Here is a 72,089-nt window from a genome sequence, read left to right on the forward strand (position 1 = left end):
GTTCTGCATGACATGACATGAAATAACAGAACGTTACACGATGGGTTATGACACAGGGAAGTAAGATGCGAGTTAATATTATGCATTACATATTTATTCCTTTCCCTAAATGGTTGGATCGGGGCATATGATGAGCTGTGAGTGGTCTCTTCTATACTGGCTTTCTACAATAGCCATCGTTAAAGTATCTGAGCATCCACCAGTGGATAATTAAGCCTCTATTGACAGATGAAATCCTTGAATCTTTCAATAAGCACATATCGTTCTCTATATTTAAGTAGCAGTATTCATTTGAAGAGCATGGGAGCAGTGACTCTCTAAGTATGAAGCATAAACAGGCAATAAGAAGTGGTAAAACTACTCAAATGATGCATCCTTATCCTCTAAATGGAAGGAAGCTGATTTTGTAAAACTCTTTATTGCATTCACAACAAAGCAGGGGATATCCTGTATCACAGCGCATGTGCTTCTTGAACATCCTTTCTGGTAGCAAATGATGTTCAGGGAGCGCGGTTTGCTATCAGAGAGCTATTTACGATGGCCAAGATAGAAGGGCACTGAATAAATATCTGCAACTCTCAGGAACTGAAACATGATGGTGAAATAGATGGAAAGAAATATCTCAAATAAGCAGAGGGCCAGAACCCCCTCACCAAAGGTGACTGCAAACTCAATAGCTTTTTCTTCTGGTTTTATTCAAAGCTGTGAAGCAATGGGATAATCCAGATTAATTATATACTGTTTGTTACACAAAACTCTATTTTGATTAAACTAATTCCTGGAATGATAAATATAGGCTCTTCAGCAAAGGATAAAGACCGCACTGTACTGTACTCACAATGTCGGGAGAGGTGGATTTGCCTTATCAGATGTTGTTAAACATGCTCGAAAAGAACTTCTTGGCCATCAAGAAGTGATAAAAACATGGTTCATTTTGGCACCTTCCATGCACTTGCTAACACCAGGGAGCACAATCCCACCTTGCTTTCAGTTGCACCCTGCACGGTAGAAGAGGTACAAGCAAGGGACATGGTGTGTGGCTGCAGCAGTGACCGCTGAGTCTTCCTGCAGAGGCTCACAGCATCCTCAGCATCCAGCCTGAATAAAGGGGCAAATCCCCACCAATTTCATTTCACTTCTTTCCCCTTGTGCAGGCCTTACAGATAACTATATTGATGTCAGTGGCAGGTATAGACCGGCTGGCATTTGCTGAACCTACACTGGCTCAGTGAAGCTTGGCAGGCTCAATTAGGTGGTGGTATAAAAAGGGAATGGGGCCGTTTGCTTTGATGAAAGCAAAGCCGAGCTGCTGCGGCTGGAAACTCACGTTTTCCTTGTCGTGCCCGACAGAGTGCATTTGCTCAGGAAAAGTTGCGATTCCTGTTAGATTACTGGTTGGCATTTGACTGTAATTCATAGAGCAGCAAAGGCTACAGAAGGTCTAGTTAGGAAAAATGCTGCTGAGCAGTGTGTAATAGCTGCTGGGGCTGTGTTTGAGTTAATCCACTGCCATCTTTCTTTATCTTGGTCAGACACCACATTCATGTTTCCACCAAAGCAGCAAAGTGACTTTTCATTATGCAAACTGCTGTTGCTTCTTGGGCTGGGAAGCCCTCAAAGAGGGTAGGGAGAGGGTCTCTTTCTCTGTCCGTGAGCTAAAATAGGACAAGGCTCCAAACAATTAACTGAGAATTAGGAACAGGCTGTTGTACAGGAGGTGAACCTTGGATTCGCTGCGGAATTATGGCAAGCTGCTTCATTGTCTGCGTTTGTGGTTTTCCCTTTACTTGACCTGTGCTGGCCCCAGTTCAGGAAAGAATCACTGTTTGGAAAAGTGCTTATTGGACTCCATGTGAACGTTTCAGTGCTTTCCTGAACCGGTCCTGGCGATACTGCAGCACTGGCGCTGCGGATGGCAAAGGCACATTTCTCACTGATGATCATGGGCTGATGCCAGGGCTCAAACGGCAGCTGGGAAGTGCTCAGGTAGAACTTTTTTGTTCTTTTTTAACTGAAAATTAATTGTGTCTCATTCTTCTTCATGGAAAGCATCTATGTTGAAAGTAATTCAGCTGAAAATCATGCGACTTTGGTGCAAACTTTTCAGTTAACCACCAGATTTTCTCACCTGTCGGAAACACTATTGCGATCTCAAGTATGTGTCCAAAAAGATAATTATTTTACGTAAATATTGCTAGATATTTAGGTAAAAAGGCATATTATAGATTTCTAATATATGTTATATACCAATATATAATATATATTATATATGTAACGAATATATAATTATATAGCATGTATTAAAACTACATTATATATATTTGTACATCTTTTTCACGTATGATTTATGTAATGAAAGATAAAATATATTTAGTTGTATAAATTATTTCTCATAGGGTGATGCTCTAATAATATAACACAAAGTGCTATATTGTTCTATAGAAATGCGTAATTAATTATATATGGGATTAAATTAGGGATTCAGGAGAAAAAAGTTTTCTTCCTTTGAAATGGAGACTATTTGAATGCTGGGGTGAACAAAGGCCCCTCCTAATGCCTCCTCCTGCCACTTCTGTCAGTGGCAAAGTGCTGCTCAGGAATTCATTCTCTGTTACTAACCATCAGACTTTACCTGCTTTTTTTGGCTACTTGATTTCTTCTTCCTACATTAACAGCCTTGCTGCCTGTTTCGAACTGCTTTGGGGCCTTGCTCCTATGAAAGATGTTGCGATTAACCCATCTCACACTGGAGAAGTGTGGTTTGGTTGCATTCACTTTATTAAGCGGGGGATACGTCACTAAGGGTTTGCGTTGCTCTTGTTCAATGCAAGTTGATAAGAACCAGATATTTGAAGGAATGGAGAAAAGTAGATTAAAGATTTCCTGTCCCCTCATGGTTAGCTTTCTCTTAGATGAGATGAAGACTCTGTGAGCGGGCACAAGCGGGTGATACAATCGGTTCTCTACCAGTAAGCTGACAGTATCGGCGGTCTGAATCTGAGCATCTTTCGATAATGATTTCCTTGTGAGAAGAATTCGCATATACGTATTTCTTCCTCTGGGGCATGCATGCTGTTTCCTTAGCAATGAACTGTGGATTATGGTGCAGCTCTGCTGGGTCAGTTGTCAAAGTAGAGTAATTCACCTAAGCATTATTTCTGAGGGGTGCACTAGTATTTTTGAGGCAGGATGCTCTCTGAAAGGGGGTGCACCCGAAGTTTTAATCTCCGAGCACAAAACTTGCCTCAGATATGAGCAGCAGGTAGATGAACGGGAAACAAATAGATTGCTGAAGAAAAAGGCAAACTGCACTTTGCCCAGATGATGCACTTGAGTGGTGAACCTGATAGTCATGCAGAGATTTCAACTTGTGCTGGTGCTGCACCGTGGTACCCTGACCCTTTAGAACCTCAACCCCCAGACCTGCAGGGGACCATGTGCGTTGTCCCAGCAGCAAGTGCCTTGCTGCTGATGTCATCTGTTTCAGAGTTTAGTTCCCCTGCAAAAGGTTTCTCTGAAGTAACTTTTCATTACAAAGGGTGGCCATTAAAGAAAACAGAAGAAACAAAACCCAGCAAAATCAAGAAAAACCACCTGAAAACAGGGAGAACTGTGATTCTCCATGAATCTTCTTCAGCCCATACTTTTTATAAGTATTTAATAGGATACCTTGTAGGAATAGACAGCAGGAGATGCCTGCAATAACTTAGAGGGCAGCTTTTTCCTGTCACTTCTTTTACAGCACGGCCCACTAGTCTTCCTACGAGATATTGCTTGCACAGTATCACCATTTCTCTTTGGATAATCAGTATAGGTTGGTAATAATGCATAGCAACATACAATTAAAAATTAATAGTGAAATGATTACATTATTCTCTTGTAGCAGAACCCCCTCCACCTTCCAACAAAGGCCTTGAAAGCACTTTGGCTGTTTCCCAAAATAGCTGATTAATACCTTGCCTAGCGCTACTCCCATGATGCACACGTGCTATTGCCAGGCAGGAATTGCTACTGTCCATCCAGGAACGGGGCAGGTGTCAGGGAAGGCTTTGCTCAGCATCCACCAGCGCACCGTGCCTGGAAAACCTGCTTCAATGGCAACAGCATGGCCAGCCAGTGTTTGATACTATTGGGATCATCCGTGGCATTTGCAACTGCAAGACAAGGCGTTGGGAAGTCTGGAGAGAGGGGATTTGCTTTCCTCACTGCCAAAACAAAGGCTTTGCAATGTTACATATATTATTCTGATCACAAAAGTATCTTGCATTAGGGCTTTCAGCGTGAAATAATTGACCTTGACATAGCTTTCAGCTGAGGGCACGTAACTCTTATCGCAGTGACTTATCTTGAAGGAAAGCGTGCAACTGCAAGGAATATTTACTTACCATCTCCTCTTTCCTTTTTCTGTGCTCTGCAAGGACAAGTAGGCAGAAGCGTAGTGAGGGATGGAAGGCATTTTATGTGGATGAACACATGAAGAGGTGATTATGCATTGCTAAAAGTCTAATCCTTGGATAAACTACAGTTTGCTATTAATTCTTTGGACTTGCTTAGCTGCTACTTAACATTTCCATGACTTAACAATTATATTCTTGAGCTAAGAGTAACTTTCCAACCAAATGTGTAGGGATTAGAAACATTGATAATTACATTAATTAATATTAATGGCAGTGACAATATTTGTAGTCATATGACAAACACGAGGAAAGCAGGGCTTTAATTTTATCAATTAATTCTCTTTCTAATTGCTTTCACCATTCAATCGTCAGAACGTGTTCCACTTGCAGCAAGAGTGTGTCAAGGAGGAAAAGGGAAGTTAAGGGGGAGATGTGTGCTTGTGTATGGCATCGTCTGTTACCCAGGCATACGTTTAGCCTTGGCTGTGGGCTTTCCATTTTCTCCTGTCTATTTATTATAACTGCCAATCATATGAGTAATGGGTTCAGTCTCAGTTAAGATGGGTTAGTAGGCAGAGGCAGTCAGGAGTACAGGATGCCACTTACTGAGGAGCTCTCCATGTTATCAGTGTCCCTCTTCCCCCACCTTGCCATAGGTGCAGGACGAGCAGAGGACAGCAAGCCAAGCAGACCTTGGAAAAGAGAGCTCAGTGTGTGTATCTATACAGACTACTCAGATTTGTTTAATACATCTGGTTGGATCAAAGCTGTCTCTAGAGGAAGGCAGAGAGCTGCAGTCCATTGGCCTTAATCCTTCCCTGTGCTCCCATATCTTTATACTGCTCCACCAGCTCAACACTGCCATAAACCCAACCTAATCCACCCTAACACTCCCTGGTGTGAGGAGAATCCCTCACCAGGTCCCTCACTGAGCATCACAGCTGCCACAGAGGCTTCTTGGCACCAGTCAGGAGGTGAAACCCTCCCTGCAGATGTGTCCAGCTCAGGGAAGAGCCAGGAGATGATGCTCTTGCTTGGTGTCTCAATAGGCTGGGGGTGTGCAAAACCCAGCCATAGGGACGGGAGCATCCATTGGGGAAAAAACCCCACATATCCATAAAGTTTTCTGCATGAAAATCTTCATGTCCTGAAACCACTTTCCTCAGGGAGATTTCAGCCTATAAAGAAGCCTTAAAGTGTTGAAGTTTCCCTCTGCACAGAGCCTTCACCACATAACAATCCAAGAGGCCAATAAAGCAAATAATGCCTATCTCCTGGGGCAGTAAAAATGAATGCCACCAGCTAAGAACTGTGCCTTCGATGGCTCTACAGGCAGACACCAACAATCCCTACAGCTGCTAATCTGCTTGCATGGCTTTACGTTTGCTGCTCCCCAGTCAGTGCCCGGGTGCTGTGGGTAATATTTCGGCATCTGCTTTTCTTCTCAGTTCATCCCTCCTCTGGTCCTCCTTAGGATCGCATCCCTATAACACTGACAATCCCACCCAACGCTGCACAGGATGAAGGGAGCTGTCACCCAGTACATGCTGGTTCATTTGCCTTTTGGCTTTGCCAGCTAAACTGGGACAAGTTGCTGTCTGCTAACCCCAGCTACATGGGTATTGGGGGAACATGTCCTGGGGACTTCCTTATCCCCATCCCAGTGAATCTGGGGGATACTCATTGATGAGGATTGGGGAAAACCCCCAGATTTCTGCTTCTTGTTGGCTGGATGCTCTGCCCATTCCATTCTCCCTGCTTGCTGACATCCAAAGCTGCTCCCAGCACATTTGCATCTACGCATATTTTTAGGCTAAAACCAGGCAGCATGATTCTATCTTGTTGTGCAAGACTATCAAAAGGCATTCAGGACAGATTCGGGTCTTTTGTGTGGGTATAAACGTTGCTGCTTCTCCATATCCCCATCAGGGGACAGAGCTCAGAATGAGTCCTTTTGTGTTTGTTTCCACTACACCGGGATGGACCTGTGAGCCTTTGCTTTTCCCCATCAGGAAGCAGAGATTTAACGTATTGAACGCACCAGAATTGCTTAATGAGTGCTCAGTGAATATTAATAAAAGTTTGGACGTGACTCAGGCTACAATGGATGAGAAGTTTGAAAGCTTTGGTTCAAGATTACAGGAGGCTGTGAGAAAATATGGTCTCCAGCAGCTAGCATATAGTGCAGATATTTCACTATCCAGGGATCTCTAATTACTAATAATGTACAGGAACAGTATGATATGTCCTTACAATCGCAGAATCCTTTTCAAAGATAATCTTTAATAGTTTATTTGACAACCTGTAAAATTATAGAAAATTATTAGGCTGGGGAATTACAAAAATCCCCATGGCACAGTCAAACAATAAAATTATAATTACCTGTGGGTAATTGAAATTTAACTGTTTTTTTATTGTATATTACACATCAATAGCAACATAAGTTCAAGAGTGTCCCCCTCCCCTCCCTTTTCTTTTCCTTACAGAAGCGGGGAAAATGGACAACCCTGCTGGTAGCTTGTGAGCCCTTGTCACAGAACAGAGCTTGAACAATTTCGATTAAAGCAGTACGTTCGAGACTGTCATTAGACCTGCATTAAATTACATATCTGGAATGTTAAAAATAAAGAGTACTGAAGCTTATTCACAGCTGCCGGTGGTAAAGTACGGAGTCAAGGTTTTGATTATCTTTAAAGTTCTTATTTTTCCCTTTTCTAAAACTTATTGTTTCATCAAACAAATATCTAGCACATTTAAGAACAGTATGAGCACATGAGCAGAATTGCTTAAGATGGATAAAGCATTAGCGTGTTTCCATTCTGTGCTCGGTAGTATTGTTTAGTACTAACAATGGTAATTTATCAATTATACAAGAGGGAACAAAGCACTCTGAGCTCCAGAACTACCTATTACAAGGCCCAAAGCTTGAGACCCCTTCCAGACCTCGGGAGGCATCATTTAACGTGAGCGCTTGCATTACCAGGCTTTGCCTTGTCCTCTCTCGGTGACCCCACGGCAGCTGCTCAGTACTCAGCACCACGGCACATCAAGAATTCCATGGCTTTTTTTTCCTAAACCAGGAAAATCATAACCTTTTTTCTTCTTTCCTTCTGAACCAGGGCTCCTGATAATGAGGCGTGACTGTTCCCTACCCCTCCTGGCTGCAGCCTGCTCTTCTTGTCTAGGAGGTGAGACCATCCAGTCCCCTCTTGCTGTGTCACTTGGGATGGCATTAGAGATTTTTAGAACAAGCCTAAGGACAAACCCCAACCTTTCTGGATGCAGCATAAACCCCAAAATACGGTATGTTGGATAATTCATTGTCTATATGACAGCCTTTGTTACATACTACTGAGATGCGCGATGATGGTGTTTGCTTCTGTACAAGGATCAGGCTGGCTACTCCTATTTGATTCTGTAAAGTGCTTTGTGATCATGATGTGAATGTAAGTGCACAAGTTAAAATAGCTCTGCTTTATTAGGAGTTTCAATTAAAGTGTTTAATAGACAGATTTTATCATGAGAGAGGCAACACAAAGGCTGAGTACAACATAATGGCAAGGCAGGTATTGTTATGATTATTATTACTATTATTTATGTATAATCATTGAAGTATTAACTAAAAACTGGGAAATCAAGTCCCTGAACCCTGGAGAACTCACAATAACAGCTTTTTTTTGGGCCAGGCAAAGCATCTCTGCTTTGTGGCACAAGTAATGGCACATACAGCCCGGTCTGGAAATCTGTGACCCTGAATGGGTTTTCCCATTTCCAAAGATCAAAAGTGGCAGAAATTCAGTTGGATCCACCATTGCCTGCCTCTTACTCCTTCCATCGCCTTTTCTTCTCTGCCCGTTGGTGTAAGGGCCATCCCTGCACGTTAGAGCTGTTTACTCTGTGTCTGTTTACCCAGCAGAGCAGCTGGAAAGTTCTCATCAAAGTGGTATTTGAAGGCCTTTACCAGGAACCCGAGAGGTATTTTGCCTTCCTCCTTGTGTTTTGGCCTCCTAAAATCTAAAGTGGAGCATTTGTATTAGAGTTAAACCAAGAATAAATCTTTCAGAAGGAGAAACCCCAAGAGGGACTATATCATCAAAGCAGTTAATGGTCAGAGCTACAGCAGAGCCCAGCAGCGGCTGGCCCAAAATCACGGCCCTTATGCCAAATAGCCATGACCTTCTATAACACAGTAAGGAGACTTAGCTGAGAGACTTTTGTTTTGCTCTAGCTGTTTCCTAATCTTGACCCTTGACCAACACCTGAAGGCCATAGGAAAGTTTTCCTCCATCCTTATCTGAGCTCTCATTCTCTGGCAGATTCCAGCTGCTGAGCTCAAAAAGACAAGCTGGAGAGCGGTTGTCCACTAGGATTTATATATATGGGATGCTTGGAAGCTAAATCTTCCAACCACTAACATGCACCACACTGTAAGACAAAGAGCAGGAGATAAATTTTCCTGCCTTTGAAATTTCTGCTCGTGTCACTCACCGAGGCTAATTTTTACCATTGTGACTCCAGTGAGAAGAGCTATCCTGACGTGAGTGTCTTACTCTGCGCTGTGATGCCGGGATGAAGTGAGAGCTAAGGATGAGCAATTGTAGCACTGCCAGGATTCAAGCCAGGTCAGATTTGTCATTTGCTAAAAGTCCCTATTTTTTAACGTAGAAATCAGGGAAAATACATTGATGCAACATGTGGAGAAGGACAAGAGGGTCAGTATTTGCCCCTATAAATATGATTCAAATAGACCCAAGCCTCATGGTAATGGGAAAACATTTCCAAGTGAAAACAGAAGCTTTTAGGGATAGCCATTGATACTGAGTGCAACATAATGGGAGGGTCCGAAATCAGGAAGCTCCTTAGGGAAATCATCATTAATGGTCCTCATTTTGCTCCCATCTGTAGGGTGTTTGAGCTCACAAGTGTTTAGGTAAAGAAGGCTGCAAGCTTCCAAACGAGGTTTGGCTGTTTTTCCTTCTCATGGATGAGGTTAGAAGGTTAATAAAAGAGTTAATCCTGGTCTGCCCTGCAAAATGGAACAGCTCACATATGTGAGACTTCAAAAGGCTTTGGAGTGTGTGTGTATGGGTGGTGTTATTTCCTGACAGTACTGTCCCAAGAAGACAGGAGCTAGTTTTTGGAAGAGGAGTTTGGCCTTTAAGTAAATCAGCTGGAGTGAAAATAAAAAGGTGAATATTAAAATGGTTTTGAGAGTAAACCCTAATTCAGTTGACTTAAACTTTCAAATACGTTAAGTTTGAAGGGCAAAAAAGAAATAGTCAATTTAGGGAACATTAAGCTAAAGCATCTCTCCTCAAATTGGGAAAACAGAAAGGATAATAGTGAGAAATGCAATACAGATTTACTAACTGGTTTGGTGGACCTGGAAATGTTTTGTGTTGCTTTCGCTCTTGCCATTTCTAACCACAGAAGGGACAGGCCCTGTGGGTATGGCGAGGGGTTGGACACTCCTGTTTCTGGCCTCCACGTTATGCCCAGCCGATTACAGCACCAAGCAGTTATTTATAAGGAGAGCTGGGTGTCCATTTGCTTTCCAGCACGGAGGCAATGCCTATTGCACAACACACAAAATCACCTCAGGCCCCTTTAGGTTCTTCTGGAGAAATATATACTACAGTCTGGGTTACTTATATGCCTCCACGACATGATATTCTCCTGCACAGATGAGGGTCCACACTAAGGAACAGTGTAAATGTTATAGTCGATATCCCTTGGCAGAGAAACTGCACTGCAATTTCTTCTTTCTTCTTTCCTTCCTTCTGCACAAGGCTCCTGTGCTAGCAGCTAACCATCTCCTATAAGGAAATGGCATTCTGTTAGAGTTATATAGTGTATCATATTAAATTTTATAACAGTGCTTGGTGTTTTCAGAAGACTTGGGGGGGAACAGCATCAATCAAGGAACCACGTTTGATAGACTTGGAAGGGGCCTCCTGGGTCATTTTGTCCAAGACCTCTATGAAACAGGAAGGCTTCTGCAAAAGACCTTTCCCATAAATGTATCTAACCTTTCCTTAAAGACGCTGAGTGATTGTGCCATAAATACCTCAAGCAGGTAAACTAGTCTGATTGACCTTACGATCAAAAAGTGGCTCCTAATACTGTATATAAGGTACAATTTTCCATTCCTTCAGCTGTAGCTAAGCAAGAAAAAAGGCCAAATACACAGTAATGGGCAACAACACAGACTGTGCAAACAGTTTTGCTTTCACTTTACTGCCATCCCCTACCATAAATCTGGATGTACCACTGATACTTGGTTTCCCAATGTAGTGTCTGCGATCCTTGTGGTATCTATCTCACTTTGTCTCTGCCTTTTGGAGAGCCAGCGCTACAGAGTGTAGAAGTAACAAAGATGTACGAGCAGCACTTCCCGATTCAGAAAGCCATTCAAAACCCTATGCCATGTAGTTAAAGTATTTATTTCTATTTTCTACTTATTAGAATTTGTGAGCTGTTTCTCATCAGGACCATGGGAGCCGGGGGAAGCACAGGCCTTTCTATGTCTCCATCAAGAGTGTCAAAGAATAATTTTCATTCTCTCCCAACAATTGTGCATACAGAAAAATAAATACCTGGTAGTTCAGCTGTTTGTGGTTGCAGAAGTAATGCACTGTGCACTGGTTGTGGCCCCATCCTGCTCTGCTGCCTTTCTCTCAGTGAATATTTGAAGTGTCATTCTGTGTAGATGTGTTATTAAATCACAGACACATTCAGTTCTGAGAGCTGCCTCAGCTGCACATAAACTATCTTTGCCTTACCTTTTTCTGCCTTTTCTGATGGTGAGAGAGCTGAAGGCTATTCTCTCTCCTGCCTGTTTCTGTCAGGTGCATGGTACTTATGGAAAGGGGTTGTCTCATGGTGTCCACCTCACCTGGATCACCATTACCTAATTCATTCTGGATACAGGAGAATGTTAGACACCTTTCAGTGCATCCTTGCAGCTCCCAGGGAAAAGCAAGTCTTAAAGGCTGAATATGCCACCGTGGTGCTGCTGTCAGCTGTAGGAATGAACAATCATCTTATAGTCACACAACAGGTTTTGCTGTCACCAGCCACTTGCTGAACATACAGCATCACACCTAAATGAGACACTGAATAGGTCTAGTGAAAGCCTGTGAAAAGGCTTGGGACAAATGCTATTTTAAGGGATCCCCAGCAGGCCCAGCTGGCCAGCCTGCTTTACTACATAAGCTCCTAACAACACTGTTCACAACCTGACCCAGAGAAGCATATTGCAGAGTTGGCTGAGGAACACTCTAGAGGAATTTCTTCTTCAGAAGACCCGAGAAAGAAGTTTGACAAGGTTGAGCTGTCCTGAGCTCGGTTTCAATGACCATCCAGTGTTCTAGGGTAGATCAGGCTGTCTTCCTGTTTTGTTTCCTGGGCCAGGAAAACTGGAGTCAGGTCCTAAAAGCAAAAGACACAAAAAAGTAAGGTAGTTTTGACAGAACACGATGATCCTGGGTTTGAAGGCATGTTGGTGTCTCCGCATGGCCCTACCTACACTTCTGTGCTGTGCCTCCTTTATGCCTCATGCCTTCAGACTTGCTCTTACTTGTCCTTAGGTCAGTGTTGATCATTTCATAAAGATCTTTTCTATAAATGCCTTCTCTATACAATTAACTAAATGCCATCCTTTCTCTGATCTCCAGAGTTTTAAAGTATTTCCTTAGTATTTAATCACATAGCAATATGGGCTCGAATACACCGTGTCCTGTTGTTTAAGGGCAGAGGGTGGTGAGATCTTGACAACTCAATCTGATATTGTAAAATCACAAGGGAAATACCTATGCCAAGAAAAGGAGCACAAACACTAACAGACCTGCTGTTTATTGCTTATATTCTTTTCAGGCGTTGCTGTCTTCTCATTGAACCACCAAAGCAGGCTCCCTTCACCATAACAGCTCATCCTCACCCCTGTCCTGCCCTGAGCTCTGGCTGTTCCAGCAGCCCCTTCTCTGCTGAGACAATTTGAAGCCCACAGCATTTGGTTACACAGGATCCCAGGTACCGGACTCACATAACAAACTCAGGTTTCCTTCATGTTGACCTGCTTCAGTCCCCACATCCCGTTTTCCTCTTGGTGCTTCTCCATTCCCCAGATTGTAAATACCTAGAGAAACACAGGTTTGTTCTGTTCCATTGAAGGGGGAATGAAGACAAATGGAATAGTTTAGCTCTTTTATTGTTAGTATTATATTCTTTTTGAGGGAGGGTTTTTGTTTTAGCCCAGACGAGTTCTGACCTGTACCCGTGCTGTTAGGTACTGCTGGAAACAAAACAGTGCATTCGCATCAGGTGCTCCTAAACAAAACATAATGACAAATATCATAGAGATTTTCTGATCCTGTTCAGTGCACAAATGCCAATCAGAAGCAAATATGGGGCTGCATCTTGCAATCCATTTGGATATTTACAACAGAACATGGCATATCATTTAATTTAAATTTGCAGCATGCTCAGTGTAATTAATGCTGTGCAGTGCCTAGAAAATCCTGATTTCTTAATGTGATACAATGCATGCATGCTGAGACCTTTTTTTTTTTTAAACTACTGTATCATTTTGGAACATTAATGGGGAGGCACAACCATTAACCAGGAAAAAGAGCTTTGCTCACTTGCTCTTTGTGAAACTTCCATGCAGCTCCCCAAAATACGATGCAAAGTACAGGTTTGTTTTATAAGAGGGGTGGGGGGGAGTCAGAGATTTAATTTTCCCTCGACACAGCATGATGCCTGAATAGCCAGGCAGCTATTCCTAAATTATGTGCATTTCATTCCTAGGAGCTGTGAGCATTTTGAATGGGCTGTTGTTAAATACAGTACACAAGCATAAATACTCAAGGGAACAGCTAGCTGAGATTTTGGCATGAGCAGAAATCTGTTATCTATCATGGAAGTATCTGAGCACGTAATAATAATGCATATTGATTTGTCAGGAGTGCTAAGAGAGGGGTTTGGTATTCTGGGATGAGAACTGCTAAACTTGGGAACATCTTGTGTGATTATAATAAGCCGTGGTATTTGTGTGCCGTGGTTCTGGCAGGGACAAAACTACTCACATGTAATCTTTAGACCTGAGAGACTGGCCTGGCTCTCAGTTTTGGAACTGAACCTAAGAGACTCAATGCATGATAAAGACATATAGATATATAAAATACATAAATATAATACATAAATGAAGCATGGGGAGTTTACAGCTGTATCTAGATAGGTAACAAAAAAGCAGTGTGCTTGGCAAGAAGGGTGAGGGCCAAAAGCCCTTGAACATCAGGAGCTTTGCGGCCATGACTTCAGTGAGCTTAGCTATTAGTTTCCTACTTTATCAAGCAGGTCTGATTTGAATTGTGCAAAAAGAAGAGAAAAGGATTCACAACCCCTACCACTTTGCAGGGCATCAGTTTCTACCGGAACACACTATAAAAGCTCTGTTTATAGACTTGTTGATAGCAAAGCAAATTTTTCAGGTCCTCTAAATAAATCTGTTCCTAAATATAATGCTTCAACTTCTATATTCTCATCTGACACCTGACAATTCAACCTTAAGAGTAATTGGTCCTGTCTTTGAACCTCTGCAAATACTGTATGAGGAGGGTGGACAATTCATTGATTTAGATTGATTTTTGCAAGAAGCATATGAGACAGATACAGTACCAGGTGTCACACGCTGTATATATTACACTCCTCGAGACCATCCACAGGCACTGAGGCAGGGTTCAAGAGTATGCCTAGGTAATGTTGAGCCAGTGCTTGCAAACGAAGCCATCCTGCTGCATGATACCTCACTGAGTGACTACCTGAGAGAGAGACATCAACCAGAAACAACTGAATTGGCCAAGTTTGAATTTCAGGGTGAGATGACATGGCTTTTCTGTTGGGAAGCAGCCCAAGCTATATGCAGGAACCCAAGGGTTATTCTAGGGCAGGTTGGTCAACCTACTGAGCTCTTCCTATTGATGAGCCTTAAGAAGGGGCTGGAGGAATGAACAGCTATTGAAATGGATGGTCAGGTGTTTTCATGCCTGTAAGTATGTTTTTCAGTGCTGCGGTTAGTTGAGAACCTTAGAAGCCAGGGCAGTGGATTTGCTGGGAGTGAAAACATTTGTGAACTGGCTGTTTGGTTTGTGACAAAAATTGTCATTGATATTAATAGCTCTGAGCCCCAGGAAAGCCCTAAAAACCCCTAGGGAAATAGCAGAACAAAAGGGAACAGAAACAAGATGGTACTGAGGGTCTCATCACTGGGGAGGATGATTAAGATGTGAGACAGAGGGCTGTCCCACTTGTGTACCAGTTTGGCTAGGGAAATCACCCTCCTCCCGCTGCCCTGCTTCCCTCATCTATAATGAGGGAAGGAATAACTTTGCAGCACACTTTACACTGGCATTGCATGCTAACTTCATTACTGTTTGCAACAGCCTGTGCAATCCTCAGAGGAAAGGAATAATAACAAAGGCAAAAATCGAATGATAATTACCAAGCACACAGTTTTCATCTCTAATCTTCATTTCAGGATTCACTCTTTCTGGCGTCAATATTTTATAACGGAAGAATGAGATATGCAGAGTTTCTGTTTGATGGAAGTAAATTCAGATTTAATATTGCCGGGGAGCCGGGTGTTTAATGCACTGGAGCAGGCTACAGGCAGCCCCTCTGTTTGAGGCTCCTTTGTACCAGTTCAGGAGCATTCCTGTGACCAGGCAGAGAAATGGAAAGGGGCTGCTCTGAATTTTCAAGGAGTGTGTGTGGGGGGGAATGACAGCACTTTGTCATTTAGCTCTGTCACGATAATTGGGAGTGTCACACAATGAAACAACATGACACACTCCCAGTAAATGAAGAGTTTTCCAAGTGATGTACAGCCCCTGTCAGCTGCCAAAGCTTTTGTTTGGTCACAGAGTGAGGCACAAGAAAAACCACTCTGAAGAGGCACACTTATAAAGTTTCATAGATCATCGAATCACAGAATGGTTTGGGTTGGAAAGGACCTCAAGATCATCCAGTTCCGACCCCTCTGCCATGGGCAGGGACACCTCACACTAAACCATCTCACCCAAGGCTCTGTCCAGCCTGGCCTTGAACACTGCCAGGGATGGAGCATTCACAACACCTTTGTGCAACCCATTCCAGTGCCTCACCACCCTAACAGGAAAGAATTTCCTCCTTATATCCAATCTAAACTTCCCCTGTTTCAGTTTTAACCCATTACCCCTTGTCCTGTCACTACAGTCCCTAATGAAGAGTCCCTCCCCAGGATCCCTATAGCCCCCTTCGGATACTGGAAGGCTCCTCTGAGGTCTCTAAAGTTTGTTGTAAATTGGTTTCCTCTGTGTGTTTATCCAATTGGCTATACCCTATGAGCAGCAGGAAAACACCCTCTTATATCACACACTCAGCTTCCAACCTGCTGAGGACTTTCCACAAACTCTTTAGGAATTTCCCTTTTCGTTAAATTGGGTTGGCTCTCATTAATAAAAGAATGGTCTAATGGAAAAGAGTTTCTAAAATTATACTGTAACCTAGAATCGCAGGATTCAGCTTTCTGTGCCTGAAGAAAAAGATTCCGAGGCATTAAACTTACTTTATCAAGCATTGCACCTGACATGCTCTCATAAATTTTACATACATTTTAACTTATTTTAATATTATGCAGGCTTGGTTTAAAATATTCCCATGAAGTAACTAAAATGAAGCTGCTCAGCCATAAATTAGAGCTAAAAAAATACTTGTTCCCCCCCGCCCCATCAATATTTCTTTACTTAAAATCATGCCTTGTATGTAAGTTAAATTTTCCCCTCCTGAGACACTTTGTGTAGCTTAACAGACCTACCACAGAACCAGTGAGCTCTGTTTCTATAGGGTTAAATGCAGGCCCTTCACTGTTTCGAAGTGTCTCATCTAAAAGTACACAAGCAACCCTTCCAGGACAATACTTCAGCAAGGCCCAGGGCCCACAGCTGAAGTTGAACCATATTCTTATATATATAGGAGCAGCCCTGTGTTGGCTGGGCAGATGAAGGGATGGTGGGCAGCGCTGTGCGGATGCCTCTTGCAGCCCATCGTGGTCATAACACCTCAAGGATACCCCTTTGGTCATGACATCCCTTTGGCCAAGATCACCATCCAGCAGGTAACACCATCATTGACAACTCATCACAAAGCTCCATTTGTGTCCCCATTTCTGAAGCCATTTCAAAGGCCGAGCTAAATTACACAAACATTTGCCTATCTAGACATAACAGGACTGTTATGAAATACTGTCAGCTTGTTGCCATTTAGCCTGAACACACGCTGCATGTGTCTGTCGGGCCATACTTGGGCAGCTCTGTAGCACGCACCCTGTCCCAGACACTGCAGTGATTATGTCTGAATGCTCCTTATCTGATTGAAAAGCCGACAATGCCGCACATCTGTGCTCGCGAGGCTCTGCTGCCGCACTGCCACGCCAGTATTTATTTTGCTTCTCCAAGTTAGTTTTCCTTGAGAAGCAGCAGGGGCCTTCTTCAATGAACTGAAAAATGTGTATTGTATGAGGGTCTGTGGAGGGTTTGTGCTGGAGTTCAGTGGGCAAACGTGAGCTGGGGGATGACATTTCAGTTAAACATTTGGTTTACATCTTTATATGCCAAAAAAATTAATGTCTTGACTTCAGCAAACTGAATTCAGCACATTATAGTCCTTTCTTTTTTTTTTTTTTTTCTTTAAATGAAGTAATTATAGCCAAAACATGCTGTGGATATTTATTCTTCCTTCTCAAAGGTGGAGTTTTGCGCATGAACATTTGGGTTTCGGGGCTGAATTGTCAGTAGCTGCTCACTTGACACTTCCCCGTTAGTTTGCATTGGAAACCACCAGTAGTTTCTTTTCTTGTGTTTATTGTGTTACCCTCAGAGCTTTGATCAAGACATTTCGGATAACAGCAAATCTAGTGACATGCCTCTTTGGTAGTTTTGAAGCAGAAATGAAGAATGTGGTTTGTGTCAAAGGAACTGTGAAGACAGTTAAGGTAATTGGGAAGCGGAAGGGGCATGTATGGAAGTGCAGCTGAATGTCCTCTTCACATCTAATTGCATCAGGAATTCTACATTAACATGCAAGCCCTGTCCAAAGGGAAAAAAAAATAAAAAGCTTATTTTTAGGTAGAAGCCCTCAGTGGGCAGTAAATTACCCATAATATCCCCCAAACTAGCAATTAGCCCTGTTTGCTGACTACCTGAATTGTTTCACAGTAGTTCGGCACAGGCTTACCAGTTATCACCATACTTATCATCAGAGACGCAGCGTTTGGTTCCCGCAGCGCCACATACTCTGTGCCTAAGGTCAGCCATAATAACAAATATGTTTTATTTGCTTCTTTTGGCCCTTCAGAACTGTTTTCTCAAGCTTTAGTATATGAGGAGAGCTGATGCTGTCGTGCAGCTTAAATGGCAAGGACCTGAAAACAGGAAGCGATTCACAAGTGTGAGTATACTTTGGTATTAGTGAATGTGAGTGATTTCTGTCGATTCCCCTGTTAGCAGATAGCCTTAAGCATCTGCTCTGAGAGAAAAGAGCTTTCTACCAATTTCTAAGGTTTCCTCTTTAGAAGTTCTGACACTGGAAGATGTTTTTCAACACGAGCCTGTAACTGAGGAGTGTAAAACTGGAAAATATGGAAACAAAAACCTATGGAAATTCTTTCCTTAAGGCTTCTGAGCAGTTTTCATACCCCCAAATACAAATGCTTTGCCAAAATAGTAATTCAGGTTTGAAAACAAAAGCTATATTGCCTGCTTCAGCAGTAGAAATGATCGTGGGCCTATACACACGCACAAATACAAGCTCACATATCCTAACAGCATTGTTTTCCCAGAACAGGCCTTGGTTTTAAAGAGAGAAAACTGAGAGTGAATTAAGCATCTGAAATAGAACACAGAAATGTTTGGACCCGAAGCATTAAAGTTCTGATTTTCACACCTTTCTGAGTAATGTAACTTTACACATTATTTCTCAGGCAAAATCCAACTGAATTAACATACACCTACTATCACCATTTAAATCCCATTTTCCACACAAGTTCTGCATCCCATCGTACTGACATGGACCTGTAACTCTGCCTCTGATCTGGACTAGTGTCTGAGTCCATCAGGGAATGAAGAAGACAGAGCAGGAATTCATGCTGAAGAGGAGCATTTGACAACTGCTGCTCGTTTGCAAATGCACTCCAAGAAGCAGAAAATGGGAAGATTGCCTTTGTCTGGCTCTGGCTAAAACGCTTCAGCTTCTTGTTTCACAAGCAGGAACATCGGCTCTGTGAACAGACAAACTGCCTCCTCCGTGTAGCCAAGAGAGGCTCTCAAAAGAGCAAACCATCTGTTAAAGGGTAAGCCATCACTCTGACTCTTTTTGCTCTTGTAGGGACAGATTAATGTAAAGCACAGTGCATGGCTACAGGTTGGTAGAAGGAAACAGCCCTGAGCTGCCCTGCCACTTTATACCTACTGATGATGCTGGAAAACAAAGGCAAATGACACAGAGAAGACTAGGTGAAAGAATGATTCCCTTCTCAGTCAGCGTTTAAGCCAGGACACAGGGAAAAGAGTCATACTGATCAACTTTACCATGCTGAGAATTGCTCAAAATGACCCCAAAACTCCCTTGTTTCAGCAATAGATCCTCATGCAGGGATCCACAAGCAATGAGCTCCAGCTCAGTGAAGCAGTGACCCTACTGAGATGCAAGGTGTTTGGCCATCTCCATCAGGCACTCCAGGGGAAAAAGGGAAGCCTTGGTGGAGATAGTGCCAACCTTTTCCTAGGGAAAAATAAAAGTCTTTAGGTTGAATGTTAGTTCCACCCTTATTAAACCAGGCCTTGACTAAGAAAAATAGAAATAAGCTGACCATAAATTCACAGTCATCCCCGTTGTGAGCATGTACGTGCATACCTGGCCCAGGCAGGCAGAAGCAGATTGATTAAAACACAAAGTTCACCTTGTTTTCCGAGCTGAAAGCTCATGCTGTTTCTTGGCAGAACAGGCATGTCAGGCCTGTAATAACCACTTGCTACCTTGCTTCAATCAGCGTTAAAACCAGCACAATATTAACATCTTGGGGAAAATCCATCTGGAAACTGCTTTCTGGAGAGGGAAAAATGAAAGGGAGGGAACTGGATACCACACCCAGTGTTTGTTTGTGTCTTGATTTCATAGTGACTTTAAGGAACTTCAGACTTTTCCCTCTCCTCACCTGAAAAGGTTGATTTTCAAACATTTCCTGTTGAAGTGCAGAGCTGAATACTTGTTCAGAACGATGTGGCATAGAACAGCGGTTCTTCGGCTGAAAGAAGTAAATTACTTGGTTTGGAATAGGTCTGTGTTTGCTACTTGGTGTTACTCTGGAGGAGGCTTTTGTGTTCACATCTTTCCACGAATCCCCATGCTCAGTACAGTAAGGTGGCATTACCTGGGACCAAGCCAACCCAAAAGAGGCTGTTGGGCCATAAGAACCATGTGGTCAGAGCATCCTCACACTGCAATTTGGCGCAACCCCACACACTTGGATGTGGAAGAGAAGCTGGGTTTATGCCTTAGGGATTTGAGGTCAGAACACAAGAGCTGGGCTTTAAGAAGACTGTGTGTAAAATGGTTACTTTCTGCTGACATGGTAATACTGAAACTGACTTTTTCCTCTTGGTGTCCTGGTGTGAATATAGACTTGACTTTATTTGACGGCACCTCTTCTTTCTGTTGATACAGCTAACATTATAGCTTCAGGATTCAGGGGACACTTGTGATTGGCATGAAAAATTTTATGTAAATCCTGTTGTGGACAAGTTAATGCAATGCTAAGGGAGCCAAAGAAAGCCTTTGGTTACCATTTAATCTGATTTTTTTCACCCCCTTTTTCCCTGACGTGCTGTATTCCACCAATGATAAAGTTTGAAGACTACTAATGATGTGCAGCATACATGCTCTAAAATCCATGCACTCTGTGTGGCTGCATTACTGCATTACTCTGCATACTCCAGCGCATTTGGCTCTGGAGTAGTTTTAGATGGCATATTAGGACCAAGCTAGGCCATAGGTATGTATTCAGTGATGCTTAAATGTAATGTCCTGACCTTCCTACATCCCAGCCCGTAACTGTGTGGTATTCTGCCCTGCCAAAATTCTATTACCATGGGCTCCACTGGTATGAGAAAATAGACCCTTTTTGGCTTTGTGTCTCACTGGAAAATAAACCACTGGGGCTGGTTTGCCAGCCACCTCTTTGGGCCAGTTGGGTGCAGCTGCCTCACGGACCCAAATTTAAAGGGATTTGGGCAGGACTGATTTAGGTTCCATTTTTATTAGAGCTGTTGGGTAGGTACCAGGGTGGACAGTTGTCTTTACAAGGGTGAACATGTACTCCTAAAGGACCTAAGAGCATTGGCCAACTAAGTACTTAGCAGAGTGAGTAAATAGCTTATAATTAAGCCTTTAATTGAGAAGTCTGTATTTAAAAGAATAAAATCCTGCAGCTTCCATATGGAATATTACCTATGCATGTCAGGGGGCTGGGGTCGCATTCACTTTCTCCCACTGTTCTAAGAGCTGTTTTAATAGGTGGAGATATAACAAGTACAGTGCTTGATATGGTAAGCAAGTGAATCACAACACTTGATATATTTGCATGAAGACATCTGAACGACTAACACTAATAACTAACAGGTATGAAATTAAATGAAGAATTAAATGAATTAAAAATAAAATAAATAAAATAATAAATTAAAAGCTTAAATGAAGAAACTTTGCAAGTCACATTCATTCAACCAGGGAAAAGAAACAGTGCCAGGGAAGCAGTGTATCTGTGCATCACACTTTCTGTCCGCAGCACAGATGCTATGGTTTACCTTTGAACTACCTATGCGGGGAGGAAAAAGTTATCCTGCCTTCACAAATGAATTTGGGAATAATTATATCTAATGAAAAAAAAAACAACCCGACCAACAGACCCAAATTTAAATCACATCTGCTCATGGACACTGAATGGAAAGGGATGTGGGGTTTGTAACGGTGCTAATTCATTATAAATTAGTCCCATTTTTGATTGGCAACAGACACTGAACACAAACAGAATTACATTAAGGGCAACAAGAGTCCAGGCTAAAGACAAGAGTAAGGCAGCCAAACTTTTGGAAAGGCAACTAGAGGGGGGACAGATCATGCTGGGATCTGTTCAGCCCTGGTGAAAAGAACACTGTAAATGTTTATTTACTCAATAAAAGAACCAATATTACTTAAAAGCTCTGTCATGCAGTTCTCTCCTCAAACTGCTGAAGCCTGTCCCCAAGCTTCCTGCATTACTGTTGAATGCATGGAGTTGGGTCAGTGCTGCAATAGCAGAAAGAATCACATCATATATGGGACAGAGGTGGAAAACCCTCTGCAGGGGAAGGATGCCCACAGAAACTGCTACAGGGCCTTTCTCTGAGTGCCAAGATTATGGGCAGGGGTTTAGAACAGCATCGGCTGATAAGGCAAAAAGTATTTTGTTTTCAAGCCACACAATGATTAATAAATACATCTATTATATAAATGTCTGAATTGTGCTTCAGTGCAAACCCACATTAATATGATTGAGCTCAGTGGAGCATCAGTAGGACAAATAAGGGTTCAGGCAAGATCAGAGGCCAAGCACATTTAAAACCGAGGCTCCGTGAGGGATTTTTTCCATCACCCCAGTTTTGTACACCCAAAGAAGCCCACTGCTCTGGCTAGAACGAGAAGGGTTTCATCTCCTTTGGAGTGCTGGGGTAAACTGTCCTTGTACAAAATGCGTTCAGGGTCGAATTTTAGGCAATATTTTGTGCTGCAATAACCACACCATGACAGACAGACAACCTCTGCAGCAGATAAGAGGAAAAAAATCCTCTTCTGCAGGTCAGTACAAGGAAGGAGCCTGACAGAGCTATAAATACAGGCCCAGAAGTGTGGAATCTGCTGCATTAACTGCAGCCATCGGCTGTGTTTAGCTTTTCCCCCAACATTTCAGGTGTTTAGACAGAGAGGCAAATATATACATAGGGGAATCTCAGCTGCTCGTTGTGAAGTGATTCTGATAATTGCTGTGGAGTTTTTCAGACAGTTACTTTAAAAATACATAACTGATTAGAGGGAACTGAACTGGGTCCAATTTGTTACATGTCCAGCCTCCGGCTGAGAGGTAGAACCTGCTGAAAAGTGAGGGAAAAGGCTGATCCCTTTTCCATTTGCCACATACAGGCCAAAGAGATTCAGCAGGGCCAGATAAAGATTTTCACATAACAATTTGAATGTTTTAATCAAGAAAACCCCTGGTCACCAAGCAGCTGAAGTCAGACATTTACTTGATGCAGCTGATTTCCAGAGGTGTGTGAATATACTGTTGTGCCCAGTGAAGGCAGAGAGTGATGAGGAGTGCTCAGAGCACGGGACATGATAAAAAGAAGAAAGAACCCCTCATGATGGTCTTGGTGTGTGATATTTTTAAATCCCATCTCCAAGGGTGCCCTGGACAAGCTCTGCAGGGAGGGGGCTGGTGCTGAGATCTATGCACGCAATGGTTGGGTGACAGTGTGGTGAATGGCTGTCAGCAAGTGCAGTCTGGCTTTTCTTGGCTTTAAATGTAAACTCAAACTCTGAAATGGTGCATTTCCTGTAGCCAAAGGTTACCATTGGCTAGAAAGAGGTTTTGAGACTCTTATCTTAAAAGCAGTGTTTAACACCAGTGTTTTTACAGGATGGTGCTGGCTCTGTGGATGCAAGTGGAAAGTCTCTCGAGGCTCATCCAGCACTGGATTAGCTGAAGTCATGCCCAGGTCAGTGCAGCCAGGATGGTCCTGATAAGGCAAGAAAGGAATGAATGTGCAATGGGAGGGGAGTGACTGGTTGGTGATCTATTGCTAACCCAAAGAGTTTGCTGGCTCACCTTGCCAGCAAAAAAACAGAGCAGAAGAGACACGAAACTTTATCTAAAGAAATGTTAAAAAGAATCTTCTCCTAAATAAAATGAACTAATTAAAATCAACATTGTGGTTCTTTTTTTTTTTTTCAACCCAAGAAACAAAATTAAAGGCTTTTTTTCCTGAGTGTCACTTTGGAAAACAGGTTCTCAGCTTGGGGATGGAGAAAACCGAACCTCCATTCCGGAGGGTTCCACTGAGGCATCCGTGGCATAGGGTTGGGCCACGACGCTGGGGTCCAGAGACCCACAGTGAGCTCAGAGGCAGTTTGCAAACAGCCACGCCACTGCACAGAGGTCACTCACTACAGACACTCAGCTAATCCAGCTTCCAGGTTGGCCTGGAGTGAAGAAATGGTGCTACCACAGTCTGAAGTTGACAGCCCCTATGGCAAACCAGTTATCACATGCTTGAGTTACCAGCACAAGTGCTAGATTTAGAGTATTATGAAAATATCTGCATTCTGAAGTGCTGTGAATTATACCAAATAATTCTGAATATCTCTTTCGCTAACCTAATGAATCAAAGTGGAGCTTACCACATTATCAGCAATCACCACGGAGAAAATGGATTTCAGTGTACATAGTTTCTCTATAAATAGCACATACCCAGCACATTCTTTAAGTAAGTAGTGTCTGATTGCATAATAATAACAATAATAAAGAGTGAGGTGGCCAGCTTGCAAGCGGGCCTATTAAAGTATCAAGTGCACAAGGCTAGCGTGCTCCTAACTGGAGGGAAGGCAGCAGGGATGTATACAGCTCACCAGTGCACTCCTCTTCATGGCTTTTCCTACCACCAGCAAACCATGGAGCCTGGTGAGCCTCTCCCTGAATCCTTGCACGGAAACAGGCTCCTGGCAGAGCCAAGGATGTTGTGACTGCAGCACGGAGGCACAACTTAGTGGTTTGGGTGAAGTAACTCACATTGCGCATTATGACTTTGTGGGTAGGATTTTCAGTAGCTGGAAGGACCAGACCAGCCTCTTGCCACTGCTGCCATGAGTATCCTTGAGAATTCATGGAGAGCAGTAGGCTGGAGGAATGTACTTTACGGGGTGGCTGGATTGTATGTTTATGGCCTGAAATAAGAGACCCCAACTGAAACCACTTTGTTGGTTTCTAACGGTGAGAGGCAGAATATGAAGCTCATATAACTCATGCTGGGGAGTGGATATGAACAGAGAATGTGGGCAAAACCTGGGACAACCCACAGACTCAGAAGCTGTCTTGCCATTAATTACAGCTAATGGCCTAATACCAGTAATAAACACCTTCAAACTTAATACATTCCACATTCAGCCTGTAGAAACTCTCTTTACAGAGATGGCCCAGAACAACTAAATGCTCTCAAAAACAGGATGCTGGTATTAGGCATTGCTAACAAACAGCAGTAACACAAAAGCAGCAGAGGAGGGGGTGCTCTGAATCCCTGGAGATAGTAATTTACCACCCAAAAGGAATTTCTAACAGCTAGAAGAATTCATAGAGTATTGTTTTCACCCAGAAGTGAGTGGCCGAGACAGTACCAGTATGGCCAGAAGGACTCTTCCATTTGATCATTACTGCAGAAGGGGAAATGTTCCTCATTCAGGTTCAGGCCTTGGAAATAATGAGGTAAAATGGACTCAGAACTACTAAAACCTCTCCAAAGACAGGACCAGATATTAGAATATCGGATTGGAAAAAAGTGATGGGCAAACACAGCGTACCTTGACAGGGGCCCTCCTCTCGCAGAGCCGTGGTGAAAACTCCTTGGTTACTAAAGGAGAGCTGGGAATGAAACATGAAGTAGTCTGCAGTGATGCTAGAAAAAACAAATCAACCAAAATGCAGCTAAGGACACTGGCTGCACTGAAAAAGAGGGCTCTGAAGGTCGGTTTCAACGCTGTAGTCAGAGGCCAGGGTTTTCCTTGCTCTCCCAACAAAGCCAGGTTAACAGTAGGACAATGTGCTGTTATTTCCACGCAAAACAGGAAAGAAATCACCAGATGTATCCTTAGGGTGAATGTGAGCTGCCTTAAGATCAAACCCAACCTTTTAGCATACATCAACTTGCTGTACTAACGCTGGTTGTGACTATTGGCGTTGCAGCTTGACTCCAAGCCACATGGACACTCATGTTCAGGGCCAGTTTCTCTCCAAATACTCCCTAAACTTGGCTTTAGGGTGTTTGAAATAGAACTGAGGTAGATTAAAGCATCTCCCCAAACACGCAGTTCAAAACATCAGGGTTCCTCAATGGCCTCATTCATGTGCTTGAAATGAAGCACGTGCTGAATGAAGGCCTGCGGAACCAGGCTTCCCGGAATGCCGGGCACTGTTGGGTCAACAGACGGCTCTTTATGTTGGAAGCTTCAATACAGAACTGGTGCCCAGCTTTAGATAATCAGAATCTTATCCTTGCTACAAAGACCTTGCAAAGCACAAGTTATCACCATGAAACCAAAAGCTGCTTTTTATATTTCACCCTAACTTTATTGAATCGAGAGTCAAAAGTTTCTCAGTACCTTTGCCATTAATTAAAAGGAGTAAAATCTTGTGACCCTTTTATAAGGAAAAATAGAGCGGATGTAGCTCCCATGCCCTGGACACACTTACATTTAGCTTGGTGCACTTCCAAAGGCCGCGATCCAACAAGATACTCAAACACCTGTATAACTTCAACACGCTTTCAAGAACTTTGGTGAAAGTAGGGAAAAATAAATCCTGTGAAAACACCACTTTGTTTCTTTCAAATCTGATTTTTCAGGACTCTCAAATGCAATGCATCACCTAAAATATCTCCTTCCTCATGCAGAATATTTTAATATTAAGCCAGATATTTTTATATTTCCACAAATTAAATGCAGCATGGCTGAAGGTTTGACAGAAGCTTTAATTTGCACATAAAAAGGTAGAACGATTTCAGTTTTGACAGCATAAGCTTTTGATTTGTTAATAAAGGCAATTCTTTCTCAATTGTGAACCTATTCCCCGAATAAGACAATGCAGTTTGTAACAGAAAAACACACCTTCCTGGCGTGGCGAATAAACTTTTGATCCAAAGTTATGAAAGAAATTCAGACTTCATAAAAATGAAAGGATGAACTTTCACATTGAAGCTTTAGTAGTAACAGCACAAGAAGCAGAGGAAGGTGCATGTTCCTGCCACGTTCTCCATACCTGTTGTTATTAACATAACCTACCTTCACGATGTTTGGATGAGGTTCATCGCTAGAAAGTACCTGTGAAAAGCTGAAGTCATAGAATTATAGAATCATAGAACAGTTAGGGTTGGAAAGACCCTCATGTTGGGGGCTGTGTGTCTTCAGATGGGTTTGGTAACAATTAACACAGGTTTTCCTTGTTGTGTTCTAATCAAACTGCTATTGAAGAACACTAAGATTTCAGACTCTTTGAGGAAACCCAAGCACTACAGGGCTTTTAAACCAAGACATAACCAAAGGAAGCAGAGGCCAAGCTTTCAGACTGACTCCTTTGTGCCCATGTCACCCTTCTCTTCTCAAAGACCACAGAGGAGGAGAGTGTGTGCAGCTATGGAGCAGTTCAAGCAGAGCCAGCTTAAGCATGGAAAACCAATTAAGATGTGGATTTCTGATCTCAGATCAAGCACATTATTCAAAGCTTTCCCCATGTGACAGCCAAAAGCTGCAGCATGGAAGCAAAGCTGAAAGTACCCAGGATCCATTTCAGTCTATAAAAGTGTAATGAAGCACCCGACCACGGGGCTGCCAAGTTCTCAGCTTTTACAGGCTCACAAGTACTCTGCCCTGGACCAAAAGTTGACTAAAGCTTCTCAATGAACTGAGCCATGTGTCCAAACAGTTTGAGGTACAAGAAGTGTTGTTACTACAAGCCCACCACTTCTGCTTCTGAGAGGAGACACTAATCCAGACCCAGTGAGACACAGGCAAACGAGCAAATGATGTGGATACACCTGAGGTAAGACACACCAACTCACCTGCATAGGACTGGACATCTGCAGCCATGGCACGGAGATGTTGACTGTCTGTGTCACTGGAAAGAGGGGTTCCTTACAGATGATTGGCAGCAGCATATCCTGCTATAATACTAACTAAGCCCACGACACAGCCTGCTATCAATATTTTACTCTAGCACACGTGGCATTTTGCAGTGACACTAGATACAGTGCTCTGAGGCTTACTGCTTCAGGCCTTCCATTTAATAACAAAAGCTCTCGAGTTTTGTAAACTTCTAAGCTCTTGCTGGAGCAAGTCAAGCAGTTCACTGTTATTTTCCAAACAGTATCCCCTTGTGCTTGTCTTTACCTTCATCTCACCACAGCTGCCTCCTAATCCAGTGTTGGTGAAGTAAGGCTGATGGTATTTTGGTCATGTTTTCACACTACTGGTGCACAGTTGCCTTGTCTCTTTCCACTTTCCCTCCGACTACGCTGGGCTATGCAAATGCAGCCACATGGCACAACATCTTCTTTATTAAATAAAGTGTTTCCAGCTCCAGTGCATAGGCTTACACCAGGCAAGCCACATCCCATTAATGACAAGCAGCAGAAGAGAGAGGTCACTGGTATTAATGCTAGAAAACATTTAGGGTGAGATGAGAGGGGGAAAACAAGCATCTGGCAATTTCAATGAGATTATCACAAGTCATCTCCAGTGTTTTTTTTGCTTCACACTGGTTTACAGCCTCAGGAATGGCTATCTTAAACCATAACTTTATTCAGGTTTGAGCACTAAAGATGCTGGGCTCAATTGCCCCGATTTTTCAACCCCTCTGCTCTGCTCTGGTGAGATCCCCCCTGCAGTCTGACGTGCAGCTCTGGAGTCCCCAGCAGCACAAGAGGGATGTGTTGCTGCTGGAGCGAGTCCAGAGGAGGCCACGGAGATGCTGCAAGGGCTGGAGCAGCTCTGCTCTGGAGCCAGGCTGAGAGAGCTGGGCTGGAGCAGCCTGGAGAAGAGAAGGCTCCTGAATGGGAGACCTGAGAGCAGCTCCAGTGCCTAAAGGGGCTGCAGGAAACCTGGAGAGGGGCTTGGGACAAGGGGCTTGGGACAAGGGCCTGTAGGGACAGGCCAAGGGGAATGGCTTGAACCTGCCCGAGGGGAGACTGAGCTGAGCTCTTAGGCAGAAGCTCTTCCCTGTGAGGGTGCTGAGGCGCTGGCACAGGGTGCCCAGAGAAGCTGTGGCTGCCCCATCCCTGGCAGTGCTCAAGGCCAGGTTGGACACAGGGGCTTGGAGCAAGCTGCTCCAGTGGAAGGGGTCCTTGTCTGTGCCGGGGTCTTGGAACTGGATGATCCCTTCCAACCTAAGCCATTCTATTATTCTATGACAGAGACACCTATGGGTGTCTAGGGACAGCATGTGGGACGTAGCACTAGCACACCAGAGCAAACCCAGCTTGGGGTGGCAGAAGCAGTATTTAAAGTGCTCTCATTTCACCTCTGGATTTTATTGTTGAAAAATTAAAATCATTTTTGTCGCAGTTTAGTAGTGCAGCCACCTCTGGGAGCAGGACTGATGCCATAGCTTAGTTCTCTGTCTCAAGATAATCAGCTGTAATTCCACTAACTCCAGTGGGTTCACGCTGGGGAGGGCTCTCCCTTTCACAGGGTTCAGTGCTTTGGTCACGCCTGAACACAGCTCTTTAAGATCACAACTCACAATACTATTCAGTCAAGCATCAATCAAGCCTCTTTTTTTAGTAACTTGGAAATGAAGTATTTCCATATATTATGTGTATGAAATATAAAAACATTGATGACATATTTGGGGCCCCAAAAATTCAGAAGAGTCTTACCACACGGTGCTGTAGTTGCCAAAGTTGCGTCCCAAGAGCTTTTTCCTGGCCTTGTCTCAAAGGACATCTTTCAGACTTACTCTCTCCTGCTAACACTCACCCTTCCCATGCTAGCAATGTATTTGACAACGCCAGCTTGATCTCCACCTGGCTGCCATCTCCCCCACACTTCTGATCCTGCCCCGAACTCTATCCCTCTTGAAATAAATATGGGCACCACCCTGCAGACCAAGTGACCTGGAAACACTGCACAGAGATATATGAGCAATGGAGCAACTGTGCCAAAGGAAACTCACAAATCACACACTCTGGGCAATGTGACAACTGGCAGAAAGACAAAATAAAATGACTGCCTCTGTACCTTTCACAGACTCCCTCAGCCGACACCACTACAGTCTGCTGCTGAAGCATGTCTGCAGCAGCTAAACCTGCTGTTTCTCTAACAAACCTCTTGCTGCAGTCCTTCAAAGCAGAAGGAACTGGGGCAGCCAAGGTTGGGATGGTGCTCAGAGCCAAGACAGCCATTTCCTAACAGCTCAACAAACACCCAAGGACAGGGAAGCAGCAGGCATGGGGGATAAGGGACAGATTTCAAGTGGTCACCTTGTAGTCACCTACCAGGCCAGGCCCTTCCAGTAGTGCAGCATGTTTAGACAAGAAGCAATCACTGCAGCTCCTGAAATAAAGACACAAACTCCCAGGCACAGCAGCTGATGCCCCATCATTCAAGTTGTCACAAACCACAGATGTCAACAGTATGATTTCTGCTGTCAATATCAATTTGGAAAGTACCATCGATAATGTGCCAGTACAGTTCAATAACGTTTGACTCTAGGGACTGAGCCTGCACTGAAATCCTTGCTTTTTTTTTTTCTCCACTTGTTTTAAGCACTTTTCCAATAGACTCTATCTGTAGGTATGGGCTAGGCAAGCACGGTGGGCATCTGTGTCACATCAGCTCAGTGTGTCTTTGCTTTGGTGGATTAGCCAAGAAGACTTTTTGTTGCTATAAGCATCTTCCTCTCTGTGAGTGGTCAGCAGGGGCCACAGCATTCTTTTTGGATGGATACATATCTCATGGAGATGCCAAAGGGAAGGGAAGAAGTATGACACAAAAAGTTCAGTTTAGACCCTATCAGGACTTCAGTGCAGACTCAGAACCAAGCTAGGACTTGGTTTTGTGAGAAATACCTGTTTTTCAAGATGCAGACACCTAGAAGATTCCCTTCTTCACTCTCAACCTGAAAACAGAGATGGAGCAGTTAAGGGGGAAGAGAAAGGCCTTTAAAACCACAAGCTGTGTAAAAAGTTTCTTTGCAAATAACAGTTTAACACTAAGAAGTTAGGCTAAAATGGTCGCAAAGTCTAAAATTAGTTACATTTTCAACTAAGAGCATATGCTTTTATTGTCTCTGATCTCAAATATAATCCCAGGAGGCTGTGAAAAGCATGCAAATTACGGAAAGCTAATTTGTTCCAACAGCGACACCTCCCATGTAGTTGGGAGGTCTATTAGACCCAGTGTACTCTCCATTATTTGCATATTAATAGCACCTGCTGAAATACTTTGGGATTTACTTTTCCTGCCAGCAGAGGGACAAAACAACCCCCCAAAATTGATATAAAATTCCTTTTTCCTAGAGATTTGGTGAATAATAAACTCCTTAGGCAGGGCTAAGAATGCCAAAGTAGCGAGAGGCGATGGGGTAAGATTGCAGATGCCAGCTGTGATTTGCAGAGGAACTGGACTGCGAGTTTGCTTAAAGAAAAAGAGAAGGATAAATAAAATCCTGACCCAAAAAAGCAAACAACACAAAAAGCTCGCTCTGGAAAGTGCTGGGTAATTTGAAATCACTCACTTGGCTCCAGCCTGAAGAATGGAAAAGTTTAACTAAAGAAATCCAGACACTGCAGCAAGGATAAAAAAACCACAACAACCCCCCCGCCCCCTCCACATCCACAACCAGGGAAAGCAGAACCCCCCAAAGTGGACCTTGATTAAAAATCTACAAACCCTCAGGCTTTGATATTAGCCAGGCCTGCAAGGCCTTGTCTCCTGCACATAAAACAAAAGCTAAATTAAAACCAGCTACAGCCTGAGATTTACTTAAGAAGCCAACTTCCAATCTCTGCTCCTGACCACTGCTTCCCCTCCTGGCCCCCTAACTAGAAAAAAAAGCCCCTTGTATATATTCCTATAGCTCATCTTCTTCAGGGTGAGGGTGAAAGCAGCTTCCTTTCCACAGTAGCAAATGGAAAAAGCTCACTTTTCAGTGCAAAGCTGAGCCAGACCCCGCAGGCTGGACGTTTAACACGTGCCTCTCTCTGCAGAATGGATTTGGGAAGCTGACCAGGGAGGCCAGGGCATTCCCCAGCACCTCTTTTTCCAATTGGTATTCCTACAAAAGCACCAGCCGTGCACTCGTATTCCCTTCAGGAGTTACAAGGGGCCTCTATTTCTCCCTGCTTTTTCAGCTCTTTGCTTTAATTCTAACAGGCACTGAAAGGCCCACTAGAGTTACTTACTGCTGGTGTGCTGGGTTTCTGTACCGTTTTAACCACCTTCATGTTCCCAAGCGAAGGATGCAATTGACTTTCAAGGCCAGGTTGGAAGAAGCCTTGGGTGAGATGGTTTAGTGTGAGGTGTCCATGGCAGGGGGGTTGGAACTGGATGATCTTGAGGTCCTTTCCAACCCTAACGATTCTATGATTCTATGACTTTAAGTTAAAACGACTATATTGTTCTCCACGTATTAAAAAAGTAGTGAAAGAGCATTTTGTGTAGGACAGTGAAGCACAGAAAAGTGATGCTTTGAGCAGCCTGGCCAGTGCTCTGCTGGGAGGGTGAATCCAGAGCCTGTCCTGAGCAAGGGCAGCTTTCAGCCTGGTGAAACCCTGTGGCCACCTTCCCATGCAGCAGCAGAGCCTCCAGCTCCATCCCTTTGCATTGTGTGACTCCAGTGTGAGGGGTGGAGAGAAGAAGGGGTATTATTGGGAAATATATTATTATTGGCCTCTTTCCTCTTCACCAAAGAACTCAATTTGTCTTTCAGCTTTGCACAGCCAAATGAGACCTATGAAAAACTTGGTCAGTGTCAAGTATAATTACTGAAGGAGGCAATCAAACCTTACAGCAATAGGGACCCCTGAATGCTCTAGACAGGCAACTCCCACCATGGCTGTCAACAAATGCTAATTCTCATTAATGTGTATGGAACTCGTAAGTGCTGCAACAGTGGTAGCTATTAGTATTAGCTGGTAGCTAATTAGTAATAAGCAGCAGAACTAGTTAAAGTTGCAGCGTGGCGAGCAGATGCAGATTGGAGGACTCAGGTCTGAGCTTCTGATCACTGTTGGTGATAATTGTCAGCATATTTTTGCATAGTCAAGAACCTCTAAATGGCTGGAAGGGAAAGGAGTTACCAGAAAGGTTCCTGAGAGGATTCAGTGGTTCGGGGCACTGAGAAGCAAAGCTCTCTCTTTATGTTTAATATAGCAACTCAAAACTGTTAAAACCTGAGTGTTGCTATCATTCTGACCAATTCAGTGCCCGATAAAAATGGGCTTGTACCCCATTTCCAGAAGAAGAGGGGAGGGTCCTTCTTCTCTAACTTTTCTATGTCCAGCAATAAACTACCTGGTGTGGGCTGGTCACGGATGCTTCAGGGATGACCAGAGCAGGCACGATGCCTGGGTAGGGGAAGTGTCTTCACCAATAGAGAGAAAACTCAGCTCCAAAAACCAGGACTTGGTAACCCAAAGCACCTGCCACATCACAGCCTTTCCTGCTGGCATGCTGTGTCTCAGAGAGATAAAGGCACAAAGAGGCATTCAGAGGAACCTGTCCTCTTACGTGCATCCTGCCCTGGGGCATAGCATGGCAGGGAGATACCTACTTTTACTGCTTGCCATGCACGTGGCTAAAAAGTGCCCCAGCCTTTATGCAAAGTGTTCTTCCCGTCACAGAGTGCCATGTATTTGTAATGACAGCAATAAAAATAACAATAAAAACCCACCCTGAAAAGCAAAACCCAGGCCATTACCTATTATACCAAATTGAATTGGATGTTCCTTACCTGAAATTTCATGAGCAATTAGCAAACGGAATTATCCACAAATGCATGTATGCCCTATTATCCTTGCAGTGATTTCAGCAGCCACAACATTCCAAGCCTGCAGTTTGCCTCCAAACCACAGCTTTCTCTCCTTTCTTATTTTTAACATGAAGTTCACGGCAGCCAATGTTTTATCACCTGCATGCTGGGGGAGAAAAGAAAGCAAGGGGGAGAGGATCAATATATACAGTATGTTTATATTCAGTGAGAGCTTGTTGCAGTGGCGAGCTGTGATGCGTGTGTTCGCATTGTCTGCGAAAGGAGCCTTAGTGGCACTGCAGCTGGAAAAATAAGGGAAGAACAGGGACTGTCTTTGGTGACCAACTTTCATCTGGTGAGTTACAATTATATGGTAGGAAATGATACCTTAGACCACAACCAATTTGTGAATCCCAGGAAAGGCAGAAAACTGATTCTTCATCAGGGCTGCAGAACCTGATCTATAAAAATTTGGGCCTCAGCAGGAGGTTGTGTCTAAGTGTGATTTGCATTTCAATGCTTAGTCCACCACAACCTTTAAATCTTCCTGCAGCACTCTCACAATGGCAATTTTTGTTCTCAGTGTGCTCAAACTATGTATTAAAAACTAAAAAATCCTGGTACAATGGAAGTCAGTTGTTAATGGGAAAGAATGTGCTATTTATGCTCAAATTGTTTCACAAAACACCATTACATCAGAGTCTTTCATCATTTTAGAGGGGATCAAGTCCCCTGACTCCATCTTCAGGGACTTCATGTGGTGCTTGTCACTATCATTCCACTTGCACAAACACTCCAGCCCTTTCAACTTTTATCTGTCCAGAACCCACAATATGTTACATTATCTAGTTTTTGTAATAAGCTTTTCTGTAGGAAGAATTCACAACAAATAAAAGCCATTTCCCTGGAAAAAAAAAAACCCAAGCTTGTGAGTGATGGTTAAGGGAAGTTCAGGCAGGTCCCTTTTACAGGAGGGGCAGCAGCTCTGCCATCCTTCCCTCTGACTGATGGCACAGCTCCAACTGATCCTACATAGAGCAGCTACCAGCCCTGGCAAAGATGATGCTCACGTTTCCCCCCAAACCTTTCTGGTCAGAAGATGAACCCCGATATGTCCTGGAGATGAATTATTCATAGGAACAGGAGGGTTTCCCTGTGCTGCCGCTGAATCAAGGAGGTGAATTTGCAGAGAGGTGAAATCTGCTCCTAACTCCTTTAGCCAAGGAAATGTTCCATGTCAATTGCTCACAGCCTCTTAACCCTGTGTCAACAAAGACAGGTCTTCATGCCCTTCCTGTGTGTTTGTGAAGCCAACTGAGCCAAACTCTTGGAGAGGAAGCCAGTGTGCAGAGCTGTCCATGGGCCATAGAAGATGGTAATTAATGTTCTGGCAGAGCTCAGATGTCTCTCCTTGCTGCATACGGAGCCAGGTTTTGTCCTGAAGAGCTGCATGCAGCCATAAATTCAAATTTACATTTATTTTGGCAATTTGATACCTGTTTTCCAACGTGTAGAATTTTATTGCCACTTACTCAGATATGGCTAAAGTTAGCAACCCTTTCCAGGGACATGTTCTCCAGCTGATTGAATTTCCAGGCTCCAAACCTCAAAGCCCAAGTAAAGGGTGCAGGGGTATGTCTACCAGCAACAGAAGAACATCAAATACATATCCCAAATGTGCCTCTAAGTTTCTTTCTGCCTTTGCTGTTACTGGAGTTGACAGGAGCATTCTATTGACTTCAGCAGATGCAGTCCTAATGAAGGATGTTTTTCCTATTCACTCATAAAGGCACTTTCATCCCTTCACTCTCATTTGCCATGTTGGAACCCAGAGATTTGTTTTATTGCACAGTGATACATGCTGGCATTTGCAAGACTGCAGCACTTCCACTGTGAACTTTCATCCAAGCTGCTCTCCTATGACAAATGGAAAGCAAATCCCCACAATGAAGGTTACGGCTCTTCTTGAACTTCACTGAGTGAAGTGTGTTGTTCCATTAGGAAGAGGCCAAGCTTTGGAGAAGTTACTCCCATATTTGAGAACCTGTGCTTAGAGACATTTATGGGTGGCTGATTCTACAATATAACAAGACACTGACTCTCCTGAGATTTCTGACCTGGGACATCCCAACCAACCACTTACTTTTCAACATTTCCCTTCACTCCAGTGAGTGTCTTAGAGCCTGATCAGAACATTCCAGACTGAAAAAGAAGTCTGGTCCTGAAATTCCTGCTATAAACAAACAGGTAAAAATCTTCCTACAAATGCAGGATAAATAAGTTTCTTTTCCTTTGAGGACACTTCCTTGTTAAGAGCACAGCAAGCAGTCAGAAGTACAGATCTTACCAACTGCTCTTCAGCTTAACATCTCTGGCATTCAAAACATACAACTTCTGTGTTTGTACTACATTTCCCTAACAGCTTACATCGAGGCCAAACAGACAGCATTCTGCAAAGGTCTTCTAAAATAAGCTTATTTAAAAGAGCAAGGTCAATGCCCAACATATGTCAGATTCTGTGTGTAGAAATCAAAGAGTTAGGAGCAAATGGAATATGTCAGAGCTCATTGGTTTTCCATGCCAGGCTCTTTTACCAAGTTCACATTTCTGCTGCCAAAAACAGTAACAATCCCGTCGTATGGACTTCAGCTTTGGAAAAGTGTCTGTACATAAGCTACTTAGCTCCATAAAGAAAACTAACACACAGATAAATGTGTTTATCTGGACATGCTATTTATTGTCTCCATAACTGTATTTTTCCTTTAATGGGACACATGCTGGTTTCATGCTTCAGCCTTAGGCTCTATTAAAATCAGATTAAAAGCATTAGTAATGTAGTTAATTCCATTTATAATATGCCCATCAACAGAAAAGAGAACATTAATATATATATATAGGATTTAAGATATTTTAAAATCATTCTGCTCCATTTTGATCTCTGCAAAAAAGCTCTTTTTTAAACCAAAAAGGAAAACTTTTCTCTGTGTTCAGATAAAGTAACTCTGCCATGTCTTTTAAACCACAGCTTTCAGAATGGTATTTGTGATTTCAATTAAAACATGCTATTGTCACTTTAGCCTCCCTCTTTGGTATTTTAAATTGATCCTAATGGCTTTGCCTTAAGTGATTTGCGTCCCATAGTGAATCCCTGTCACTTAACAGCACCTCCCACTATTGCCCTCCCGAATAATAGCTACCAGATAATCACTTCTTCCCCCTTCTCCCAACGTTATTGCTTGCTTCCCCTCTGACTTTGCATGCTGGTACAGTCTGCAAAGTATTTGCTCTTTAACATCTTTAACATATGGCTTGTTGCTCTGGCACACAACAGCCAGGGATTTAAAAGCAGGATAAAAGCTGCATGAAAACGGCCAAACTGATGGCTCTACAGGTAGGCTCGTATCTCTCCATGGCTGTTTTCCAGACTGCAAACTGGAGAGTGAGGAAATGAAGAGCAAGAGGGAATGAGTGGGTTGCGATTAAAATTTCTTTGGCAACTTACTCGCAGTTTAGGGCCTAGTAGGTGCTTCTGCAGCCCAGGTCCACTTGCTGCACGCTGCTTTCTAGCATAGCCTTGCGAGACGGAAACTGAGATGAACCTGTTTAGGAAAGAAGTTCCACTGGAGGCTTCCCACTGAAAAGAGCAGAGCCCTGAAAGGCTTTGGCTGAAAGCTAGCACAAGAGCTGCCCTCTGCCCCCTATATCATCCTGTCCTTTAACATCGCATCACTCACACACCATGGGATGCATATGAGGATGCACAGGGAACCACAACCTTTCCCCTTCTGAGAGGAGGATCCTTTCTCCTTTGCCTTTCACGGATCTCATTATTAATTGAAGAATCATTTAGTTTGCATAATTGTCCTCTGCCATACATAATTCCACCCTTTCTCTTTAAATTGGCTGATTAAACTAAATACAGCCTTTTGTTTTTGCGGCTCCATCTATCAAAGCTTCTAGACGGACAGTCAGTGTGATGTGAAGAAAAAAAAACCCAAACTAATAATATTGGGAAGCATCTTTTTAGGTACATTCATGAGATCTACCACCAGGTGACTCCATTCTAAAATATCTGTATTTTCATAAAACAAAATGCTTTCTTTCCTACACCCTGAACATCACCACAATGCCCCCTCCATAAGATACAGCACTCTGAGAAAATAGTGTTAAGTAAATAGCACTTTTACTTAAGATATGAACTATTTCTTTTGGAATAGCACATGAAATTGCATTAGAGAGCTTCCAGAACAGCCTGATCTGTCCCTGTCTAATCAGACCTGATTTATTCAAATCAAATTGCAAACCTCAGTTTTATTTTGCTTTAAAAACTCCAGATCAACAACAAATCAGTTGTATGTAGATATCACAGAGGCAGTTAACACAGAAAGCCTACAGACACGGAGTCTCACAGAGTCAAATGGGTATGATTAAACATTTGGAACCGTCTATTAATATTTTATATATTCAAATATATACAGAGCAGACAGGACCAGTTAGAGGGATGCTCTTCACTGGGGACTTTATTACATTTATGCCTAAGAAGAGGAGATCCAGCTCAGGTGTCAAAGGGTGTTTCTTCAAAATAGGAGAATTATTAACAAATCCTAGGGTTACGGGGAGGGTTTGTAACATGGAACTGCACTAAACCATGCAGTGATCTACACAGACAATCAAACTGCCCGTGCGACACTGAGCACAGCACAATACAGAAAATAAGATAAAACAATCTCACAGATGCAAGATTGCAAATGCAAAAGAGGCAGCCCTGCAAGGAGTATATCAGAGATACACTGAGCCATTGTTCGTGTGGAATGTGTACTCGGATGGGCTCTCAGATCTGACCAGTTTAATCCACATCAGACCAGGGAGACACAGGGTCAGGAGGCTGAATGTGGATTTGGGCACTTGGCACAGCTGTTTTCCTTAGGTGCAATACACTTGTCACTAGTGGTGGCACTTTGCATTTGCTGTATGGCAGCATATGTGCTTGCCACATTTGGGACCCATTATATCTCTTTCCCCTCCAGCCACTTCCCTTCCCTTCTTGTTAGCTGCATGTCCATATATTCTTCCATCCGTTATTGCTACATTGCAATGCCAGCTCTTTGCCCCCTCTGCTTTGCTCCACTGACTAGATACACTGCATGGGCTCTTCACAAGCTTCCCATATAACAGCCATCTGTAGATGGGGCAGAATTTTCACATATATTAACAAATATACATATATATATGCACATCTATATGTATATACATTCAGACATGCTCTACAATAAATCGTATCTATTCCATCACCAAAACACTTACTTGTACACAAATATTTCTGCTACCAGGGAGAGTATACATTGACAAAGAAAAGTTGAAGAACAGCCAAGGAAATCCTCCAAAGCACAGTGTAAACCCAAAGTAAAGCCTACGGTGTAAAAAAGGGAGAGGGATGGACTGTATGTTCACATTCCAGCCCCTTCAGTTAAAACCATAGTTCCTGCAATAGCACAGACTAATTAATATATGCTGATATATTGGCTTGCAGATAAAAGAGTATATGACTCCACGTCCAGAAGAGGTAGTTAAATGTTTAGGCTTGCTTTGTACCTAGCTGCATGGACAGGACTGACTGCAAGATTCAGATCTGCTCAGTGTTGGGTCACTGGACAAGACAACAGTTAAGGAATTTGGTTGATGTCTCATTTCAGGGGCTGTACTGCCAGCTCCTAACACCAAATACACCGTGTTTCCTAGCAGGATGCTGGGACACTGCTTCAGGGGAAAAAGTCTCTGGTCTGGAGGGACAAGCTTGCCCAGGCAAGTTCCCAGCTAAGCAGTGCCCAAGCCCAGCAGAGGCTCTTTCTCAGGCTCCTTGGAGGTGTGGGTGTGCAGGCAATAAAGGAACATCGAGCTTCACATAAAAGAGCTTTGTGCTCTTTTAAAGATCAACATTAAAAATGCAGCAGCCTCTGGTTCACATTTTCATAACTATCACTATATCCTCAATGATCATTGTTCAGATAGAGCAGGTCTCCTCATCCCCCTCCAAACCAGAGCAACCCAGGGGCTGGGAGCTCCTCACCTCGTTCAGCAACAGGTCATTCCAACAAAATCCCTTGCTTAGTTTCAGGCTCCCTAAGTATCAGTAGTGGAGTCTGAATCACCTCTGGCTCTCTCTGCAGCCCCCATTACACAATGAACAGCATTACATCAAAAATTGATGCTGACAACTAAATCCTTTCATAAGTCATGATGCTGTAGGACATGTCCCTCCATTCTCCCACCCTCCTTTACACACATAGAGGGAGAAGGCTTGGGAGGAAGGCCAAAATGTTGGTCTCTTTGAGGCAACTATTTGTGAACCAGCATGGAAATTAGTTTGCTCACTTCGGATGCACAGTTTAGAGGTAGCTGACTGGAGAGAAAGAGACCATCTGCAGATCAGCAAGAGACAGGGCTTCTGTTGGTACCTGCTGCTGCAGAGGGGGAGGTCACCCTACCTCTAACACAAGTGACATGAAGGAAAATTCGTAAGTGGGTTAGAAAAGGTGAGAGGCTGGAAAATGCCTGTCTGTTTTAATGTAAATAGTTACAATATGCACATACATTTCATGCCATCTCACTGCCCTTACAAATGTCAGGAATGTTAAGTAGGTAGGAGGCCCCTCTAAGCACTGAGACGTTGATGCTGAGCTCTCCTCTCTGTGCTTTGCACATGTGATGCAACAGAAAGGTTCTGTGTTTTGGATGAATCCTGCTCAGTAGCTCCCCATCCATGTCATTAATATGCCTTCCAATATCTGAAGTGGGCTACAAGGATGCTGGAGAGGCACTCTTCTTTAGGGATTGTAGTGACAGGACAAGGGTGAATGGGTTTAAACTTAAATAGAGGAAGTTTAAGTTAGGTATAAGGAAGAAGCTCTTTATTGTGAATATGGTGAGGCACTGGAATGGGTTGCCCAAGGATGTTGTGAATGCTCCATCCCTGGCAGTGTTCAAGGCCAGGTTGGATAGGGCCTTGGGTGAGATGGTTTAGTGTGAGGTGTCCCTGGCCATGACAGGGGGTTGGAACTGGATGATCTTAAGGTCCTTTCCAACCCTAACTATTCTATGATTCTATGATCAAGAAACCCTTCAGGAACCAAACTTTGCAAACTCCTTGCTAAGGAGCTTGGTACTAAAGCCACAACCTGGGATGTGGGTTGAGGTTTTATCAGCTGAAGAAAGCACCTGTAGTACGTGAATGGCCAACTCAACTGTTTGTAGAAAGGAGTCGATTCAGGCTGCCAATATTGGCTCTTGCACAGATAATAAACTAGACTGGCCTTTCTCCTGACATCACACTTCAATCAAAAACTTGCTCACAAAATGTCACTTTCAAAGTTGCAGCTTTAAAAAAAAAAAAAAAGAAGAAAAGAAGAAAAAGTCTTTATAAAAAATTCATGGCCACAATGATCTGATAATGCAGCTTTCTGATACCAGCAGATGTTTTGTCTAACATGTTCCCTGAAGCTGTACTCTGTGCCTTCATATCTTTCATTTCCAGTTGCTATCTGCTGACTGTGGGATGTCATGTACGTACCCTATAGCGATGCACAGCAATTCGCATCTAACACCGCCGTGCGTAATGAGCTTCACAAGATGCTTGTCGCAATAACTCCGCACTTCCCCAACCATATGGAACACAACACTCCAAAGCCCACAGACACTTTTTTTTATTACAGTTCAGATCCTTAAAACATAATCTGTGTGATGTCTAGTGAATGTACGTGAAGAGCTGCTGAAAACAAAGTTAACACTTGTTCACATCATCTGTTACAAATGTCCAATTTGGGACAATAAATTTCCTCGGAACCTGTTCTTTTGCTGACTCGTTGCTTTATCTTTTTTCTCTTTCTCTCACGTCGTTTTTTTTATGAACTATGCATATGTATTAAATGGGATTTGTTGTCCCTAGATACCAATTTGCATAAAGTGCAAGCCATCATTGGTTGGAGAGAAGCAAATTACTTCTCCAGCAAGATCACACTTCTTTTTTTTTTTTTTCTTTTTTTCCCCTTTTTCCTTTTTTTTCTTTTAATTTTAACAAACCGCAGGCAGAGGCTGTTAACAGCACTTAGCCAGATATGCAAAGTATCCTTGTTCTCCAAAGCAGCTTGATCAATGAGCAAAGAAAGAAGGAAGAAGAAAGGGAAGTGAAGTACAATGCAGAAGTGACCTGCGACTGAGCGGCTAACCCAGCTGTTCATCTGGAAGGCTCTCAGTTAAAAATACAAGTCAAGTATGGCTTAGCACTCAGGACACAAAGCAAACCAGCTTGGAATCACCATCCGCTTTTCCAAGTATCAGTGTGTTTCTAGAAGTCCCTGGTGTGCTTGTCACTTCTAGGTGTTGATCAGCTTGCAGAAGCCTTGCCATACATTTGCTCAAGCTGGGCATCTTCTGAAGGACTGTGTAAGTATTGACTTGAAATATCATTTAGTCACAGAATGGTTTGGGTTGGAAAGGACCTCAAGTACCAACAGTTCCAACCCCCTGTGACGGGAAGGGATGACACACACTAAACCATGTCACCCAAGACTCCACCCTCTGCCCTGCCCTATCTAACTACCCCCCTAGCTCCAGAGGTGCTCTGCAGGACTGTATCTCCCATCCTAGCAGGCTTTGGACAATTCCAATCTCCTTCTTTTCCTGATGCACTGCATTGTGCACACCTGTAACATGTTGGCAAGAGCCTCAGCTATGGTGACACGACAGATTCCCAGGTTCAGAGCTAGCCCTGTGTAGAAGCCCTCTGCTTCTGGGGAGGAGGAGAGACGGAGGAGGGGGCATTACAATGACAGGATTTTACAGATACTTCAAGAAACAGTTATCTAAGCAAACCTGTGATGCACGGGACAATGTACAAACTCACCAGCCCAACACTAAAAGGATTTGCAAGCCTCAGTTACAAAGTGTGGGATATTAAATTCACTAAAGGAACCAAATTGGCAAGGATGTTGAATCACAGAATCAACGAGACTGGAAAAGACCTTTAAGATCATCAAATCCAACCATTACCCCAGCACTGCCAAGGCCACCACTAACCCATGGTACTGAGGGCCTCGTCTACACTGGTTTTGAACACTTCCAGGGATGGTGGTTCCACCACTGCACTGGGAAAGTTTCCAACTGGGTCTGAACTTCCGAAGAATTTAGTGCTGGGACACTGCTAGGGGTGCTGGGGAGAAGGGATCCCCTCTAAACATACTCTTATTCTTTTAAGCTGCCTAAAAATAACTGCAGGGTCTGTCTCTAAGTGTTCACTCGAAGTTTGATCCCAAATCTGTCTAATATCATGTGCTTGGATTATTTTACCTCTGAATTTAATGGACAGATGATACTCTTTGAAGAATGGATCCTGAGATCACACAGAACATTAGTAACTGATTACAGTCATAGGACAATTAATCTGGGCAACTGTGACAACTAGAGGCTGAAGTGCCTTTCAGAGAGCTGTGGCTGCTAAAAGAACACGCAAGGATCCAGGGTGTGTAAATTCTTAAGAGAGAGTCTGCATTTCCCTGTTACCTTTAGCATCTATCCAAGGATACACAAATACCCACAGATTTTATGTTGTGTGATGATTTGAAGGCGGAAAAAATAGCTTCCGTCTGCAGAAATATTGGCAACTTCTGGTGGCTTTTGCAAAAAGGCAAAAAAATCCCATGATTTCCCACATCTCCACTGCTTTGTTTTTGTATTTATGTTTGCCACGTTTAAAAGGAATAAAATAGCACATAAAAGAAGATCCTCACTTCCATATGATCACAAAAGCACAAAGAAGTCATGCAAAGATTATGAAAAAAACTCACAAGAGGGAATTAAGTGCTGGCTTTGAAAATGAGGCTTTTTCATAGCCAAGGGTACTGTCACTCTTAACCAACAGAACCACTTTGGGACCAGGTGAAATCATGTCTGGGACACTTACCCTTAGACAGATAGCAGCACATGGACCTCGTCTCTCTGAATTTGTTGTCTCAAGGGGCAGGAAGGATCAACAACTTCCTCTTGCTTGACAGCCCTGGCAGGCTCGAGTGGCAGTTCCAAAGGCAGTGCCTTGGTGCCTCTGTACAGGTGCATCTGCAGCCTCATACCTCTGGAGACAGCCCTAGCCAAGAAATAGGTTGCCAAGACTTAGCCAAACATAGCATATGAGACACAACTGTACAGTAGGCATTAGATAACATGCAATCACGGCCTCCTACTGCAGCAAATTCTACATAAACCCAGGCCTTTGAAAGAGAAGGAGTAAAAAAAAATGTGTTTTTCTCATTCCTTATCTGTACCTACTCCATTTCACCTAAGGCTGGCTATTAGCTCAGCTGGTGATGTCACTTACTTCACTGGAACCTGTTATCAACCAAGATTTCACATAGGATTTTCTGTTTTGTTAGCTGTGTGCTTTGTGCAATGTTGTATTCCGTTCCATTAGATAAAGGGTTAAGTAATTCCCGTCTTACCCATATAGACAAAGTTCTACTCCCTGTGGGTTGCTGCCTTCCCATTGGCTACAGGGATGACCTTGGAAACAGACAAAAATGATGCATTGTTGCAATAAATATTATGGCTTGCACCTGGTTCGAATTAGATCTGCCAAACAATTGCACAGATAGTGAAAAGAGAAATGTGTTGGCTTCTAATCGGGTGTTCGTTGCTGTTTGATCTGGATTATTCAGCTCCCCACATGACCTCACCTTCCTGGTTCTTGTTCTTCTTTTTGGACTTGTAGAAAGGGATGGATTGAAAAGAGTCTTCTCAAAGAGGAACAACTGCCTAAAAGGACATGACAATGGATGGATTTACACCAAGACTTACAGTAGTTCATCACAGAATGATAGAAACAAAGAATTAATCGGGTTGGAAAAGACCTTTAAGCTCATTAAGTCCAACCATTCCCCAGCACTGCCAAGGCCATCACTAACCCATGGCACTGAGGGCCTCGCCTACAGTTTGTGAACGCTTGCAGGGACGGTGACTCCAGCCCTGCCCTGGGCAGCCTGTTCCAATGCTGAGCACCCTTTGGGGAAGGAATTGTTCCTAATCTCAGCCTAAACTTCCCCTGGCACAGCTTGAGGCTGTTTTCTCTTGTCCTGTCACTTGTTACTAGGCAGGATACTTCAGAAATCTCCATTATGGCTTCTTGGTTTTATAGGTCTATTGTGGTCTTCTCCTTTTCCTTCACCTCCTCTCTCTCCTCTTTCTCTCTTTTAAACTTTGGAGCTTAAACCAATCTCTAGCTATTAGGAATCAGAATCAGGCTGACTGGGAAGCTGAACTTCAACATGTTAGGGAAATAGTTCAGGAAGGATTTTGCTGATAACTTTCACCAAAGAAATGCAAACGGAGCAGTGATCACCTTTGCAGCTCAGAGTGATGATACCTTGGGAAGATTCTGGCAGTTGCTGCCTACCAGACTTTATAGACCAGTCATAGTTTGCAGTTCAGCATCATGCTTTTCACCCACGATGTTGATTCCCAAGTTCATTTACCACTGAAAGTGCTTCTTGGTGAATGAACATTTAGTTTCTTGCATATCCACCCACCCAGACTGTGCACAGTTCACATACATTCATTGCCTGCTCTGTGATCTAGCTCTATGGACAAATGCAAACAAATGTAACAAATGTTAACAATGTTCTCTTCAAAACGAGAGGTAAAGAAATAAGGCATTACTATTATTTCCATTTTCTAAATGGGGACTGGAAGCCACAGCTCAGCCAACACTTCCAGCTGAAGCAGTCCAGTTCCTTTGGTCCCTACTGGCTCCCTTTCCTTTGGTCCCTACTGGCTCCCTTTACTCACGCTGGGATGAGCATTGTGCATCTGTATTTTGGAACTGATTGAGGAACTTCTCTGTCTGAAAACCAATCCAGGGATGAACAAAAAGAGTTTTCCTTTCAGCCACACCAACTTTCTGGCTTTGGTTTGCACACAGCTTGGCAGGACAGGACTGAGCAGCCAGGACAGAGGGAGTGCATGGCAATAGTGTGGATGGAGTTACATGAAATCACAGAAGAAACATGTAGGGGTACCAAGAAGGCAATGTAAATCTCTGCAATCCACAGATGCCTTTTCTCTGTTAATGTCACCAACCTCACAATCTAGCTAGTAGTTGTACCAGTCCTCTGAGCCACCCTAAGTTTCTTACGTGTAGACAATACATCTCAGAAGTATTATGTCTAGTGGAATTAAATGACCCTCTGCTCTGTCAAAAATTAATTATTTGGGGGTGGAGGTTGCAAGGGGATTATTTCAGTAGCCATTCTAATGAAGGTAGGATCAGACAGGTTAAAAATAAGCCTAGACACAAAGAAGATATGGTAAGGGAATAGCTTAGCCTTTGCAGAATGATGAAGCCCTGCATCAGTATTATTGCAAGAGTTCTGTTCAGGAGGAGAGGCAGAACTACAGAGATATTTGCAGGGTTAACACATCTTCCTCTCTCTGATGCACTCCCTCTTTCCCACTTTTCCCTTGATGGCAGGTAATAAAATGCCTGCTGGTACCCCCCATGACTGGAGGTACCCAGAGTGGTTCAGCCCATCGTGAGTGCTGTGCCAATCATTTAACAATTCCCAGAGCTGCCTTTGTGAGAAGCCTCTCTCTTAAGCCTCTGGTTTAAGAATTTAGAGTAATCATGTAAAAATGATACCCCTGTGCTCTATGATCCGCTGAATCTCACTAATGCCGGATCCCAGAAGAGGGCTTATTAATGAAAAGATGCAATGCCTCTCTCTCTGCTCATGTTTCACATGAATATCTGTCATGGATTCGGCAGTAAACCTTACTGCTGATAAAGTAAGTATAATGAACCTCCGTGCTCCACGAGAATGAAATCTTGGACTGATGAAGTAGTTACCTGTTCTACTTTCCAGCACAATGGCAGGCTTGAGAGGTAAAAGAAGTACTCAGCTGCTATGGGAATAGCGGCACAGTATCGCAACCTCCTAAATCTTGGGTCTGATTTGCTCGCCGTGCCTTTGGCTGTGTGAAAAGATCAAGAGTTTGGAAAGGAGCAGTTTGTAATTAGCTGAGAGAAATGAAATTATGCTTTGTTGTAAATCACTGAGTCAACAGAAGAAAGGAGGGTTTTTAAAGGGACAGCAACACCTTGAGGCTACTCTGTGTCCTTTCAACATTACACAGTGGGCAGAACCTCAGTCAGCTCTTGCCAGTTGGCTAGCTGTTCAGAAAGGATGAGTACCAAGTGTTCTGCAAACAGCAGGATCCTGCTGCTTCCAGACCCTGATGTCTAACCAATTGTCAAGAGGGCACTGAAAATACTTTCGAGTAGTGCATCTGTCCTGAAGCTCTTTTGCTAATGGCAGCAGATTTTGCCATCAAGAGGTTCAAATTGTTATAAATCCTTTTGCTGTAGCTGCTCAAAACCAACCAAACCAAGAAAAATCCCACACTAACAAGAAGAAAGGGTGATTCCATGTCTGTCCATGGGAAAAGAAAGTGAGTGACTGCCCAGAAAGCACTGTGAGGCTAAGAAAAGGAACAGGTAAAACACTATCTGAAGGGGGCCTGAAAGGACGCTGGGGAGGGACTCTTCATTAGGGACTGTAGTGATAGGACAATGGGTAATGGGTTCAAACTTAAACAGGGGAAGTTTAGATCGGATATAAGGAAGAAGTTCTTTACTGTGAGGGTGGTGAGGCACTGGAATGGGGTGCCCAGGGAGGTTGTGAATGCTCCATCCCTGGCAGTGTTCATGGCCAGGTTGGACAGAGCCTTGGGAGACATGGTTTAGTGTGAGGTGTCCCTGGCCTTGGCAGGGGGTTGGAACTGGATGGTCTTAAGGTTCTTTCCAACCCTAACTATTCTATGATTCTATGATAAAAGGAACACATTCCTTAAGAATTACCCCTAATCTTAGCATCATTAGGGTGGTATAGGACAAGCAACAAGAGTCTGGAAGGTGTCAATCTGGAGTATACAGAAATGATCACAGAGATTAACTTTAAGTCCAACAATCAGACTATATCTGCTCAGCGCATCTCTGATACCCAGATCATGACTCATCTTTACAGAGCCAGCCCCATATCACCAAATCCAAACTTCCCAAACCTTTGTGAGGCACAAATCTGAATATGGAAAGTTACTGCAGAGATGGCAGCCCTGAAGAGTGAATATAATCCCATCTCAAACAGTGGTTATTATCCTCTACAAGTCTAGTCAATAATTTAAACAACCCATGAAAATGTTAGCATCATCCCCTGCTTCAAGGGGATTCTCTGGTTTGAAGGAATTCTAACATCCTGAAACTCAGTGGGACCTTAAAGCAGGGGCTGCATTTTGTATTAGCAGCTTGGATATAACTCCTGGTATTATTAATACCTAAATGCCCCATATGTTGTCTTTAGAGAGGAAGGCAGTCACATCACCTTTATATGTGTGCTTTCTTCCCTTTGCTTTTACATTTCTTCAACATGCAGAATGTACTTAACTCACTGCTTATTGAATGAAGGATTAGTATTATTTTCTTTCCTCCAGTGAACTTTGTTTCACTTCATCCTGCATATATTTTGCTAGGCTGTGTTTTCCTGCCAGCACACCACTGTTCAGCAAACTACCATACTTAAGGCCAGCCAGCTAATACAGCGATACCTTTTTTACGCACGAGGAGTGTTTCTGTAATCATGGTTGTGCTTGTGGTATGAATGGCAGCTTCAAAAAGCACAAAATACACTTCCAGAAGCTTTGCTGAGCTGGGACAGAACTAAAGCAGCTTCAAGCTGCCAAGACATTGGAAACACTAAGGGGAAGACTTGAAATGTAGCCTGCTACCTAGCTACTGTGATAGTGTAAATGCTGACCAGGGACTGTGAAAGGAGCTGCTTCCCCATCCTCCCTTTACTGTGCTGCTGTATCTCATCTTGAGCTAGACTGGGAGCACTTGGAAAGATGCCCTGCTTTGGGTCCTGTAAAAATTAGTGTAAAACAAAGAGGTAACAAATTTGCAATGGCTCTGTGTAAGGTTTGCAGTATTCCCTTTTTGTTCTTAAAGATCTCTTATGCTGCCCAGTAGGAAAGCAAGTAGAAAAGAAGGGTATCGTTACAACTCACTATGCCCTTGGAAGGCCAGATGGGAAGCTCCTATTCACTGCAGCAACACAGACCTCTTTGGTGGAAGCATTTCCTTTTTCTTGTCCTCAAGTGCTGCTATGTAGTTACTCTGTTCCTGTGAGCCAAGCAGTTGCAAGATCATGCTATACCATGCTTATAACCTCACACTAAAACAGAGGAGATTACAAACGGGGCAAAATACCCTAGAGGGTTCCCCTTTATCAGAACCTTCCCTGTCAGTTTGCCTTCTCATTTCCCGAGCTCTTGTCTGATTATTAGGGTACTGACAGAATAAAAATAACCTCATATTCCTACATGAATCATAAATAAAACCCTTTTATTTCATCAAAGAGGTTGGCAGGTTTATAGTCCTTTGCAATGCATGCACGATGTGAATGACATACCTTTAATTTTGCTGACAAGCTTGTCGGGGTTCTAATGAAAAAGAGTGAAAAGTGGGTGACTTCTCTAAAGGTTTCACAGTTGCTTTTTGGTGAGGATATATTTCACCTTGCCACTGTAATCAAGGAGCCAACTGATCTTGGTAATGAACTCTTCAATTACAGTCCTCTTCTAACTCTTCAAGAATGCCTAGGCAACAATACCACAGTGATTATTGCTGATATTACAGATTAAAGCAACCTGGGGGGAAAAAAGCAGGGGGGAAAGAAAAGAGAAAACCTGAGCAGTGTCCTTGCTAGAGCTTCAGGTATCAGGGTGCATCAGCAATGAACCAAAAAGAGTGAACAAATTCCACATTTTGGACAGCTACATTTTATATCACTGTTGTATACCAGATAGTAATAAAGTCACTGCTCTGACCTGTACTTTGACATTATGAGCTCTTCCCCATTTGTTCAACTAGCCAATCTGCTTTTAGAAAGCAGTATCAAGTATGGTAGAGGTTATCTTGGGACAGCCCCATAAAAAAGGATAGTGCCAAGTATGGTGTCTTTAGCAAGCAAGTTTCGTGATAAAGGCTGCACAAAGAATGGTCCAGGAGAACAGAAAAGGGACACAGTAGAAACAATCAGAAATTCCTATTTCCAGCCTTTCATAGAGTGAAAAGTTTTATCTGCTACAGAGTGGGAAGCAAACAATTAAAAATATCTATTTTTAGCAGTGAGAAAAGTTTTTTCCCCTTCTTCAACACATACTTTCTTATTTCTACTTTCATTTTGCTGTCTCCTCTTTTGCTCATGCAAAAGTCATGAATATCACTGAAAATATGAGCTTGCTTTCTGACCACAACAAATCGTCAAAGCCACAAGTCTTTCCCCTTTCTTAAAAGTCCTGCTTCTTTGTAAGGTCTTCACTTCATAATTTGCAAAGAGATTAAAGGAATAGGACTGCTTTATTTGGTATCTTGGAGCTTATCCTTTGTTTTATTGGTGATTCCTGTCTTCAGTGATTAAGTTTGGGATTTGACAAGTTACCCCTGCCTGATGGCTGATCTTTTCAGCTTCTTCTCTTGGTTTCCTTTTCTTTGGGGAGGTGGCGGGAGAGCCAGAGGTGGAGCTGCTGAGAGAGACATAGAATCATAGAATGGTTTGGGTTGGCAAGGACCTTAAGATCATCAAGTTCAAACCCCCTGCCATGGGCAAAGACACCTCACACTAAACCCGGTCCCCCAAGGCTCTGTCCAACCTGGCCTTGAACACTGCCAGGGATGGAGCCTTCACAACCTCCCTGGGCAACCCATTCCAGTGCCTCACCACCCTCACAGTAAAGAACTTCTTCCTTATATCCGATCTAAACTTCCCCTGTTTAAGTTTGAACCCGTTACCCCTTGTCCTGTCACTACAGTCCCTAATGAAGAGTCCACCCATAGCATCCCTATAGCCCCCTTCAGATAGTGGAAGCTGCTCTGAGGTCTCCATGCAGATTCTCTTCTTCAGGCTGAACAGCCCCAACTTTCTCAGCCTGTTTTCAGCAGGGATTCAGCAGGGGTTGTATGTGCAGCACTGAAGGGAGATGGGGCAGAATAAGGGAAAAAAATCACAGAGTGAGTTTCAGATCACTGTCTTGTCAGGATTTTACAAGATTCCAGAGCTGCACTTTTAATTTTCATTACTTTCCATTTTCCTTTGATAATCTCGGAAGCAGTATCTATTTTCATTAGGAGCTTTTCATCAAACGTGGATATCCTCCTTCCTCAAGGGATTCCCTAGCCACAAAAACATCAGGTTCTGTGAAACATTAGCTAATCCCAGTTAGAGTTACTTGACCCCATCAAGCTAAGAAATAAATTTTACTCTTCATGAGAGTCCTACTGTTTACACTCCAGACAAAATTCTTAGATCTCCAAGTTTTCAAGAGGAAAAGCATTTCTCATAACGCCAGAACACTGGCCTGAAAGACCTGGGCCATACAAGCCTGAAACTGTTTCTTGTTTCGAATTAAATACATTGACAGACTTCCTCTTGACTGCGGCTGACACCGGTGCCTGATTTTCTTGGCGTAAAATCCAAATGGGTAACGGTAGGAGCTGTTACTGGCAACAGCCGGTCTGATACTCTACACATCACTACTTCTTGCCCTCGACCTTCCCCCATGGGGCTGCACACAGAGGGAGATTGCCAAGAATCAAAGCACTTCTCCCTGTTCAGTGCAGACAACACACACTTCAACGGGAGACTTGAAGTTTGGTGAAGCTCTTATAGCAAGTGTTTGCCTGGTGCCTGGCCATGCAAGGCACTGTGGCATGGCTGGGTGAGGGAAGCAGGAGCAGGCAAGTAGGAAGAAGTAGGAACTCCTGAAGAGCAGAGCAAAGCAGCTTTGGGGATGCATTCAGAGCTGAGAGAGAGTAAAACACATGCTCCGATTGCACAGGGCCAGAATCTTTCCAAAGCCGTTTTACTCTAACACATTTAACAGTTAGAATCATCCCAGCACATTAGCTTGGTACATTAAAAGTATACTGTGTCACACCATGTTTTATAACATAGCATAGCTTATTTTAAAGGTGAAATGGAATGTGTTTTGTACTGACTTAGTGCCTTCCTTAATCAGCATAACCCCAGTGCTTTGGAAAACAGGGGATCAGGCACTCTGGCAGTAGTGGTGTTACTTGTTCAGCTGTTTGCAGTGAAAGGTCTTGCTAGAGAAGGTTAAGAAAAGACTCATATACTCCAAAATTATCAGTTTGTTATCACTACTAATAATACTTTATAGTACTTAACATGCTACTTTTAATCTTCAAAGCACTTTGCAAGTATTAATTAATCCTCACAATCTGCCTGTGGGGTAAGCAAATGCTGTTGCTCCCAGCAGTCAAGTCACACGGTCAACTGACTTGCCCAAGCCTAGAGGGTCGGGATCAGCCTCTGCACATCCTGCTTTGGTGCTCAAAATACTTCAACACAGTGTTTCCCTTCTCTTAGATGGATGCAAACGTGCACCGCTTTCATCAGTGAGGTGTTTTCTTATAGCACTGGCTTGAACTGATAGCTGCGATTTCAGCTGCTTGAACAAGGCTGCAGTTTTCTCCCTTCCCACGTATTTCTGCATGGATGCAAGATGTGGACAGTTATCACCTGACAGTTAAAGGACTAAGTGCATGGATGAGCTCCTAGCTGATATCTAAAACTACTCCCCAAACTCTGCTTTGCAGTGGAGAATAATGTATGGGTCCACGAGTGATCAGAGAGCCACAGCTTAAAGCAGTAGACTTCTTTAAGAGGCCACCATCACTCGAGATATAACTATTCCACTGAAAGCAGCCTGCACTGATTAGCCTAATGTTTGGCTTTTTTCACTTGTGGGTTTAGGTTGGTTTATTTTGTTTTCATGCAATTTGCAATGCTTCAAGTGCTAATGAACTAACCAAGGTTTAGGGGAATGAAGGACAGGTCCATGATGTGGTTTCATTTGTCCATGCTTCTGTGAGTTGGTAAACCACACTGCACTGCTTTATTGAGTGTCCCTTTAGGAGTATATTGAAAAAAATTCTATCTGCCACAATTAATACAGTGCCTAGTGCATCACGCTGCACAGCCCTGGTGTCGGAACTCAGCATTCTCTGGCAATCCTCTGGTCCCACACTGGATGCCAGAAAGGATAGTAGCTGTGACATGTGATACAGCTGCTGATAAATGATGGGAATAATGCAGAACAAAAAGGCTAATGAGTTCTCTCCAACACCACGCTACTTTCATGAAATGAATATGATGATGACCCTATTTGCTACCTTATTTTTTGGCTAGTGAGTTACTTTACCTGCATGTCAGTTTTATCTTGTATGTCTGTACAATGCTATGGAAAGACAGATAAAATTAATGTCAGCATCTCCCTTCACTTCTAAACTATAAAAGAGCCTTTGAAGGTAGAGTAAACCAAAGAGGCCAGTAACTAATTATAATCCATTGTACTGGACTTCAAGGAATAATGAATAGAAGCTATTCCCCATGCACTTACCAGAGTGCTTTGCAGAGACAGTGGGGCCTTTGTGGAAGAGGGAGATCCCTTCACTGGACCAGAGAGAGAAGAAATGGGATTGTTAATGTATGTAAGAGGCAGGAGGATTTCTATGGTACTATTTCATTGCAGAGGCAGAAGGTAGCAGAGCCAATCATGAAAAGCGTAAAGGTGTGAAGGCACAAAGATGGAGAGTTGATTAAAAGCACCATGGGGAGCGCGAGCGAACAAATCAATGGTAATGATGGAATTATGCCTGAGCGGAACCCAATAGTCTACAGTGTCCTGGTGACTTGGTGCTGGGGATTAAACACTGTGAGGAGCAGAGCTGAGCCTTGTCTAGCCTGTCGGCACTTGGAGATATGCTGATGGATGGGACGGGTTATGCTACAAAACCAGATGAGGTCTGCTGAGGAAAGGCTGACTCAACATAAGCACCTCTGCACCCCAGAGGGATGTGATCGGTGAATCCTGCCCAACCAGCATGGAGGAGCAGTAGTGATGAGAAAGATGGGAGTCGTGGCTGTCACACCTGGGTGAGTGGGACAGGGCTCACCTGAGAAATCAGAAGCTTGAAGAAAGAAGAGGTAAAAGATGAGAGAAGGGGCCCTGAGGATGCTCGGTGAGGTTGGAGGTAGCACCTGGCAGGGATGCAGGACAGCAGAGCTGTGGATGCTCACAGCAGCGGGGATTGATAAGCAGCACTGGTGGCTCTGTGGGGCAGCAAGGCAGGGGCTCGGAGAAGCACAGATCAGAGTGGCTGTGATAGCACTGCCAGAAAGGGCTGGAGCTGTCTGGAGGGAGGGAAGAGAGGATTGGAGCAGCTGGCAAGATCAATGCGGGTCTGGCTCTGGCTGGGGCAGCCATGGCTTAGGGCTGTCAGCACTCACTGGGCTTGCCCTCTGCTTACAGCCACTACCATGTTAAGCAGGTTGGTATCAAAAGTACAACAGAAGCTGCCTAAACAGCAATGCCTCTATGAGTAGTCTTACACAAATACAACTTTAGTTCCCTTCTCCTTTACTATTTTAGGGATTGCTTTGCATGAGGCATACATCTTTATGTACATATATATACATCACAGATATCCCTATCACTATGGCATCAGGACCATTAATCCTACCTAGTTTTGAGGTTAGTGACCTCAGGGGAAAGGGCTTGGGGCCATTTTGCCTGCCCCAAGATGGTCACACAGCATTGCCACAAAGGATGTATGGAAGGATGGGTAAATAGTGCCTATCAGGATAGACAGAAAGTGTCCATAAGGGAGAAAAGCATGAGCATGGCTGTGCCATAACACTAAGCAACCTGGAATTTTTTCCTTTGATAGCAGTTGCCATGTCACTCCAGAGCCAAGTGTAAAGGCAGCACTGTACAAGCAATGCAAGGGGACAGTTTGACCTCAGGCCTCTCCTGACAGGCAATGCTCCCACGCCACGGTGCCAGAGCCAGGCCTTTGGCAAATACAACAAAGCCATACCTGCCCCTTTGGCATGAGCTCATGGTGGAATAATTGAAAACTAAACATCTTCAGACTCAAGTATTTGCCAAGTGGTGAAAGAGGCTGATGCAGCCAGTGGAAAGCCGCTTCCAGGTGGCCTCAGGCAGTTCAGATCCTGCTTGCAGATGAGACCACTGTGGTGGCCTCAATTAAGAAACCTTTCTATGGCTGGAGTCCACTTGTGCTCTCAGCAGTCAGACCAGCTGGGCAGGAGAAAGCAAGTTTTAAACATCCAGAGCCCTGATCTCCAGAAATGCAATTCTCAAAAGGTAAAGAGTCACAAGTAGAAACCACACAGATTCATTCCAAATGGTCTTAATGAAGATTACTTAAATATGGGCAGTTAAAACATCCCATATGTTAGCATCCCACAGTCAGGAAGGAGATCCAGGCCTGAGCACAAACTAATAAACCACTCAATGAGAGAGGAAGTCAATACTGGAAAGTAAGACTCTGAGATAGCCGCGTCTTTGCTCTTTCTTAGGAGTAGCAGGTAAAATCCTGAAAGGAAAGTACAAGGCTCAGAACTGGGTTCAAAGATGTGCCCCTGGATGGGCCCATTCTCCAGATAGGGTTTATTTCACTCTTGAAAGCAGCAAACACCTGAAATTGGAGAGGGAGATCTAGACAGGGCACAAATATGAAACGCAAATACAAGGCATTCCAGTACAGACCCTTCACTGAAACAAGCCCTAGAGCAAAGCTGTCTATTCCTGTTGATGACAATGCAAAGGACTTCAGCATAACAGTATTTACTCAGCTAAATGAGAGCTGTAATGCACTTCAGCCTTAGAAACAAAACTTGAGCTCTTTTAAGTGTAACATTTTCAAACCTGAGCATCTATTTGCATGTGACTGTTGGCTTCAGTGGGCGTCACTGCTGCAACCAAAGGCACTGGAAAATGATGCCTCTTTGCTTTAAGCTCCAGCAGAGCACAGAGCAAGGAAGTACAGACTTAGTTTAGACACAAACGGAAGTAAAAGTACATTTTAACTTTGCAAGTTTTAACTTTCTGGAGTCAAACTAGCCCTAGAAACACAGAGACAATCTGATTGGGCTTCTTGTATGTTACAGGCATCTCAATCACATTCCATGAGATTTACATTTTAGCATTATCTAAGACGCAGGAGTCAAGCTTCAGACCCATTTGGCCATTGCTCAACTCAGTTGCCTTATGCAAGTCACTTCACCATCTTTTACCTTACTTCCCTTCAGTAAACTGGGAATAAATACATTCATCCCCTTGGAGATCACTGGATGAGAATTAAGTATTATTATTAGGTATGCTCATACTAAATGGGTGATGTTAATATAGGAAGTAACATGTCTTGTCTAGTAAAGAGCATTTTTTCCCACATAAGGATGCTGGTAAGTTTTAATGAGCACCTTGACTTTTGCCTTCCTACTGGTGAGAGTCACCCACTTGCTTACAAAGAGGGTGAGCCTTAGTCTTCTTAAGCCTTTCAACACAGAAACAGAGTATGCACTGAGCTCATATGGTCCTGTTTGTTCCAACCTTAACTCCCCCCAACCTGAGAAACTAATCTTTCCCAGGATAAGGTTTTCTTTACGAACATGATGTAGTAATCCTCTTTCTAATAAAGACTACACAACTGTCTTAAGCTTTGCCCATGCATGGAAGGCCCTTGAAAAAAGCCTTTGTATTTTTCAGATCCAGCAACTTTAGGAGACAGGAGTTAGTAAACAGCAGGCTAATCATTCTGTCTCCATTGACAAGCAGTGAAGGAGTTAATTATCTGCCTCTTTTCACTAATTCTGTTGCAGAGCTTGGTTGTGCATATTAAATGTCCAAGTTACCAGATTCAAAGAAAAACTTGATCTCAATTTGGCTACATATTAGAAGTGCCATTCCCTGTTGTCCTACCTAGCACTGTTAATTGCATACATTTAGCCCTCTATTGGAGAATAATTTAGCTTCAGATTGAAAAGAAACAGCCCTGGCCTTGGTTATTTTGGCATACAAGTCTCCAGTATGACTCTGTTTTCTAAGCAGACATTAATGATTCTAAAACTAATATTCATTGTTTGAAGAGGCATAGCAGCCTTGGCATTTACTTAACCTTTTGTCTCATGTATGAGACTGAGTCAGCCTAAATCCTTTTCTTAATTAATATCTATTCTTCTTTTTTTTATAGTCCAACATTATTTATTAAACAATTTGCATGCAACAATTAGAGTTGAGAGATTAGGAAAAAACCCATTGCATGAGTAAGCTCACTTAGTGCAGCAACCACCATGAAACTGGTCCTCCAGCTCAAACAAAGCTCTGAGCATGAACGAGAAGGGAATAGGGAGTTAGTAAGGTCAGGTGAAAAAAATGGAAAACCAAGTCCCACCATTTATATGCTAGCCCTAACATTAAGCTATTCCCTACTAAAAACATAATCCTAGAGGGAAAGAGATAAAACACTAATCTAAAAGCATAAAACCCAGGGATTGGACACCTCTAGTGAGTATCAGTGATGTTAGTTACGATTGTGAATAAACTACAATCACTGAACCCGTTTGCTTATTGCTGGGGTAGAAAGAAATTATCATTGTGGGTTTCTGCAGTGTTTCACAGGACAGCACTGTCTGCTCCATCTCAACTGTCCCAGCTGGAGCTCACCTATTTTTACAGCGTGTTTGTTTCTATCTACTTGTTTGTGCTTTCGTGATCACAGCTACTTTGCACACGCTGCTGAGCGTGCAACAAAAAACCCTTATGAATGTTCAGATTGACGTGGAAAATGACAAGAACACCTTTGGCAATGAAAATAGAAACATTTTGGGGTTACATTACCAGTTGCATGACATTAAAGAAGAACTGCATTGCAGCCGGCTCACATATAAATACACACAGAAGTAGAGATGCGAACATCTTTCCTCACCTATACTTCCAGCCAGTGGCTATGTGCAATCAGATGCTTTGCGCAGTCGATTGACTGTCTGCAAGATGACGGACTGAATCACCTTTTATATCTTACCAGGCTTGGATGACAAACCAGACCTACATGAAAACTATAATGCTCTCCAGACTTTGAAGTTATAAACAATGTGGATGTGATAATATGAGCCATATCTTGCTCCCATTAGAAGACCCACAGGAATAAGAATCACTCTTGGAATTGGCATCAATGTAATCCTAAATCTTATATTAGGCAATGATCTTAAACCTCTAATGCTCGTAGGATCTCCCTTCTAAAAGGCTTTCAGAGATCTCTGGGTACCACACAAAAGCTCTTGAGCCACATCTTTCCCATGAACCCATAGACAGTGAACCCTCCTACCCATATGACAAGGCCCTAAGGGCCTATGCATGATTTACTGCTTTGCAGGCAGGGAAGACATGGTTAAGAAACAATGTGGGACTATTGCTTAGGCACCATTCCTGAGAGCTGAACTGGACCACTGCCACTACCTCAGAGCTGATGCTCCCAAAAGAAACAGTCTAGCCCTAGGGATCCAGAAGTGTCATTTTCTTCAGAACTACCTCACCAGTGTGGCACTACTTTAAATATTATCCCAGGCATATTGTTCAGCAGGTAATTTCTGGGCATGAACTCAGACAGCAGGTTTTAAAACCCAAATGCATGTCTATAAAGCCAACATATTAATAACTTAACAGTTTTCAATAAGACATCAACATTTGCATGCATCTTCCTACTTGTTATGTGCAGTACTACAGTTTTTAATGTTTCTTGGATGCTAGCCAGAGAGTCTGAGTCCCTAGTTAGTTCATCTATTACTTTCTTGCCACAATAGAGCTGGGTCTTGGCCAAGTACTGGACTCATACTGCATACAAAAACACAAAATACACTCCCTTATCTATTGCTAGTCTTCACTTCCCATAGAAGGGGAAAAAACCATCATAAATTAAGAAAAATAAGGAAATATAAAAATCCAGTACTAAGGGTAGTAGAAGCATTTTTAACATCTTTTAACACTATGTGTAATCAAACGATTTCCTTATGTATTTCTACCGCCTTAGTCTCCCAAGAGTCTAATTCATGACTATTCACCTGAACAAGAGAGGAAGATCTCTTCTTTAAAATCCTCCTGGAGCTCCTCAGGCTTTCCACAAGAGCGAGCAAGGTTACATGACCTGAAATAAAACAGAGGAGGAAGAGGCTTCAGTACCATCCTTCCTTTTTCAGTGTTTCTCAACCTATGGACTATGGAAGGACTTAAAGAGGCCATAAAGGGCTAGAGGCAGGCTCTGGTTTACATCTGACCTTCAAAAATCTTATCAGCTACTCAGGGCCTCTGGTGTCTTCAGAGGAAGAGAGATGAACACAGAGGAGATGCCTTTTGAAAGAGTTTTGGAAACATTATCCAGTGCAGTTCTGATGGAAGGACAATGAACATTGACTTTTATTGTGTGTTGAAGGCAGCAAACTAACACTTATATTAACAAAGAGCAAGAAAAAAAAAGACTGAATGATGAAACCATCCTGGCTATGGTTTTACAGCCACTTTAATCCACCAGAAGTCTGAGCTGCCCTTGAAAGGGCTGCTCCTGCCCACCCAGCCCTGATGGGACCATTTTTGCCCACTCAAAGATGTGCATTTGATCAGAGAACTAATACACTAAAACATCATCTGACCCTAAAAATGCCCCTTGATGCTGCTGAGCACATGCAAACACAACACTTAGAGCAGGGCGGGCAGTAATGAGTGGATGGGGATGGGACTGGAAGGATGCACTGTGCTCTTGAATACCAGCCCCATTCATGCTGACCATGCAACCACCACTGAACCTGAGTCAAGGACATGCAGGGCAAAGCCAAGAGCAGCAGGGGAGATGTCTCATCTTCACCTGGGCTGCAGCTAAAATCACAGCTCGGTCCACATGGAATACTTTGCTGTCAGTGTAACGCTAATCACAGAAGTCCACTGGGTTGACTTGTGAAGTTTTGCTAATAACACCGAGGTAGCTGACAAGTTAATAGAACACATGATTCCTTCTGCTTGAGCTGGGTGAGTATTTTTTCCTGCTTCATTTGCCCAAACAAAGCATCAGGGCCTTAATTTCCGTTATTTCAGAAATGAGATCCTCTTGAAGAATGAAAGGATGCTGTGTTTGAGAGGGAGCTCTTTTATGAAGGCACATAATAATGGAAGCCATTAAAGATACTTGTAAAAATGATTCAGGTTTTTATATCTGATGACTAACTAACTTATTATTGCTCTTCTTGGGCAGAGACTGATGGGAATTTCTTAAAGGATACAGACTTATTTAGCAAGCTGGGGGATATGTACGGGCTTGGAATACACTGTGGTAGTGTGAGTAATAAGAACTGTGGCTGTTTATTTCCTTGACAAATGAACTAAAGCTAAATTCAGAGACAGCAAGATGTCAAAAAAATAAACAAGCCCAAACCCCTGAAACCCCCACGAAAGCCTAACAAGGGAAGTGGATGTTTTTTACATGAATCTGAACATATACTTCAGTAAAGAAACCCCAACTGGGAAGAAATTCAGGTTGTCCTGGGCTTTAACTGAAGTTGCGATAGGAACACACCAGCCTGATCTCTGAATGGACTGAGAAGCACCAAAGACTTTAAAGAAAGAGTTTTAAATCAGATGATGCTGAATATTCAACAGCTCCTTAGGAAGGGAGAGAAAGAGAGAGACAGACTGCAAGGCACAGAGAACAAACTGCTTCGCTGCTTGTAAGAGCTTTCCACAAAGATACTCTCTTTACAATAGTGACATGGTTTAGTTTGGGTGACATGGTTCAGTGGGAGGTGTCCCTGGCCATGGCAGGGGATTGGAACTTGATGATCTTAAGGTCCTTTCCAACCCGAACTGTTCTATGATTCTACGATTCTACAAAGCAATAACAACAATGTGTTTGGTCAAAGATTTCTATGCAAGGAAAATTGACTTCTAAGACCATAAGTAACACAGTTATCTGATGATTCCCTTGATACACATGGATAGCTTTCATTTTTCCAACTCTTTCATGTTATAAGTGATCTCAGAGTGTCTTGAAGCATCTCGTCCCCACTGTGTTGAAAAGCAGAGTGAGCAGAGCTTCTCTCAGCTGACTATGGCACTAAGGGAAGAGAGCAGATAGCATTTGAGGAGAGAAGGAAATGGAAGGCAAACCACTTTCCCAAGCAGCTGAAAACAGTGTTTGGTTCTTTTCGCCACTGATTTGCCAAGTATTTTCTGCAATAACTGTTCTGAGCAACAAATCACAATGATTCATATGCTCAGGTGAAACAGTAATAGTTCCCTTTCTCTGTCTGTAACTAACACACCTACTCTAGCTCTTCTCCAAAATAGATCCCAACCAGGTTAGGTAGTAGCAGGGAGCCTTCTGCAGCTTGACACCCAATTATTTTAATATCCACTCTATCTTCCCCCTCTCAGGTTTCATTGGTGCTTTTTTCTCCTTCAACTTTTTGAAGGCACACAAAGAATTGAATAACCTTTTCTCTGTGTACCTGGCTGCAGCCACATCACTGAAGGGGGTCCCTTCGACATGTTAAAGGACCTGAAGTGCCTGACAACATGGCACTGCAGTCAAGAATCTTGCCTGGGAAGGGAATAAGAAGATTTATTTTATTTTTAATATTTGAAAGATTTCAAAAAGCATTCAACTGGATTTCTCACTAAGAGGATGAGTGAAGAGAATCCTTTGTAACTAAGCTGGGAGGCCCAAGTCTTTTATCCATTGTTACACAGTTTTTCCCCAGGGCAGAGTTAGGAAGGCCTGCAAGCCCCAGAAGCTTAACAAGGCGAGTACACTGGGTGGGCTTTTCTGCCATTGCCTAAGCTTCTCCTGAGGTAGGAGCTGTCAGAGCCAAGCAGGTCCTGTGCTCCATTTCAGCCACCGACAGAGATTATTTAGGAAGATGCTAGCAATGGAGGGGAATCTGCTCTGTACAGAGGTGTACGCACATCCCCTCGGTATTGAGCCACCTGTACATCTGCTTCCTTAGCAAACTAGAAGTAAAACCATTCCACAGAAGATTAGTAGCGAATTGGCACTTGGATTCATCCCTGCACATCAGACTTTGCCAAGCTGCCTTTTCCTGTCGGCTTTTTCAGACTATTATACATGACTGGGTAGCTGGAGATACGTTATCTCCTTCAGGATAGACTGTGTAAAGGGAGGGAAACAGTGTAACTGTACTGCTAACACCTTTCTTTCTGCCTTTCGAACTTTTTACATTTCTATGTGAAATCCCTACAACCTTGATGCAAATGAAATCAGTAGGGTTCGATCAAATGGATTTTGGTGCATATTCACAGAGCCTGGTTTATTGCAGTGATGGATTTACCTGTCTTTCCCACTGATATTTGGAAAATGAGACCTTGCTTGAGTGATTCCCAAGTGCCAACAATGTGAGAAGGAGCTCAGGACCTGAGGCAGGATACCCAGGACACATTCATGCCATTCATGCCCTCTGTTCCCCCAGAATCTTAATCTAGGACTTGCTCAACCTAGTGCACTACAAACCCATGAATATGCAAGATCTCTATTGGTAAAATGTTGCTTGGCAGCATTTCATAGCGCTGTTGGTCTCTGTGAGATCTTCACTGTTAATGCAGCCATAGAGGTGCATGAACTAGAAGCAGCAAAAGGCAGTCGTCTACTCATGTCCATTTGTGCCTCAATCAACATGCCAGAGTTCACCATTCAAAGCTGCTCTCAAATAAAAGGGGAAATAAAACAGCTTTTAAGTAATTAAGCACCTCTTTCCTGAAACAACACTTGTTAGATCCTAATACAGTGAAATTTTAAAGGCAAATGTCTTATGTACGAGTCCACTGCCCAGAAGCAGGAGGATATGGAGTTTGTAAATAACAATGGCAATACAAGTGATGCCTATCTGCTTACTTGATCCCACTGAAATTAATGGTCTGTGGTTTAGGTATGTGTCAGTGCCATAAAGCAGGATACGCTTGGGGACCAGGAGGTGTCTGTTTCATGTGTTAATGATGGAGTTATGGACCGGCAGCAGCCATTTCATAGATGAAGTTGCAGGAGGATTTTTACTATATGCTCAACTCTCCCTTTTAATACTGCAACAAAAAGCTGAAGCAGTTCCTAGGTCAGAACAGGGGCCAAGGTTGAAGTTTTCCTGTTAAATTTGAAAGGGATCCAGCTAGAGATTTTCAAACGATGCCACCCCTGAGAAAACACAGCTTGCAGGCACAGATTGTCCCCTCCTAGCACTTAGGTGTACGCTCACACAGCAATGAGTCTGGGTATAAACAAAACTGTGTTCAACGAGATTATTAGCCCCCCCCCATTCCTCTTCTCCACTAAAGCTCTTCTTCTCTAGCCCCACCATTCACAAGGAGATGCTTGAATAAACCCAAGAAAAAAGCATCATTCTAAGGAGTTATATTTTAATGTTTATGCTATGGCTTCTTGTATAATAGGAATAATCGCTATTGCTTTGTAGTACACTTACAACAAATAGCTTTTGAGATTGCTCAAACACTTTAGCTCCACTTCAGCTCTTAATCAAACTCAGCAGCTGTTTATTGCAATTACACTATAAAGCAATAGACATTATCCCTTAACTAACTGTCTTATTAATATAGGTAGTTACACAGCTATTTCATAGTTAGTCTTAAATAACTGCTTTTAATTATTTTATTAACATAAATAACCATCTCCATAAATTTCAACTAAATGCATATGTGGGAAATGTAATTTAAAGCATTGCACAAAATTGCTGCTGTTTACTAATGGTTAAATTGATGTCATTGTGTAACTTAATTAAAATGCAACTTTAACTTACTTGAGTTTTTGGTCACCCTGGAACACCTCGGACACTAGAACTGCCTCAATATTCCTCAACGGGCACTGTCTGGTCTGTATTCTGGTGGTGTATTTTCTTTGCAGCATTAGTTTGCTGTCAGAATAAGATGTCTTTTTAACCACAAAACTTACAATTTAATATCCTCACTTAATTTTCTCTTCTCCCCATTCCTAGTCAAAGCAACAGATGAAACCAGATTGCATTTTGCCTTCCAGTTCACTTGCGCAACTCTGCTTTCAATGGAGAAAAGGATTTTGTTCCCCTGTGAGATGCTGGATCCTCCATGCCTTATGCCATTTGTTCTGGTAGGATCAAGCTCTTTGCCTTCAGCTAAGGGGAAGCAGACTGCCTGACCTGGCTAGAAATATCTTTATTCTTCCTTATGGGGGAAAGGTTACTGTTTAGGGGCCTAATTCTACCCCAAACCCCCCACTGCAGACTACACTTGCACCACTGGCACAGATTAGCGTGTGCCACCTCTCATTTTGCAGCATGGTCTCCCCATCACACTGGCTTATTCAGAGCTCTTTTCCCCAGAGTCCTTGCTCTCGGGGATGAAACAAAAATCTCCCATCCTCATTCTGTTTTAGAATCCTCCCCTGAAGGATAAAGAGGAAAAACACTTGCTGAAGAGCAAGGAGAAAAGCAGAGGGACTCCCTTCACTCCTTGTTTGCCATAGACACCAGAAGAGATGTTACAAAGTGCTGGGAGAAACTTAGTGGCAAATGTAAGTCAGGAAGGGAGTGAAAATAAGGCTTGAAAATACAAAGGTGCAAAAGGAGATGAAGAGGCCTCACATACTTTCTTGCCAGCCATTTTCTTCTGCCACTCAAACCTTTTTTGATTTAGTTCTATGGTTGGTGCAGGGACCTGTAAATGTGAACTGCTACCACTGAAATAAATCACAACAACCCCACTCAAAAGTAACTGGGACGTAGTGAAAACCAAGTGTTGAAATCAGGAACATGTAAAGGGTCTTGATTTGATTTTCAGCAGCTTTTAAGCTGCAGAACTACGGAAACTGAGGCATATTTGGCTCTTGGACATCAGTCAATGTCGAAGATGTTACAGGAGAGCAATAAAAGGAAGAATTTGGTCCATGAAATCCAACCCACTGATGGTGAATTCTGCTAACTAGCAGTGCCCATTCTATTCTCCGCCTGCTAATTACAGGACACAATCTCCCCCTAAGGAATCATTAAAGAATGGCATTTCAACGCATGCACGCACTCTGTATTAGGACGAAGGGTGCCTCAGTGACACCATGCCTATGGAGGAGTGGAACGTAGCTGGAGACAACAAGGAGGAAAACGATGATTTATTTATTTGAATACTTCTATCTAAATGTAACAGGTAACATGAAGGGATAATTACAGGCTCTGTCAGAAAGGGGTTGCTGATGCTGCGATCTGGCAGACACACTAAGCTCCTCAGGAGACGAGCTCTGAAAAGTTTACAGACTACGCCGGTGATTCAGTACAAAGGGATTTCACAGAAAAAAAAAAGTAGAAACTAAGAAGTGAGGGAAGACATGTTTAAACCTCAGGTAACTGAGAGTTATCAGGGTTTGGATAATTGAAGTTCCAATGTATATTTGCCTACACTGTCGCTCACCTTTGAGCCCTACCTAGGCATCTTGACATTTATGTAGTCTGAAATCCTGAAAGCTCTGAGTTTAGACAACTAAATTGTTGCTTGTCAATTTAGCCTTGACTGAAAGACAGGTGTTTTGTTTCACAGGAATCCTCCTTTCAGACTCCTCTATTCCCAAGCTCAGATTACTGAGCTAAAGAACTATCAAAAATGAAATAACTTACTTACAAGCGGGCAAAGACATTTACATACCTCGAACAAAGGAATTCTTTGGGCAAAATAGGGGGGGGTTAATCATTGCTTGGTTTTTGTCATATGGGATTCTCAGCTCCTGCTCTCTGGTGGGAGCTGGAGGAGCTTGGAGGCTTTGAAGGTTCCTGCATTTTTGGAAATGGGGTAGATCATCTGCTCCTGCTATGCAGTTGTACAAGATTGTTCTGCTGAATGCAAGCTCTGAACGAAACCCTGAACAGAAATCCAGCTGAGAAACTGAACCAGAATTCCCCAAATATGTAACTCTGGAAGCAGGGACACAAATAAGGCCACTACACACACAGCAGTCCAATGCCAACGCTGCAAGCAAGGAGTATCTGTTAGCTACATTCTAACTTACCATCTAATTCAAAGTGAGTCATTATTACTGGGCCTTCATTATTACCCCTAGTAAGTGACTGGGATCCTTTCCTATAATGAACAAGTTCTCTCTTGGCACAACTTTGCACAGGGAACTAACACAGTCCAAGAGCTGCACATGCTGATGGTGCCACTGGGATCCCACATCTGACTGTGGCTACAGTTTCGTACTGTTAATGCAATGGGAAGTGAATCAGGGAGCCCAGAAAACAGCTCAGGCAGAACACAGCACCATCCATCTGACCCCAAATGTAGCCTGCCTTTCAGATGCTACTGCCTGTGAGCAGCAGAGGAGTCCATTACGATGAAATGCCTCATTGCAGAAGGCAGCAGCGAGACCTACAGTGCCCTGACCCAACCCTGCCTACATTCGTGTCCTTTGATCATTCAGGTTTTTCTTTTTCCATGCCTCTGTGTCTGGGCGCTGGTGACCACACACTTATGGCTTCTTGGCATTCTGACAGGGTTTGGACCTTAATTCCTCTGTTTATGCCATTAAGTGTGCTGAAGGCAACAGAATAGAAGCTTCATCACACTGACCTGCCAATAACCTCAGCTCTGACCTGGAGGGATCGCCTGTTCTGGCATGGGTTAAAGGGTCTCATTTAATTTAGAACCTTAAGCTGGATTTGAACTGGAGCCCCAGAAGTAAAAAGCCAGTGTTTTTATCTGGGAAGCCACATGGCTCTGGTTTCCTGATTGGTACTTGTGACATCCCAGTATTGGCAAACCACGGAGATATTAACTGCGCGCTCTAATTTCTGCCCTTAATTGTGGCCAGCTAGTCTGGTTTTTCCTTCTTTATTTTTTAAAGGGTTTGAGTGACAAAGTGACTATGCATATCATTCCACATTTGAACTGTAAGACTTCAGTATTTCTACCTCTAGTGTGTAATTGGATCAGCTGCCAGTTACAGAAAGGAGCTGGATGAGTATTAAGTGTGTGGAAAATGAAGAAGAGTCCAAGTGTGAAGGGGAGGAATAATTTGACAAAGCCTGCAGTGAGCTGTACGGGGTTTTCTCGTTCCAAAATGGAGTAGGTTTTGAAGCACATGAGAAAAAACTGGCTTTGATTTATTAGCTTTGGTTCACAGAATGCTAGCCACAATCTTGGAGTGACTCAAGGCATACGGAAAGGCACAGTCCCTGCCCCAAGGAGCTTACAATACCCACATTATCACATCAAGGATGGCTGAGTGCCAAGCTGGAAAAGGGGCTGCTTTTATCTGACTCTGTAAAGCTGTGCCTTGAACAACTTTGCCAGGTAGCACACAAGTCTATTGCACTGGGCTTGGGGGCTTAATGTGGTCATGATATGGTGGTCCTCAAACCATTGCACCTAATGCTCTTCTGTAGGTCCCCACTGTAGAACTTGCTTACTTCAGTTTGGAGTTTCTCAACTAAAGGAGCAGAGCCAGTGTAAACAGGAAGCATTTCAAAATCTGTTATAAAAATCCAAAGTAAATCTCAGCCTTTTAAGAAGGTGAGAAATAGATAAGGACCTTGTCCAGTCAAAAAGTGGGACTGTTTCTACTGGGACAAGATGTGGCCTTGCCACTGAGTTCCTCCTTTAACCACAGTTGTGGCAGGATCATACAGACAGAAGAAATGGGAAATACCTGGAAATTCATGGATAGTTGTCCCTCAGCTGTACAAGTCCATCACACTGATCTGTAAGGAATAAGCAAGAAATATTCATTAGCGGTGCAAACAAACAGAGAGGATAACAGATACGCCACGTAGACTGACTGCCCAGTGGCAGCGAGGATACACATAGTATTGCCATGAAGGTGGGGAGAGTAAAGAACAACTGAGCTTTGCTCTCTGCCAATTCTAGGTTGCTCTAAGCTACACTTGGTGCTTTACTGCCCATAGAACCAAACGGATACTCTGGGATTTGGAAATTCTTCTGTGATGCCTTCAATAGCAGCCACTATTGAGAGCAGCAATGTCTGAAAGGGCCCTGAGGCTATGGCTGTAGAGCCATATCCTTTCTCACTGGCACAAAAGCTCTGCAGACAAGTCTAACAGGCAAAAACACAACAAAAAACCAACTCAAAATCATTTCTCTCTGGCTCTCCAAGGGGGGTAGGGCATTAAAACAGAATGCCCTACCTCAAAGGAAGTCAAGATTGGATCAGAACATCTCGGCGAGATAGAAAGGGAGAGATGGCAAGAGGTGGTAGTGTAAAGGTTTTATCAGCATGAGTTTGGGATGACCACATTACTCATAGGTCACTGGGCTTTCCAGCTGACTAGCAACAGACGAAATAAGAAGACAATGGCCTCTGGATTTCCAGGTAGCTGCTGCAGCCAAGACTGTCATTTCAGCAGCCTTTTTAGTCTGGAATATGAACGGTGATACTCAGAAAACGTTGACTTTGTATGCACCGTGATATCCCACTATCACCATGAGATCCCACTATCACCAAGCAAGCTCTAGAAGAGTATCAAGACAGTATTTGTGTTGTTAGAGGGAGGAAAACATCAGACACCAAGCACTTGGTCTTGCCTACAATTTGCATATTCAGTATGTCCTAATCTTGGACTAGAACTAGAACAAGTACTTCAGAGACCCGGTGGTTCTCAGCCCATCTCCAGCAGGAAGGCACTGGGAACGGGTTATCCTGATGTGAATCCAAAACTGTTACAGCAGAAAACAGGCATAGTTCTTTATGCCTCATAGCAGCAGCCACAACACTGAGATTTTGTTGTATAATAAAGACATTACAACTATCATCTATTTACACCAAGGTGTTGCCATTCAGCCAGGCACTAAAAAGACCTTACTTTTTCAGAAGGTACCATCTAATCAGCTATACACACAGAGATCCCAGCAGCCGAGTGGAAAATAACATTGCCATTCCTGACATCTCTCAAATTAGCAAGAGCTTATAATGAAGCTTTTGTAAGACGGCTCTTTCAAGGATTTGTTGGATACCTCTCGTGCTGGGAACGGACGCACACGGGGTAACTGCCCTTCTGCTCTGTGCTTAATTCTCTCACCTCATACTATGTTGATTGTCTCCTGCACTCGGAGATCTCCTACTTGTGTTTGAACTCTCTGAATACTCTCTTCAGCTACACACAAGGAGCCGGAGGCCTCAGTAACCTTCTACCCCAGCAGTTCTTTTCCTGCAGTCAGGAAATTCTCTCTCTTTTTTTGTTTCCTATTTTTTTATCGCCAAGATCTAGGGGGATTCCCCCTTTCAGTGCTTGGATTTATGCTGGGCCCGGATGGCAGCGATTGGTGACAACGGCAGAAACACCCCGCACCACACCACTCACAAACAGAAGTGTCTCATTTTGCATAGGGCTTTAGGTCAATATGTTGATAATTTCAGCAATTCCACATTCCTATTAGCATTGAGATATCTGGAAAATGACGTGTGCTTCAAATAACTTCAGTAAGCATCAAGATATGCCTGTGTCAATGCTTGTACATTTTCCCATTAACTCAACCCAGATAAAACTCTGAGACTTGATTTTCAGCTGATACAAACGCACAAAGATAACGAAATTACTGCTATGCCAGTTTCCACCTGCAAAATACCTTACCCTGAAATATCTTGATCCTTCTGCCTCCTTCATTCAAGCCGAGGGAGTCGGTGTCAGCAGGGGAAGGTTTCATGACTCTGCCTCTAACTCTCTTCAGTGCTATAAGTTTGCATAAGGAGCTAGAGACTGTAGCTGCCTTCTGCCCTGGCAGGTTTTCCTTCTCCTTCATTCAGGAGATTGTCTTTCTCCTTTTTCTAATGTAATCAGTAAGGGAATCCCCCTTCTGCTCCCAGGTTTGAGAGAGCAGCTGATTTGTGGTTTTACCCCAAAATCCACCAAAAGTCACAAGAGAGCTCCCTGACTTTAGTGGGGCTGACCTAGCTGAAAAGGGATGTTCCTGCTGTTGGCCAGGTCCTTCCTTGACCAGTGTGTATTGCTTGTGTTGGGGCAGTGGGAGCTGCTCAGGCCATTGTGCCACAGTGCTCTGCTTCTGACACTGTGAGCACTGCTTGTGTCACCCTGTCACAGAAAGTGACAGACCCAGGGAGAGCAGAGGGATGGTAGGAAGGGACCGGAGCCAAGCCCAGGGGCACTGGGAAAGCATCACCAGAGGTACCAGTCTCTGCAGTGCAGAGGGAAGCAGAGCTGAGGGCTGTGGAGGGGGATTAGGGAGAAAAAGTAAGTGGCACCACTAAGATGTTTTCCCAGGATATAGGCAGAAGAGAGGAAATATGAGACAGACAAACAGGAGGTGAAACTGGTTTAGAAGGGGGAAAATGCACAGAAAACACCATAATAAAGGAACCCCATCAGTATTGACAACACAAGGAGAAAAGAGGACTGTTGGATAGCTGTGCTAGCATGAGGGAGGAAGGATAAACCAAACCTCTTCAAAGCAGTAAAAAAAGAAAAGCAAAAATCGGGGTTGGGGGGGAAGCCAGAGGACAAATAAAGCAGAGAGAGAGGACTTCTACGAGCATGAAGGCAGAGGTCAGTACCCTGTGGTCATCTCCTAAGAAAGGAGGAAATAGAAGCGAAAGAAAATTCCTAAATATAAAAGACTACTTTAACCAAATGAGACAGCGACTGCTCCTCTCTGATTTTTTGGAAGGTTTGCTATTAGCATATCTCCAATGATAAATGCCTTCATCTGATGCCAGCTTTCTGTAGGCAGAAATGCACGCATGCAGCAAATCAGTTCTGCCAGGCAGACGGCGAAGTAACGAGAAACCATTTTCCCCCATTTGGCACTGCTTTGGTCCATGCACATCCCCTCCCCAGCATAAACCCTTGCAAGAGGTGTACGGCAGGGCAGTAGAGCAGGAGGATGTTCAGCAATACCAAGGATGAGAACACAAATGTATAATTACACCGGGAGCATAGAGCTTAATTTGTGCCCTGTCATGCTGGCAACCTCACACCGTTCATTAAGCCCACTAAACTCAAGCTAATGTCTCGGATGGCCTCCAGAATGCTTTGGAGCACAGCTCCAAGCTCACCTTTCCATGGAGAGAGGAGCACCTGAGCCACCCCACTGACTTGAAGCCTGAAAGAGGAGCCATGTAGGGATCTAAAGCCCAGTGCTGGGCTCTGTGGAAGAGGGGTGGATGGAAGGACTGGGCAAAGACTAAAGCCAGGCTTCCTTTTGCAGACATCATTCAGGCTTTTCCCCTAGCTGAGGTGGAACACATGCCCTGCTCCATGGGAGGGAGGTAATTCCAGACCTGAGGCTTAAGCCGAGATCATTTCGGCATGTAACTCTGTATTTCTAATGACAGAATGAACCATTTTCCATGCTGGCCTATCTTTAAAGATGTAGAGAGTGGCCCTTTATGCAGAAGTTTGGTGGGGTTAAAAGTTGTGCCTGCTGACGGGTTTTCAAGCAGAAAAATATCTGCAAGCAATCCTCAGGTCTTATACTGCATATGGGCAAATAGTGCTCTCACTTCCATTCCATCAGTGGGGTTGGATGATTAACATTAATGATTTCAAAGGCAATATTCCGCTTGTTGATCATGGCGCCATTCTGGAAGGGTTGGATTCAGATCGACACCAAAAGTTGATTTTGCAATGCATATATGTACACCCACTTGCAACAAAAGTGCCACGTACAGTCCTTGGTTTACCAGTAAAACCCAGTTAGCTTCTGAGGTATCACAGCAACTTAAGTGAGATGACAGTGTGGCTACAAATCCTGCCATACAGCGCCCAGATCCCACAGTCTTTACTCAGACTTCAACTCACTGACTGTAATGGAGGTACTACCTTAATTCAGGGTTGCATCTTCACTAAGAGTCCTTCTATACACATCTTATTTGCCAAAATAAACATGTTTTGTTTTCTGGGGTGGTAAAGAATATTCAGATGATTCTTGTAAATAGAAACACCCCCCCCCCATCCTCTTTTTCTGAAGCAGACAGCTTAGAGACACAGAAAACCCCTTTTTTTGCGCCATCCCCCCCGCCCCCCTTGTTCTGTACAGCACCCCAGTTCCACCCTCACTTTAACTGTCTATCTGTAGGCTGACTGTGTTATCCTTAAGGCCAGATATTATTTGGATTTAGTTATTATACCAAGGTGCATTTGTGCTTCTAAATGGGCAGCTGTACTGTAAATGGAACACAAAGGAGCAAAATCCAGCCTGTTCCAGCGTGGGTCCAAAGCCCAGAGTGCCTGTGATGCTGCAGTCTTTTGTTTCAAATGCAGATAGATAAAACTCCAGCCCTTTTTTGTTTTCCATGACGGTTATAATGCAGAATATGAAAAACTCTTGGGATGGTTTAAGCTGCAGGGTATTCTCCCAGAGTTCTGTCCAAAAATAATCTAGTAAAAATGTGGACAGAGAACCATCGACCTCTGCTTTCCCCCGAACATATGCAGCTCTGATCAGTCTGGTATTTCAAGAAAAACAAGGTCCTGAACCCTAATCCTCAGACACATAACAAAGCGCACTTCACAGCTGTGATGCACAGCTACTATCAGCTCTGAGGCCTGAGTGGGTCCCAAGACAATGCCTCCTTTATCACCCAGAGGACAAATATCTAGACAGCAATATTTTCTGCTTGAATGCTTCAAGCATCTCTCGCAACTCCTGACTGAAAGAGAAAACTGAGCTGAGAGTGTTTGCTGAGTGATTATTTTAATTTACTACTTGATGTAAATCTAAATGAACTGACATCCAGCTTGAGATGGACAGAAAACAATCATTGTGGAAAAAAAGAAAGAAGGCTAATATTACAATATCATTTGAGTCGCACAGGTTTAGGCAACTTTAGCAGTGGCAATGTAATAGATAGTGAGGCA

The 72,089-nt window shown here is 43.3% G+C and overlaps 3 long non-coding RNA genes across 4 annotated transcripts; 1 reads left to right on the plus strand and 2 right to left on the minus strand.

Annotated features, from left to right (window-relative positions):
• Positions 1 to 6,786: 6,786 nt before the first annotated feature.
• LOC136015865 (uncharacterized) lies at positions 6,787 to 14,839 on the minus strand. 2 transcript variants are annotated; one of them, XR_010613382.1, is made up of 4 exons: positions 14,076 to 14,839; positions 12,442 to 12,534; positions 11,636 to 11,828; positions 6,787 to 10,213 (listed from the first exon to the last, which is right to left on the minus strand). It is a non-coding gene; the product is annotated as an uncharacterized LOC136015865 (long non-coding RNA). The 2 variants fall into 2 exon arrangements; XR_010613381.1 differs by having other exon boundaries at positions 12,442 to 14,839.
• Positions 14,840 to 18,504: 3,665 nt separating this feature from the next.
• On the plus strand, positions 18,505 to 23,444 carry LOC136015867 (uncharacterized). Its single transcript, XR_010613384.1, has 2 exons — positions 18,505 to 18,783; positions 23,161 to 23,444. It is a non-coding gene; the product is annotated as an uncharacterized LOC136015867 (long non-coding RNA).
• Positions 23,445 to 30,358: 6,914 nt separating this feature from the next.
• Positions 30,359 to 43,325, minus strand: LOC136015866 (uncharacterized). The gene is made up of 3 exons (XR_010613383.1): positions 43,211 to 43,325; positions 33,238 to 33,421; positions 30,359 to 30,402 (listed from the first exon to the last, which is right to left on the minus strand). It is a non-coding gene; the product is annotated as an uncharacterized LOC136015866 (long non-coding RNA).
• Positions 43,326 to 72,089: the final 28,764 nt, after the last annotated feature.

This window comes from Lathamus discolor, chromosome 5 (assembly GCF_037157495.1).
Source record: "Lathamus discolor isolate bLatDis1 chromosome 5, bLatDis1.hap1, whole genome shotgun sequence".
In the NCBI taxonomy this organism is placed as follows: domain Eukaryota; kingdom Metazoa; phylum Chordata; class Aves; order Psittaciformes; family Psittacidae; genus Lathamus; species Lathamus discolor.